Source organism: Phyllobates terribilis, unplaced genomic scaffold, assembly GCF_046119375.1.
Source record: "Phyllobates terribilis strain yellow unplaced genomic scaffold, ASM4611937v1 Scaffold_9__5_contigs__length_417890890, whole genome shotgun sequence".
Taxonomy (NCBI): domain Eukaryota; kingdom Metazoa; phylum Chordata; class Amphibia; order Anura; family Dendrobatidae; genus Phyllobates; species Phyllobates terribilis.
Window position 1 is genome coordinate 190,882,724 of NW_027362769.1, and position 72,089 is coordinate 190,954,812.

The 72,089-nt window shown below is 52.9% G+C and overlaps 1 protein-coding gene across 1 annotated transcript; it reads right to left on the reverse strand.

The window, feature by feature from the left end:
* Positions 1-1,288: 1,288 nt before the first annotated feature.
* On the reverse strand, positions 1,289-57,396 carry LOC141161964 (protein mono-ADP-ribosyltransferase PARP14-like). Its single transcript, XM_073647551.1, has 17 exons — positions 57,070-57,396; positions 51,434-51,555; positions 44,092-44,125; positions 42,868-43,077; positions 40,909-41,145; positions 37,620-39,883; positions 36,650-36,886; positions 32,167-32,388; positions 31,310-31,421; positions 30,939-31,088; positions 20,721-20,783; positions 19,163-19,342; positions 17,780-17,989; positions 15,626-16,234; positions 8,086-8,222; positions 4,553-4,727; positions 1,289-3,214 (listed from the first exon to the last, which is right to left on the reverse strand). Exons 1-17 carry the CDS (start codon positions 57,257-57,259, stop codon positions 2,925-2,927), a joined length of 5,442 nt encoding a protein of 1,813 aa, XP_073503652.1. The 5' UTR covers positions 57,260-57,396; the 3' UTR covers positions 1,289-2,924.
* Between the last annotated feature and the right edge of the window lie 14,693 nt (positions 57,397-72,089).

Here is a 72,089-nt window from a genome sequence, read left to right on the forward strand (position 1 = left end):
GCAGGATGTCACTTGTCCCCCCCCATCATATAATGCCCCATGCAGGATGTCAATTGCTCCCACCCCACCATATAATGCCCCATGCAGGATGTCACTTGTCCCCACCCCACCATATAATGCCCCATGCAGAATGTCACTTGTTCCCACCCCACCATATAATGCCCCATGCAGAATGTCACTTGTTCCCACCCCACCATATAATGCCCCATGCAGGATGTCACTTGTCCCCCCCAACCATATAATGCCCCATGCAGGATGTCACTTGTCCCCCCCCACCATATAATGCCCCATGCAGGATGTCAATTGCTCCCACCCCACCATATAATGCCCCATGCAGGATGTCACTTGTCCCCACCCCACCATATAATGCCCCATGCAGGATGTCACTTGTTCCCCCCCACCATATAATGCACCATGCAGGATGTCACTTGTCCCCCCCCACCATATAATGCCCCATGCAGGATGTCACTTGTCCCCCCCACCATATAATGCCCCATGCCTCCATACATATGAAAAAAAAAAAAAATCAAATACCTCACTTCTCACCGGCTGCTCCGGACTCCTCAGCGTTGCCGGCATTTTCCCGCTCTGCACGGTGACGTCTTAGGAGAGAGCGCGGTGGAAAGACGTCACTGCACCCTCTGACCTGAGATGTCACAGTTAGAGGATGTGGAAGAGACCAGAGCTGCGGAAGCACCGGGAGAGGTAAGTATTGTGTCGGGGCCCTTAGCAAGCCAGAAGGGAGGGGGGGGGGTTGTGGCAGACGAGTCCCATAGCGAGACGGGGTTACCAACGGTGAGTGGGCCCCCCCGCCTGCTCAGGGTCCCGGCACTTGCCCGGGCGCGTCGGGTGCGGATGCCGGGCCTGGCCTTATCTAACGATGATAGTGAACAAGCCATAACCATAACAGGCTAAATAAGATCTGAAGCCTTGGTCAAAGTTACTTGAGCACGCAAATCTCCAAAGGTGCACAAACTTTTGCATCGGGCCATTTTCCTTTTTGTAATTTTTAAAATGTAAAAAATTGCTATTTTTTTTTTTTTGCCTAAAATACAGAGGAAATGTGTCGTCTGTAACTTTAGGCCTTTTAGATCTTTTCATCTTCAACTTGCTTCACTGTTCACAATAACAGTAGTATTGTCCAGGGGTGCACAAACTTTTACATCCCACTGTATATTCATTATTGCCTTTGTACTCAGTCGTTTCCAGGCTGCTTTGTTACCGCCGTCCCCCCGACACGTTTTGAGTATTTTCTCAAACTGCATCTACAATAATAAATCCTCGTGTCTTTTCTTTCATTGATATTTTTTATTGTAAACTTCAGTTGAACAAAGAAGAAAACAATTGGTGAAATGTATTTCCCCCGACCGACGCTCCGACACAAAACCCGACGCAGATCGGAAGAAAAAACCCCAAGTCTGATGGAAGATGGGAAATCAGCGAAGTAGCTGCAGTCACCACGAGGTAATGCGACTGTAGTGGATGACCGAGGAGGGGTGACGGGGCTGACGGTCGTGGGGCGACGGGGCTGACGGTCGTGGGGCGACGGGGCTGACGGTCGTGGGGCGACGGGGCTGACGGTCGTGGGGCGACGGGGCTGACGGTCGTGGGGCGACGGGGCTGACGGTCGTGGGGCGACGGGGCTGACGGTCGTGGGGCGACGGGGCTGACGGTCGTGGGGCGACGGGGCTGACGGTCGTGGGGCGACGGGGCTGACGGTCGTGGGGCGACGGGGCTGACGGTCGTGGGGCAACGGGGCTGACGGTCGTGGGGCGACGGGGCTGACAGTCGTGGGGCGACGCGGCTGACAGTCGTGGGGCGACGCGGCTGACAGTCGTGGGGTGACGCGGCTGACAGTCGTGGGGTGACGGGGCTCACAGTCGTGGGGTGACGGGGCTGAAGGTCGTGGGGTGACGGGGCTGAAGGTCGTGGGGTGACGGGGCTGACGGTCGTGGGGTGACGGGGCTGACGGTCGTGGGGTGACGGGGCTGACGGTCGTGGGGTGACGGGGCTGACAGTCGTTGGGTGACGGGGCTGAATGACGCAGCTGACAGTTTTTGGGGTGACGAGCAAAAGATAAAATAGTTCAGCAAATTAAAGGTTTAGTCAGATTATAACGCTGTTACGAGGAGCTTAGAAGAGGTCCCCGATCCATCGCTGCCTTTGCCCCTTTTTTGTCTTGTTTTCTGCCTCTTTTTGTGCACGCACTTCATTATCCTGTTGGCGCCTTTTTTGAAGTCTGTCGGCGCGCTCTAAAGACCATTCCTCTACTCAGAGAGTCTTATTATGTCCGGCACAACCCGGCGCCGCCCGGTACCTGCAATGTCATCTGCTGTACTGAGAACAACACTGACCTAAAGGGCAAGGGAGGCAGCCAGAGCCGGCCCGGAGGTGGCCTTACCCAGCCCGGAGGTGGCCTTACCCAGCCCGGAGGTGGCCTTACCCGGCCCGGAGGTGGCCTTACCCGGCCCGGAGGTGGCCTTACCCAGCCCGGAGGTGGCCTTACCCGGCCCGGAGGTGGCCTTACCCGGCCCGGAGGTGGCCTTACCCGGCCCGGAGGTGGCCTTACCCGGCCCGGAGGTGGCCATACCCGGCCCGGAGGTGGCCATACCCGGCCCGGAGGTGGCCATAACCAGCGGAGAATGTTATAATGTCCATACATAACCAACAAAGGAGGATGGGGAAGATGTCAGAGAGGATGGAGGAAGGAGCGCGGCCTGTGATAGCGCTACAGAGAACAGGCGGAGGGCGCGCCTAGATGACAGCATTAGGGCGACAGATCTGAGGTATCGGATGGCGGCACCGTAGAACGAGTGTCTGTGTCTACAGGTAGATCTCATCAGTGGCAGCACGTGGCCCCGGTAATGGCGTCCAGCTTCTAAGACAAGGGAACAGATGAAACCGTCACCGGGAAAGAGCAGAAATCACTTGCGGAAGGTGATGAGATACTCGGGGTACGCCTGGATGTCATGGAAGATCACAAACATGGTGGGCCTGGCCGGGTTATCGGTGACGCTGTCATACAGGTCGGTGATGTTAGCTGCGTTCTTGGCCGGTGGAGCCACCATTCCCTTTTGGCCGGCACAGAACTCTCCGGTGAGGACCCGGGCCAGGTACATGTATTTCAGGCCACTTGCGTCTGGTTTGGAGTACTGGTCGTGTGCAGAATAACTGGAATCCACCGCAAAATATGTCCCATTTCCATAACAAGCCGCTGTGGACAAGAGAAACAGACGCCATTACTCATGTATCCATAAACCCCGTAAAACCCCCCGGGCCCCAGACTGCCACATACCCCATGTACCACCCACAGGCTGTCACATACCTCACGTAGCCCCCCAGGCTGTCACATACCCCATGTACCCCCTCCCAGGCTGTCACATACCTCACGTATCCCCCCAGACTGTCACATACCCCATGTATCCCACCAAACTGTCACATACCCCATGTACCCCCCCCCCCAGGCTGCCACATACCTCACGTAGCCCCCCAGGCTGTCACATACCTCACGTAGCCCCACAGGCTGTCACATACCTCACGTAGCCCCACAGGCTGTCACATACCTCACATATCTTCCCAGGCTGTCACATACCTCACTTATCACCCTAGGCTGTCACATACCTCACGTATCCCCCCAAACTGTCACATACCCCACGTATTAACCCGGGCTTCAGACTTTCATATACCCCACATATCCCCCCCGGGCTGTCATATACCCCACATATCCCCCCCGGGCTGTCATATACCCCACATATCCCCCCGGGCTGTCATATACCCCACATATCTCCCCCGGGCTGTCATATACCCCACATATCCCCCCGGGCTGTCATATACCCCACATATCCCCCCGGGCTGTCATATACCCCACATATCCCCCCCGGGCTGTCATATACCCCACATATCCCCCCCGGGCTGTCATATACCCCACATATCCCCCCCGGGCTGTCATATACCCCACATATCCCCCCGGGCTGTCATATACCCCACATATCCCCCCGGGCTGTCATATACCCCACATATCTCCCCGGGCTGTCATATACCCCACATGTCCTCCCGGGCTGTCATATACCCCACATGTCCCCCCGGGCTGTCATATACCCCACATATCCCCCCGGGCTGTCATATACCCCACATATCTCCCCGGGCTGTCATATACCCCACATATCTCCCCGGGCTGTCATATACCCCACATATCTCCCCGGGCTGTCATATACCCCACATGTCCTCCCGGGCTGTCATATACCCCACATGTCCCCCCGGGCTCTCATATACCCCACATATCTCCCCGGGCTGTCATATACCCCACATGTCCTCCAGGGCTGTCATATACCCCACATGTCCCCCCGGGCTCTCATATACCCCACATATCCCCCCGGGCTGTCATATACCCCACATATCCCCCCGGGCTGTCATATACCCCACATATCCCCCCGGGCTGTCATATACCCCACATATCCCCCCAGGCTGTAATATACCCCACATATCCCCCCGGGCTGTCATATACCCCACATGCCCCCATACCCCGGACGGTCACATACTCCATGTGTCTCACCATTCTTTCCTGCGTAGCTTCGGTTGAATCCATTTTGGTTTACAGTTTTTATCGTGCCGGAGTCGGTCCCATGGAAGAGCAGCTTCTCACTGGTCTTCGTCTTGTTCTTGGTGTCGATCGCCTGTTTCTTTATCTGATAATTCATCCACAGATCCTTGTTCTGAATTCTGTCTATCTGCAAAGAAAGAAACGTGAGGTTAGAGGTGCCGCGTCTACCAGAGCGGTAATATACCGGCACAATGTGGCCGCGTCTACCAGAGCGGTAATATACCGGCACAATGTGGCCGCATCTACCAGAGCGGTAATATACCGGCACAATGTGGCCGCGTCTACAGAGCGGTAATATACCGGCACAATGTGGCCGCGTCTACCAGAGCGGTAATATACCGGCACAATGTGGCCGCGTCTACCAGAGCGGTAATATACCGGCACAATGTGGCCGCGTCTACCAGAGCGGTAATATACCGGCACAATGTGGCCGCATCTACCAGAGCGGTAATATACCGGCACAATGTGGCCGCGTCTACAGAGCGGTAATATACCGGCACAATGTGGCCGCGTCTACCAGAGCGGTAATATACCGGCACAATGTGGCCGCGTCTACCAGAGCGGTAATATACCGGCACAATGTGGCCGCGTCTACCAGAGCGGTAATATACCGGCACAATGTGGCCGCGTCTACCAGAGCGGTAATATACCGGCACAATGTGGCCGCGTCTACCAGAGCGGTAATATACCGGCACAATGTGGCCGCGTCTACCAGAGCGGTAATATACCGGCACAATGTGGCCGCGTCTACCAGAGCGGTAATATACCGGCACAATGTGGCCGCGTCTACCAGAGCGGTAATATACCGGCACAATGTGGCCGCGTCTACAAGAGCGGTAATATACCGGCACAATGTGGCCGCGTCTACGAGAGCGGTAATATACCGGCACAATGTGGCCGCGTCAACCAGAGCGGTAATATACCGGCACAATGTGGCCGCGTCTACCAGAGCGGTAATATACCGGCACAATGTGGGCGCGTCTACAGAGCGGTAATATACCGGCACAATGTGGCCGCGTCTACCAGAGCGGTAATATACCGGCACAATGTGGCCGCGTCTACCAGAGCGGTAATATACCGGCACAATGTGGCCGCGTCTACCAGAGCGGTAATATGCCGGCACAATGTGGCAGCGTCTAACAGAACGCCATCGAGCCCTTGTGTCTAACACTGTCAGTGCGGGAACGACAGTCCCACAGATAACTCGCCTTCACCCGCTGCCACCGATCACGTGCGACCGGTCCGTACGACAGTAATGGTCAATATAGACTTCGGTCCATCAGAGCGGTATCACCAGAAATCTGGCACAAATTACTTTCAAAAGTTGCAAAATTTTGGCACAACTCTGCTTTTGGCTTTTTCACGCCACTTTCTCCCATCCTGTACAAAATGGATGGATCTGGGGCGGGACGGGCGCGTGGCGGGAGGTGTGATGCCACAACTCCTCCGATTCATGGTGACCTCCACGCCCAGGGACTGGAGTAAGATTTCTGGTGAGGTGCATGGAGGCGCACGCCCCTTGTCAGATCTGACTCCACCACGCGCCCCCTCATCAAATCTGTGAGGGAAATCGCCAGTGATGATGAACCGGGGCCTAAATATTGTGCGGCAGCACCGGAGCAGCGATCCTTCAGCAGATGATCGATCCATCAGCAGATGTTCCGCCATCGTCGCACTTTTGTCTTATGTGTTCAGACAATTTTACCCCGGACAGGAATCTTATATGTGAAATACACAAGATCAGAATTTAACCCTTCGTATGTCGCAGTCTGGCCACGTGGCCGTTACCCCATAGCCCCCCGTGTAGGAGAAGGTGAGTGTAGGGACCATTACATCGCAGTCTGGCCACGTGGCCGTTACCCCATAGCCCCCCGTGTAGGAGAAGGTGAGTGTAGGGACCATTACATCGCAGTCTGGCCACGTGGCCGTTACCCCATAGCCCCCCGTGTAGGAGAAGGTGAGTGTAGGGACCATTACATCGCAGTCTGGCCACGTGGCCGTTACCCCATAGCCCCCCGTGTAGGAGAAGGTGAGTGTAGGGACCATTACATCGCAGTCTGGCCACGTGGCCGTTACCCCATAGCCCCCCCGTGTAGGAGGTGAGTGTAGGGACCATTACATCGCAGTCTGGTCACGTGGCCGTTACCCCATAGCCCCCCGTGTAGGAGAAGGTGAGTGTAGGGACCATTACATCGCAGTCTGGTCACGTGGCCGTTACCCCATAGCCCCCCGTGCAGGAGAAGGTGAGTGTAGGGACCATTACATCGCAGTCTGGCCACGTGGCCGTTACCCCATAGCCCCCCGTGCAGGAGAAGGTGAGTGTAGGGACCATTACATCGCAGTCTGGCCACGTGGCCGTTACCCCATAGCCCCCCCGTGTAGGAGGTGAGTGTAGGGACCATTACATCGCAGTCTGGCCACGTGGCCGTTACCCCATAGCCCCCCGTGTAGGAGAAGGTGAGTGTAGGGACCATTACATCGCAGTCTGGTCACGTGGCCGTTACCCCATAGCCCCCCGTGCAGGAGAAGGTGAGTGTAGGGACCATTACATCGCAGTCTGGCCACGTGGCCGTTACCCCATAGCCCCCCGTGCAGGAGAAGGTGAGTGTAGGGACCATTACATCGCAGTCTGGCCACGTGGCCGTTACCCCATAGCCCCCCGTGTAGGAGAAGGTGAGTGTAGGGACCATTACATCGCAGTCTGGTCACGTGGCCGTTACCCCATAGCCCCCCGTGCAGGAGAAGGTGAGTGTAGGGACCATTACATCGCAGTCTGGTCACGTGGCCGTTACCCCATAGCCCCCCGTGCAGGAGAAGGTGAGTGTAGGGACCATTACATCGCAGTCTGGTCACGTGGCCGTTACCCCATAGCCCCCCGTGCAGGAGAAGGTGAGTGTAGGGACCATTACATCGCAGTCTGGCCACGTGGCCGTTACCCCATAGCCCCCCGTGTAGGAGAAGGTGAGTGTAGGGACCATTACATCGCAGTCTGGTCACGTGGCCGTTACCCCATAGCCCCCCGTGTAGGAGAAGGTGAGTGTAGGGACCATTACATCGCAGTCTGGTCACGTGGCCGTTACCCCATAGCCCCCCGTGTAGGAGAAGGTGAGTGTAGGGACCATTACATCGCAGTCTGGTCACGTGGCCGTTACCCCATAGCCCCCCGTGCAGGAGAAGGTGAGTGTAGGGACCATTACATCGCAGTCTGGCCACGTGGCCGTTACCCCATAGCCCCCCGTGTAGGAGAAGGTGAGTGTAGGGACCATTACATCGCAGTCTGGTCACGTGGCCGTTACCCCATAGCCCCCCGTGTAGGAGAAGGTGAGTGTAGGGACCATTACATCGCAGTCTGGTCACGTGGCCGTTACCCCATAGCCCCCCGTGTAGGAGAAGGTGAGTGTAGGGACCATTACATCGCAGTCTGGTCACGTGGCCGTTACCCCATAGCCCCCCGTGTAGGAGAAGGTGAGTGTAGGGACCATTACATTGAGGATTCTCATCTGACACGACTTCATGAATTGCGTCTCCACATCTTTGTATTCTTGACTTCCAGCCGGGACCACAACCACGGTCACATCATTGTTGGTCATTGGGGTCCAACCAGACGGCAGCTCGAATTGTCCTGGAAGAGGAACCAGTATTAGAAACGCGATGGCTTTGTATATTCGCTTTTTAATGTTTTCTCAGTCTGAGGCTTCAATACTAAACGACTCGTGAACAAGGGGGGAGTTAAAAAACAGGAGTTGTGGCTGCGGAGTGTGAATCTGCACTGGGAGCTTCCTGCAGCCGCATTCTCCCTGTGTGTACAGAGGCTAATGAGGAGGATTTCATTATTGTCAGGTGGTTAAATAAGACCAGAGGACTCGAGGAACTGAAACAAGACGTTCAAAGCCCATAAACCTTAATTCTTCCCGATCCTTTATTATTCTTTACTGTTTTTCATTTAGATAATGGACAACGGGATTGGAGGTTTCCTTCAGTGGAAGAGCTGTGGATATATAGTATATATGTGGCACCCCAGGGGGTCTGGTTGCCACAGTGGTAGTAATACCATGTCTGGGAGCAAAACAGGGGTTTCCTGGTCAGAGAAACACAACATGCAACACCTCCTGCTCCAAACCAGAAAGGGGAGGATCCTGCCCTATATAACTGGGTCTGGAGGCGGGGTTAGTCAGTCTGAGTCTAGTGAGGAGTCAAGTAGGACACAAAGGAGCAAGGAGCTGAGGACTGGAGCTGGCAGAGCTCGTCCTGGCCAAAGTACTTACAGAGAACCGGACACAGGAGTCCGAGGCTGTGGGGATTATATACCCAGCAGCAGAAACCGCACAGCAGGAGATTGTAGGTCTCCTGGCCCCAACAGAAGCCCGGAGGCTCAGCCACACGAGAGGATCAGTACCGCCACAGAGGAGAGAGGAATACACGGGATCCGAGTCGCCAGCCATACGGGTGAGCGCCGCACGTTACACTCAGGGACGTGGGCTACAACACGACTATAAGCGGGATAGCCAAAGAGTATAGTCAGAACAGCAGGCCTACAACTCCACCTGGCCAGGAGGATTCTAGGATTGCTCCCAGACTGACCAGGCCCTCATCACTAGCAAGTACTCCCGTTGGGGCCTATATAATTGCCACCAGTAAAGACTCTAGGACGGCACTGCAACGACTCCGTGTCATCATTACTGATCCCAGCACTATCACCACCATCATCCATACACGCTGCCCTGAAGCTACACTCTTCCTGTGGGGAGTCACATCACCTTGCTGCACACACCATCAGCTTGCTCCGCAGCGGCGGTTACCACTGACCGCATTCCACAGGTGGCGTAGTCGGACTATACACAAACTACCCTGGTTTGACCGCCCTGGGTCACGGACCGGGTCGCCGCCACGGTGACTACAACCCCCAGCATCTACAAGGCCTGACTCCGGGTATTCCCACGGCCCAGGGGGCGCGTCATATACAGAGAGAGTGACTACAGAGAGGAGCTGTGGATATATAGTATATACAGAGCATGTGACTACAGAGAGGAGCTGTGGATATATAGTATATACAGAGCGTGTGACTACAGAGGAGCTGTGGATATATAGTATATACAGAGCGTGTGACTACAGAGAGGAGCTGTGGATATATAGTATATACAGAGCGTGTGACTACAGAGAGCTGTGGATATATAGTATATACAGAGAGAGTGACTACAGAGAGGAGCTGTGGATATATAGTATATACAGAGCGTGTGACTACAGAGGAGCTGAGGATATATAGTATATACAGAGCGTTTGACTACAGAGAGGAGCTGTGGATATATAGTATATACAGAGCGTGTGACTACAGAGAGGAGCTGTGGATATATAGTATATACAGAGCGTGTGACTACAGAGGGGAGCTGTGGATATATAGTATATACAGAGCATGTGACTACAGAGAGGAGCTGTGGATATATAGTATATACAGAGCGTGTGACTACAGAGGAGCTGTGGATATATAGTATATACAGAGCGTGTGACTACAGAGAGGAGCTGAGGATATATAGTATATACAGAGAATGTGACTACAGAGGAGCTGTGGATATATAGTATATACAGAGCGTGTGACCACAGAGGAGCTGTGGATATATAGTATATACAGAGCGTGTGACTACAGAGAGGAGCTGTGTATATATAGTATATACAGAGCGTGACTACAGAGAGGAGCTGTGTATATATAGTATATACAGAGCGTGTGACTACAGAGAGGAGCTGTGGATATATAGTATATACAGAGCGTGTGACTTGACTACAGAGGGGAGCTGTGGATATATAGTATATACAGAGCGTGTGACTACAGTGACGAGCTGTGGATATATAGTATATACAGAGCGTGTGACCACAGAGAGGAGCTGTGGATATATAGTATATACAGAGCATGTGACTACAGAGGGGAGCTGTGGATATATAGTATATACAGAGCGTGTGATTACAGAGAGGAGCTGTGGATATATATTATATACAGAGTGACTACAGAGGGGAGCTGTAGATATATAGTATATACAGAGCGTGTGACTACAGAGGGGAGCTGTGGATATATAGTATATACAGAGCGTGTGACTACAGAGGGGAGCTGTGGATATATAGTATATACAGAGCGTGTGACTACAGTGAGGAGCTGTGGATATATAGTATATACAGAGCGTGTGACTACAGAGGGGAGCTGTGGATATATAGTATATACAGAGCGTGTGACTACAGAGAGGAGCTGTGGGTATATAGTATATATAGAGCGTGTGACTACAGAGAGGAGCTGTGGATATATAGTATATACAGAGCGTGTGACTACAGAGGGGAGCTGTGGATATATAGTATATACAGAGCGTGTGACTACAGTGAGGAGCTGTGTGGATATATAGTATATACAGAGTGTGTGACTACAGAGGGGAGCTGTGGATATATAGTATATACAGAGCGTGTGACTACAGTGAGGAGCTGTGTGGATATATAGTATATACAGAGCGTGTGACTACAGAGGAGAGCTGTGGATATATAGTATATACAGAGCGTGTGACTACAGAGAGGAGCTGTGGATATATAGTATATACAGAACGTGTGACTACAGAGGGGAGCTGTGGATATATAGTATATATAGAGCGTGTGATTACAGAGGGGAGCTGTGGATATATAGTATATACAGAGCGTGTGACTACAGAGAGGAGCTGTGGATATATATTATATACAGAGCGTGTGACTACAGAGGGGAGCTGTGGATATATAGTATATGCAGAGCGTGTGACTACAGTGAGGAGCTGTGGATATATAGTATATACAGAGCGTGTGACTACAGAGGGGAGCTGTGGATATATAGTATATACAGAGCGTGTGACTACAGAGGGGAGCTGTGGATATATAGTATATACAGAGCGTGTGACTACAGTGAGGAGCTGTGGATATATAGTATATACAGAGCGTGTGACTACAGAGGGGAGCTGTGGATATATAGTATATACAGAGCGTGTGACTACAGAGGGGAGCTGTGGATATATAGTATATACAGAGCGTGTGACTACAGTGAGGAGCTGTGTGGATATATAGTATATACAGAGCGTGTGACTACAGAGGAGAGCTGTGGATATATAGTATATACAGAGCGTGTGACTACAGAGAGGAGCTGTGGATATATAGTATATACAGAACGTGTGACTACAGAGGGGAGCTGTGGATATATAGTATATACAGAGCGTGTGACTACAGTGAGGAGCTGTGGATATATAGTATATACAGAGCGTGTGACTACAGAGGGGAGCTGTGGATATATATTATATACAGAGCGTGTGACTACAGAGGGGAGCTGTGGATATATAGTATATGCAGAGCGTGTGACTACAGTGAGGAGCTGTGGATATATAGTATATACAGAGCGTGTGACTACAGAGGGGAGCTGTGGATATATAGTATATACAGAGCGTGTGACTACAGAGAGGAGCTGTGGGTATATAGTATATATAGAGCGTGTGACTACAGAGAGGAGCTGTGGATATATAGTATATACAGAGCGTGTGACTACAGAGGGGAGCTGTGGATATATAGTATATACAGAGCGTGTGACTACAGTGAGGAGCTGTGTGGATATATAGTATATACAGAGTGTGTGACTACAGAGGGGAGCTGTGGATATATAGTATATACAGAGCGTGTGACTACAGTGAGGAGCTGTGTGGATATATAGTATATACAGAGCGTGTGACTACAGAGGAGAGCTGTGGATATATAGTATATACAGAGCGTGTGACTACAGAGAGGAGCTGTGGATATATAGTATATACAGAACGTGTGACTACAGAGGGGAGCTGTGGATATATAGTATATATAGAGCGTGTGATTACAGAGGGGAGCTGTGGATATATAGTATATACAGAGCGTGTGACTACAGAGAGGAGCTGTGGATATATATTATATACAGAGCGTGTGACTACAGAGGGGAGCTGTGGATATATAGTATATGCAGAGCGTGTGACTACAGTGAGGAGCTGTGGATATATAGTATATACAGAGCGTGTGACTACAGAGGGGAGCTGTGGATATATAGTATATACAGAGCGTGTGACTACAGAGGGGAGCTGTGGATATATAGTATATACAGAGCGTGTGACTACAGTGAGGAGCTGTGGATATATAGTATATACAGAGCGTGTGACTACAGAGGGGAGCTGTGGATATATAGTATATACAGAGCGTGTGACTACAGAGGGGAGCTGTGGATATATAGTATATACAGAGCGTGTGACTACAGTGAGGAGCTGTGTGGATATATAGTATATACAGAGCGTGTGACTACAGAGGAGAGCTGTGGATATATAGTATATACAGAGCGTGTGACTACAGAGAGGAGCTGTGGATATATAGTATATACAGAACGTGTGACTACAGAGGGGAGCTGTGGATATATAGTATATACAGAGCGTGTGACTACAGTGAGGAGCTGTGGATATATAGTATATACAGAGCGTGTGACTACAGAGGGGAGCTGTGGATATATATTATATACAGAGCGTGTGACTACAGAGGGGAGCTGTGGATATATAGTATATGCAGAGCGTGTGACTACAGTGAGGAGCTGTGGATATATAGTATATACAGAGCGTGTGACTACAGAGGGGAGCTGTGGATATATAGTATATACAGAGCGTGTGACTACAGAGGGGAGCTGTGGATATATAGTATATACAGAGCGTGTGACTACAGAGGGGAGCTGTGGATATATAGTATATACAGAGCGTGTGACTACAGAGGAGTGCTGTGGATATATAGTATATACAGAGCGTGTGACTACAGAGAGGAGCTGTGGATATATAGTATATACAGAACGTGTGACTACAGAGGGGAGCTGTGGATATATAGTATATACAGAGCGTGTGATTACAGAGGGGAGCTGTGGATATATAGTATATACAGAGCGTGTGACTACAGAGAGGAGCTGTGGATATATATTATATACAGAGCGTGTGACTACAGAGGGGAGCTGTGGATATATAGTATATGCAGAGCGTGTGACTACAGTGAGGAGCTGTGGATATATAGTATATACAGAGCGTGTGACTACAGAGGGGAGCTGTGGATATATAGTATATACAGAGCGTGTGACTACAGAGGGGAGCTGTGGATATATAGTATATACAGAGCGTGTGACTACAGTGAGGAGCTGTGGATATATAGTATATACAGAGCGTGTGACTACAGAGGGGAGCTGTGGATATATAGTATATACAGAGCGTGTGACTACAGAGGGGAGCTGTGGATATATAGTATATACAGAGCGTGTGACTACAGTGAGGAGCTGTGTGGATATATAGTATATACAAAGCGTGTGACTACAGAGAGGAGCTGTGGATATATAGTATATACAGAGCGTGTGACTACAGAGAGGAGCCGCACCAGGAGAGTTGTGGTGAGTGTCGGCTACTCTGAATGGTCCCCGGTTATCAGTGCAGCGGTGGCCCCGAGGTTCATGGCCGCTATTATTCAGATGATGGGAGCAGTACCGCGCAGGCAATGGAGGAGGATCACAAGTTGCAGGATGACTCGGATCTGAGTGTTTGACCCTCATCCGTCATGTTGATGCCCAGTGTGGGGAAATGTAACGTTGCGCCCCATGGGCAATAATAATATGCAGCACCGTATTTTTTCGGGGAAGTAAAACTAGGAGAGTCACCAGTGGAGGAGGATCTGGCAGCACCTATAGATCATAGTGTAAGTGGCAGCACAATGTCAATCAGCGGCTTCTCAGGCCGGCAGGATATTGTAATGTATCGAGAGAGGCGTAACACGATCACGTTACCAAGCGTCAGTGCCAAGGCATCGGGAATATATAGCTCAGCCCTGGGCATTATGCTTAGATACGTGCTCAATGGCTACCATGATTAGATACTCAGTGATTACCGTGCTTGGATACGCGCTCAGTGATTACCGTGTTTGGATACGCGCTCAGTGATTACCGTGCTTGAATAAGCGCTCAGTGATTACCGTGTTTGGATACGCGCTCAGTGATTACCGTGCTTGGATACGCGCTCAGTGATTACCGTGCTTGGATACGCGCTCAGTGATTACCGTGCTTGGATACGGCTCAGTGATTACCGTGCTTGGATACGCGCTCAGTGATTGCCGTGCTTGGATACGCGCTCAGTGATTGCCGTGCTTGGATACGCGCTCAGTGATTGCCGTGCTTGGATACGTGCTCAGTGATTACCGTGCTTGGATACGCGCTCAGTGATTGCCGTGCTTGGATACGCGCTCAGTGATTGCCGTGCTTGGATACGCGCTCAGTGATTACCGTGCTTGGATACGCGCTCAGTGATTGCCGTGCTTGGATACGCGCTCAGTGATTGCCGTGCTTGGATACGCGCTCAGTGATTGCCGTGCTTGGATACGCGCTCAGTGATTGCCGTGCTTGGATACGCGCTCAGTGATTGCCGTGCTTGGATACGCGCTCAGTGATTGCCGTGCTTGGATACGCGCTCAGTGATTGCCGTGCTTGGATACGTGCTCAGTGATTACCGTGCTTGGATACGCGCTCAGTGATTGTCGTGCTTGGATACGCGCTCAGTGATTGCCGTGCTTGGATACGTGCTCAGTGATTACCGTGCTTGGATACGCGCTCAGTGATTGTCATGCTTGGATACACGCTCAGTGATTGTCGTGCTTGGATACGCGCTCAGTGATTGCCGTGCTTGGATACGTGCTCAGTGATTGCCGTGCTTGGATACGTGCTCAGTGATTGCCGTGCTTGGATACGCGCTCAGTGATTACCATGCTTGGATACGCGCTCAGTGATTGCCGTGCTTGGATACGCGCTCAGTGATTGCCGTGCTTGGATACGTGCTCAGTGATTGCCGTGCTTGGATACGCGCTCAGTGATTGCCATGCTTGGATACGCGCTCAGTGATTGCCGTGCTTGGATACGCGCTCAGTGATTGCCGTGCTTGGATACGCGCTCAGTGATTACCGTGCTTGGATACGCGCTCAGTGATTGCCGTGCTTGGATACGCGCTCAGTGATTACCGTGCTTGGATACGCGCTCTATCCTCATCTCCGTGCCGTCGGGGTGCATCATGCTCTTCAGCTCCATCACTACGCTGTAGGTCACCCCCTTCATGTTGATCTTCACGCTTTGTGTCTTGGAGTTCAGGGCCTTCTCCAGCTTCAGATTTGCCATTCGGTCAAATCCACAAGTCTTGTTTCCGTCGTGGTACCTCCATTCCACCAGGTTGCTGCAGAGCTCGGCCTCCCGCTCCCTGGTCTTCTTCTTCCGCACCTTATTGATCATGTCCTGGATCTTGTTGGTCATTTCAAGGACGTCTCGGGTCAGGCCGCTGATCAAAACCTTGGATCCAGGAGATTGGAAAGACACAACGACTCCGAGCCTCCTTTGGTCCTGGCACAAGGTGTGGTGGTCCTGCTCATCAAACTCCAGGATCCATTCATCGCTGATCGGGTTCTCGTCCTGTTCCTTCAGGATGAGGTTCTGGAGCCAGGACCGGGTGTCACTCACGGCTTTCTTGGTCTCTGCGCACAGGTGGAATATTGCCGGCTCGATGTTCTCACATAACTCGAACACTCTTGGTTCCTTCTCCTCCTCGTCGGTTCTTGATGTGAAGAAACTGAGGAACGCTGCGTTACAGAAAAGTCATAACGTCACCGTCTGATATTAGGTCATGGAAAACTGCGGCATTTATCAGGGGCTCCGCACATCTCTGCCCGCTCTCCAGATAGGAGGGAAATCAGAACCCCACCAATAATACTGATCTGCCCGCTACTGTGCCATACTGACAGCAAGCCACACACCATGAGTGGTGAATATCTACAGTGGGTCCGGAGAGTATTCAGACCCCTTTACATTGTTCACTCTTGGTTTCATTGCAGCCATTTGGTAAATTCTAAAAAGTTCATTTTTTTCTCCTTAAAGTCCACTCTGCACCCCATCTTGACTGAAAAAAAAAAAACAAATGTAGAAATTTTTGCAAAATTATTAAAAAAGAAAAAATGAAATATCACATATAAGTATTCAGCCCCTTTGCTCAGACACTCATATTTAAGTCGCATGCTGTCCATTTCCTTGTGATCCTCCTTGAGATGGTTCTACTCCTTCATTGGAGTCCCCAAGATCACTGTGGCTGAGCTCCAGAGATGCAGTAGGGAGATGGGAGAAAGTTCCACAAAGTCAACTATCACTGCAGCCCTCCACCAGTCGGGCCTTTATGGCAGAGTGGCCCGTCGGAAGCCTCTCTTCAGTGCAAGATATATGAAAGCCTTCATGGAGTTTGCTCAAAAACACATGAATGACTCCCAGACTATGAGAAATAAGATTCTCTGGTCTGATGAAACGAAGATAGAACTTTTTGGTGATAATTCTAAGCGGTATGTATGGAGAAAACAAAGCACTGCTCATCACCTGCCCAATACAATCCCAACAGTGAAACATGGTGGTGGCAGCATCATGCTATGGGGGTGTTTTTCAGCTGCAGGAACAGGACGACTGGTTGCAATTGAAGGAAACATGAATGCGGCCAAGTACAGAGATATCCTGGATGAAAACCTCTTCCAGAGTGCTCTGGACCTCAGACTAGGCTGAAGGTTCACCTTCCAACAAGACAATGACCCTAAGCAAACAGCTAAAATAACAAAGGAGAGGCTTCAGAACAACTCAGTGACCATTCTTGACCGGCCCAGCCAGAGCCCTGACCTAAACCCAATGGAGCGTCTCTGGAGAGACCTGAAAATGGCCGTCCACCAACGTTCACCATCCAACCTGACGGAACTGGAGAGGATCTGCCAGGAAGAATGGCCGAGGATCCCCAAATCCAGGGGTGAAAAACTTGTTGCATCATTCCCAAGAAGACTCATGGCTGTACTAGCTCAAAAGGGGGCTTCTACTCAATACTGAGCAAAGGGTCTGAATACTTATGACCATGTGATATTTCAGTTTTTCTTTTTTAATAAATTTGCAAAAAATTCTACATTTCTGGGGGGTTTTTTCGGTCACGATGGGGTGCAGAGTGGACTTTAATGAGGAAAAAAATGAACTTTTTAGAATTTACCAAATGGCTGCAATGAAACAAAGAGTGAAAAATGTAAAGGGGTCTGAATACTTTCTGTACCCACTGTACATCTGACCCCGTCCCTTTACCCTGCTATGGTGCCAAGTGGAGGACTCACAGCTGGTGAACCTGGAGATCATGGACGTGGCCTTGGGCAGGTCGCCGCCCTCCTTCTTCTTCATGCTCGTGTAGAAGTCCTTCAGCATTTGCTGCTGGAATATCACCACCTTCACCGTCTGAAGACTCGGAGCCGATCTGGACTTGGCAAATTCTGTTACCACCTCTAAGATGATATCGGCCACCAAAGCCGCCGACACATTGCCCAAACCTGAGCCACAAAAAGCAAAATGACCACAATCAATGGGGGAGACGAGAAGGAAAATGGGGGAACAATCATTGATTAATCCTATGACATAATCCATACATGGCTGCAGTCTCAGGACTGGACATATATAGGTGTATACTGCGTCCTACAGTCGGGGACAAACGGCTTCAGACTGACACAATGTGTGGGGGCTTCTCATCCATGGAGGGGATCACTCACAATGTGCGGGGGCTTCTCATCCTTGGAGGGGATCACTCACAATGTGCGGGGGCTTCTCATCCATGGAGTAGATCACTCACAATGTGTGGGGGCTTCTCATCCATGGAGGGGGTCACTCACAATGTGCGGGGGCTTCTCATCCTTGGAGGGGATCACTCACAATGTGTGGGGGCTTGTCATCCATGGAGGGGGTCACTCACAATGTGCGGGGGCTTCTCATCTATGGAGGGGCTCACTCACAATGTGCGGGGCTTCTCATCCATGGAGGGGATCACTCACAATGTGTGGGGGTTTCTCATCCATGGAGGGGATCACTCACAATGTGTGGGGGTTTCTCATCCATGGAGGGGATCACTCACAATGTGTGGGGGTTTCTCATCCATGGAGGGGATCACTCACAATGTGTGGGGGTTCTCATCCTTGGAGGGGATCACTCACAATGTGTGGGGGCTTCTCATCCATGGAGGGGATCACTCACAATGTGTGGGGGCTTCTCATCCAGATCACTCCAGTCACCGGGGCGGTCACCGGTCATCACACAGAGATCAGTTTGACACACACGTGATTACAGCCGTGATCTCTGTGACCGGTGACAGTATCAGATCCCTGCACCGCCCCGGTGACTGCTTCCTTTCGTGAGACACTGGACTCTTTCCAGGAGACAATCAATATTTTGCCAAGTCTGAAAAATTTATGAAAATGGAGCATGTGTCAAAGTAAAGTGTGACAAGTGTCAGGCTATTACTTCTCGTCTCGGGTGACATTGGTGACATTACTGACGGCCATGTTCCCCTGCAGGACGTCCGTCATTAGGAAATCTGATGGGTGTGATGGTGGTAAATGCGGAGCTCGCACCGCAGGTTATTTGTGGTGCGCTTCTAGCAGATTTTGCTAAATTTCCCCAAGAGGAGGACAACCATGACAGTAATGAGAAGACGGATATGATGGAAGTCAGACCTGTCCCTATGGCCGGGAACGCCACCGATGAGACCCCCAGGTTCCCGCACTCCTTGAGAGACTCGGATACTAAGTCCTTGATTCCTTCTGCTGAATTCCTGCCGACCACATGAAGAATCTTCCTGCAGAGGAGGTTTCCGCCCTGGGTGGTGATGTGGCTGCTCTTCTTGTTCTGGGGGGCTGCGGATTCAATCATTTCTCATGTGAGATTTGATGTAAGAACCACGGATCATCCACGGCTCAGAGCAGCGACGGCCACGTGGAAGTCTCACATCAGAGTCAAGAGTCAAATCTATCCTGAAAAATCGTGTAATTTGTTATCAGCAATGACTGAAACCAAAATCATCAACCATGAGGGATGGATCCCAGATCCCGCGGATCTCACCTGCCACCTGGAAGCAGTCAGGGCACCGCTGCTATCACATGGAGGTTTGTGTGACCCTCCGAGGATACTGTATGCCTCCCCAGACCACCACTGACGACCGCCAGGCCGGGCACACCGCGGGGTCTTCAGACACTTGTGTCCAGTGTGAGGATCAGTGGTGGACCTGACAACTCTGAGGTTCATGGTGACGGCCAATCTAGCTGCACGGTGCTGGACTGTGAGCATTGGTCCCATCATAGGCCGCCGGGCCCTTGTGCCACCATCATGGTGTCTGATTCTGACAGTGTGGGCACCAGTAGCTGCTCAAGGTCATTTTATAGGGCTCAGGCCGTGCTCATCTTGTTCCTCCTGCCAGAAGGATCAGATACTGGTGGTGCTGATGTCTTTCCTTTGGCCCCATGTGGCTACTCACCTGTAACAGCCCCACCCGGCTCTCTGTGTGTTAACGCCCCACTTGGCTCCCCTCGTCTACGACCACACCCGGCTCTCCTCGTCTACGGCCACACCCGGCTCCCCTCGTCTACGCCCACACCCGGCTCCCCTCGTCTCTGCTGCAGGGACCAGAAGTGACGAGGACACAAGCAGAACTAAGGCTACGGCCCCACTATCAGTATTTGGTCAGTATTTTTCCTCAGTATTTGTAAGCCAAAGCCCGGAGTGGGTGATAAATACAGAAGTGGTGACGTGTTTCTATTATACATTTCCTCTGATTTGTTCCTCTCCTGGTTACAAATACTTAGGTAAAATACTGACCGAATACTGATAGTGTGACTGTAGCCTAAGAGACTCAGACAGGAGGGAGAAGAAGAGAGCGGTTGTCTGTGGCCCCCGCAGGTGCCGCTTCCTTTTTGGGGGCTCTTCTTCCTCTTCCCTCATCACTTTTATTTGTGGGGTTTTGACGACGGTTCTGGGGGAGTCACTTTTCTCGGCCTCTGAGTCTCATAAACCCAACGATCTGCACAGATTTCCAATAGGTCTTTGGACGTCCATGGGACCTGGGCCCCGTCTTACACGCCGGCATTGCTCAGCCGGGATGACACCGCGGATCTTACACCGCCATCAATATCCTAATCATTCTGTAAGGAGCAGCTCTCCGCTTCCTACAGACAGATCTCTGATTGCTGCTATTGATTCTGAAACCCAATAACTGGACTCTGAAGAATGGCGTCTTACCGAGCAGAGCGCATTCGTCCTGTACACTGGGCCCTGCCGCCTCCAGGATGGACTTCGAGACACCTATAAAAAAGATGATAATGCCTGTAAAGAGCAGGGGAATAAGATGGCGCTATACAGGTGTATGAACACAGCGCACTGCAGAAAGTCATGTGATCAGATACCGTCCATCCCCCGCTCACTATTGTGTGGCCCCATTCATCCCCCGCTCAGTGTGATACGTTCCCCGACCTTCCCCCTATCAGTGTGTTGCGTTCCTCGTCCCGCCCCCGCTCAGTGTGTTGCATTCCCCGTCTTGCCCCCGCTCAGTGTGTTGCATTCCCCGTCCCGCCCCCGCTCAGTGTGTTGCGTTCCCTGTCCCGCCCCCGCTCAGTGTGTTGCATTCCCCCTGTCCTGCCCCCGCTCAGTGTGTTGCGTTCCCCCTGTCCTGCCCCCGGTATTGCATTTCCCGTCCTTCCCCCTCTCAGTGTGTTGCATTGCTTGTCCCGCCCCCGCTCAGTGTGTTGCATTCCCCCTGTCCTGCCCCCACTCAGTGTATTGCATTTCCCGTCCTTCCCCCTCTCAGTGTGTTGCGTTCCCCGTCCTGCCCCCGCTCAGTATGTTGCATTTCCCGTCCTTCCCCCTATCAGTGTGTTGCATTGCTCGTCCCGCCCCCGCTCAGTGTGTTGCATTCCCCCTGTCCTGCCCCCACTCAGTGTGTTGCATTTCCTGTCCTTCCCCCTCTCAGTTTGTTGCGTTCCCTGTCCTGCCCTCGCTCATTGTGTTGCATTTCCCGTCCTTCCCCCTCTGTGTGCTGCGTTCCCCGTCCTACCCTCGCTCAGTGTGTTGCATTTCCCATCCTTCCCCCTATCAGTGTGTTGCGTTCCTCGTCCCGCCCCCGCTCAGTGTGTTGCATTCCCCCTGTCCCGCCCCCGCTCAGTGTGTTGCATTTCCCGTCCTTCCCCCTCTCAGTGTGTTGCGTTCCCCATCCCGCTGTCGCTCAGTGTGTTGCATTTCCCGTCCTTCCCCCAATCAGTGTGTTGCGTTCCTCGTCCGGCCCCCGCTCAGGGTGTTGCATTCCCCCCCTGTCCTACCCCCGCTCAGTGTGTTGCATTCCCCCTGTCCTGCCCCCGCTCAGTGTATTGCATTTCCCGTCATTCCCCCTATCAGTGTGTTGCGTTCCTCGTCCCGCCCCCGCTCAGTGTGTTGCATTCCCCCTGTTCTGCCCCGCTCAGTGTGTTGTATTCCCCCTGTCCTGCCCCCGCTCAGTGTGTTGCATTCCCCCTGTCCTGCCCCCGCTCAGTGTGTTGCATTCCCCGTCCTGCCCCCGCTCAGTGTATTGCATTTCCCGTCATTCCCCCTCTCAGTGTTGTGTTCCCCGTCCCGCCCCCGCTCAGTGTGTTGCGTTCCCCGTCCCGCCCCCGCTCAATGTGTTGCATTCCCCCTGTCCTGCCCCCGCTCAGTGTGTTGCATTCCCCCTGTCCCGCCCCCACTCAGTGTGTTGCATTCCCCCTATCCTTCCCCCTCTCAGTTTGTTGCGTTCCCTGTCCTGCCCTCGCTCATTGTGTTGCATTTCCCGTCCTTCCCCCTCTGTGTGCTGCGTTCCCCGTCCTACCCTCGCTCAGTGTGTTGCATTTCCCATCCTTCCCCCTATCAGTGTGTTGCGTTCCTCGTCCCGCCCCCGCTCAGTGTGTTGCATTCCCCGTCCTGCCCCCACTCAGTGTGTTGCATTTCCCGTCCTTCCCGCTCTCAATGTGTTGCGTTCCCCATCCTTCTCCCTCTCAATGTGTTGCATTCCCCCTGTCCCGCCCCCGCTCAGTGTGTTGCATTTCCCGTCCTTCCCCCTCTCAGTGTGTTGCGTTCCCCGTCCCGCTCTCGCTCAGTGTGTTGCATTTCCCGTCCTTCCCCCAATCAGTGTGTTGCGTTCCTCGTCCGGCCCCCGCTCAGGGTGTTGCATTCCCCCCCTGTCCTGCCCCCGCTCAGTGTGTTGCATTTCCCGTCCTTCCCCCTCTCAGTGTGTTGCGCTCCCTGTCCTGCCCCCGCTCAGTGTGTTGCATTTCCCGTCCTTCCCCCTCTCAGTGTGTTGCGCTCCTCGTCCCACCCCCGCTCAGTGAGTTGCATTCCCCCTGTCCTGCCCCCGCTCAGTGTATTGCATTTCCCGTCATTCCCCCTCTCAGTGTGTTGCGTTCCCCGTCCCGCCCCTGCTCAGTGTGTTGCATTCCCCCTGTCCTGCCCCCGCTCAGTGTATTGCATTTCCCGTCATTCCCCCTCTCAGTGTGTTGCGTTCCCCGTCCCGCCCCCGCTCAGTGTGTTGCATTCCCCCTGTCCTGCCCCCGCTCATGGTATTGCATTTCCCGTCATTCCCCCTCTCAGTGTGATGCGTTCCCCGTCCTGCCCCCGCTCAGTGTGTTCCGTTCCCCGTCCCGCCCCCGCTAAGTGTGTTGCATTCCCCCTGTCCTGCCCCCGTTCAGTGTATTGCATTTCCCGTCATTCCCCTCTCAGTGTGATGCGTTCCCCGTCCCGCCCCCGCTCAGTGTGTTGCATTCCCCCTGTCCTGCCCCCGTTCAGTGTGTTGCATTCCCCCTGTCCTGCCCCCGCTCAGTGTGTTGCATTCCCCCTGTCCTGCCCCCGCTCAGTGTATTGCATTTCCCATCATTCCCCCTATCAGTGTGTTGCGTTCCTCGTCCCGCCCCCGCTCAGTGTGTTGCATTCCCCCTGTTCTGCCCCGCTCAGTGTGTTGCATTCCCCCTGTCCCGCCCCCGCTCAGTGTGTTGTATTCCCCCTGTCCTGCCCCCGCTCAGTGTGTTGCATTCCCCCTGTCCTGCCCCCGCTCAGTGTGTTGCATTCCCCCTGTCCTGCCCCCGCTCAGTGTATTGCATTTCCCGTCATTCCCCCTCTCAGTGTGTTGTGTTCCCCGTCCCGCCCCCGCTCAGTGTGTTGCGTTCCCGGTCCCGCCCCCGCTCAATGTGTTGCTTTCCCCCTGTCCTGCCCCCGCTCAGTGTGTTGCATTCCCCCTGTCTTGCCCCCGCTCAGTGTGTTCCATTCCCCCTGTCCTGCCCCCGCTCAGTGTGGTTTATTCCCCCTGTCCTGCCCCCGCTCAGTGTGTTGCATTCCCCCTGTCTTGCCCCTGCTCAGTGTGTTGCATTCCCCCTATCCCGCCCCCGCTCAGTGTGTTTTATTCCCCGTCTTGCCCCCGCTCAGTGTGTTGCATTCCCCCTGTGCTGCCCCCGCTCAGTGTGTTGCACTCCCCCTGTCTTGCCCCTGCTCAGTGTGTTGCATTCCCCCTGTCCCGCCCCCGCTCAGTGTGTTGCACTCCCCCTGTCTTGCCCCCGCTCAGTGTTTTATTCCCCCTGTCCTGCCCCCGCTCAGTGTGTTTTATTCCCCGTCCCGCCCCCGCTCAGTGTGTTTTATTCCCCCTGTCCCGCCCCCGCTCAGTGTGTTTTATTCCCCCTGTCCTGCCCCCGCTCAGTGTGTTGCATTCCCCCTGTCCTGCCCCCGCTCAGTGTGTTTTATTCCTCCTGTCCTGCCCCCGCTCAGTGTGTTGCATTCCCCCTGTCTTGCCCCCGCTCAGTGTGTTGCATTCCCCCTGTCTTGCCCCCGCTCAGTGTGTTGCATTCCCCGTCTTGCCCCCGCTCAGTGTGTTGCATTCCCCCTGTCCTGCCCCCGCTCAGTGTGTTGCATTCCCCCTGTCCTGCCCCCGCTCAGTGTGTTTTATTCCCCCTGTCCCGCCCCCGCTCAGTGTGTTTTATTCCTCCTGTCCTGCCCCCGCTCAGTGTGTTTTATTCCCCCTGTCCTGCCCCCGCTCAGTGTGTTTTATTCCCCCTGTCCTGCCCCCGCTCAGTGTGTTGCATTCCCCGTCCCTCCCCCGCTCAGTGTGTTTTATTCCCCCTGTCCTGCCCCCGCTCAGTGTGCTGCATTGCCCCTGTCCTGCCCCCGCTCAGTGTGTTGCATTCCCCCTGTCTTGCCCCCGCTCAGTGTGTTGCATTCCCCCTGTCCTGCCCCCGCTCAGTGTGTTGCACTCCCCCTGTCCTGCCCCCGCTCAGTGTGTTGCACTCCCCCTGTCCTGCCCCCGCTCAGTGTGTTGCATTCCCCCTGTCCTGCCCCCGCTCAGTGTGTTGCATTCCCCCTGTCCTGCCCCCGCTCAGTGTGTTGCACTCCCCCTATCCCGCCCCCGCTCAGTGTGTTTTATTCCCCCTGTCTTGCCCCCGCTCAGTGTGTTGCATTCCCCCTGTGCTGCCCCCGCTCAGTGTTGCACTCCCCCTGTCTTGCCCCTGCTCAGTGTGTTGCATTCCCCCTGTCCCGCCCCCGCTCAGTGTGTTGCACTCCCCCTGTCTTGCCCCCGCTCAGTGTGTTTTATTCCCCCTGTCCTGCCCCCGTTCAGTGTGTTTTATTCCCCCTGTCCCGCCCCCGCTCAGTGTGTTTTATTCCCCCTGTCCCGCCCCCGCTCAGTGTGTTTTATTCCTCCTGTCCCGCCCCCGCTCAGTGTGTTGCATTCCCCCTGTCCTGCCCCCGCTCAGTGTGTTTTATTCCTCCTGTCCTGCCCCCGCTCAGTGTGTTGCATTCCCCCTGTCTTGCCCCCGCTCAGTGTGTTGCATTCCCCGTCTTGCCCCCGCTCAGTGTGTTGCATTCCCCCTGTCCTGCCCACGCTCAGTGTGTTGCATTCCCCCTGTCCTGCCCACGCTCAGTGTGTTGCATTCCCCCTGTCCTGCCCCCGCTCAGTGTTTTTTTCCCCCTGTCCCGCCCCCGCTCAGTGTGTTTTATTCCTCCTGTCCTGCCCCCGCTCAGTGTTTTATTCCCCCTGTCCTGCCCCCGCTCAGTGTGTTTTATTCCCCCTGTCCTGCCCCCGCTCAGTGTGTTGCATTCCCCCTGTCCCTCCCCCGCTCAGTGTGTTTTATTCCCCCTGTCCTGCCCCCGCTCAGTGTGCTGCATTGCCCCTGTCCTGCCCCTGCTCAGTGTGTTGCATTCCCCCTGTCCTGCCCCCGCTCAGTGTATTGCATTTCCCGTCATTCCCCCTCTCAGTGTGTTGCGTTCCCCGTCCCGCCCCCGCTCAGTGTGTTGCATTCCCCCTGTCCTGCCCCCGCTCAGTGTATTGCATTTCCCGTCATTCCCCCTCTCAGTGTGATGCGTTCCCCGTCCTGCCCCCGCTCAGTGTGTTCCGTTCCCCGTCCCGCCCCCGCTAAGTGTGTTGCATTCCCCCTGTCCTGCCCCCGTTCAGTGTATTGCATTTCACGTCATTCCCCTCTCAGTGTGATGCGTTCCCCGTCCCGCCCCCGCTCAGTGTGTTGCATTCCCCCTGTCCTGCCCCCGTTCAGTGTTGCATTCCCCCTGTCCTACCCCCGCTCAGTGTGTTGCATTCCCCCTGTCCTGCCCCCGCTCAGTGTATTGCATTTCCCGTCATTCCCCTCTCAGTGTGATGCGTTCCCCGTCCCGCCCCCGCTCAGTGTGTTGCATTCCCCCTGTCCTGCCCCCGTTCAGTGTGTTGCATTCCCCCTGTCCTACCCCCGCTCAGTGTGTTGCATTCCCCCTGTCCTGCCCCCGCTCAGTGTATTGCATTTCCCGTCATTCCCCCTATCAGTGTGTTGCGTTCCTCGTCCCGCCCCCGCTCAGTGTGTTGCATTCCCCCTGTTCTGCCCCGCTCAGTGTGTTGCATTCCCCCTGTCCCGCCCCCGCTCAGTGTGTTGTATTCCCCCTGTCCTGCCCCCGCTCAGTGTGTTGCATTCCCCCTGTCCTGCCCCCGCTCAGTGTGTTGCATTCCCCGTCCTGCCCCCGCTCAGTGTATTGCATTTCCCGTCATTCCCCCTCTCAGTGTGTTGTGTTCCCCGTCCCGCCCCCGCTCAGTGTGTTGCGTTCCCCGTCCCGCCCCCGCTCAATGTGTTGCATTCCCCCTGTCCTGCCCCCGCTCAGTGTGTTGCATTCCCCCTGTCCCGCCCCCACTCAGTGTGTTGCATTCCCCCTATCCTTCCCCCTCTCAGTTTGTTGCGTTCCCTGTCCTGCCCTCGCTCATTGTGTTGCATTTCCCGTCCTTCCCCCTCTGTGTGCTGCGTTCCCCGTCCTACCCTCGCTCAGTGTGTTGCATTTCCCATCCTTCCCCCTATCAGTGTGTTGCGTTCCTCGTCCCGCCCCCGCTCAGTGTGTTGCATTCCCCGTCCTGCCCCCACTCAGTGTGTTGCATTTCCCGTCCTTCCCGCTCTCAATGTGTTGCGTTCCCCATCCTTCCCCCTCTGTGTGTTGCGTTTCCCGTCCTTCTCCCTCTCAATGTGTTGCATTCCCCCTGTCCCGCCCCCGCTCAGTGTGTTGCATTTCCCGTCCTTCCCCCTCTCAGTGTGTTGCGTTCCCCGTCCCGCTCTCGCTCAGTGTGTTGCATTTCCCGTCCTTCCCCCAATCAGTGTGTTGCGTTCCTCGTCCGGCCCCCGCTCAGGGTGTTGCATTCCCCCCCTGTCCTGCCCCCGCTCAGTGTGTTGCATTTCCCGTCCTTCCCCCTCTCAGTGTGTTGCGCTCCCTGTCCTGCCCCCGCTCAGTGTGTTGCATTTCCCGTCCTTCCCCCTCTCAGTGTGTTGCGCTCCTCGTCCCACCCCCGCTCAGTGAGTTGCATTCCCCCTGTCCTGCCCCCGCTCAGTGTATTGCATTTCCCGTCATTCCCCCTCTCAGTGTGTTGCGTTCCCCGTCCCGCCCCTGCTCAGTGTGTTGCATTCCCCCTGTCCTGCCCCCGCTCAGTGTATTGCATTTCCCGTCATTCCCCCTCTCAGTGTGTTGCGTTCCCCGTCCCGCCCCCGCTCAGTGTGTTGCATTCCCCCTGTCCTGCCCCCGCTCATGGTATTGCATTTCCCGTCATTCCCCCTCTCAGTGTGATGCGTTCCCCGTCCTGCCCCCGCTCAGTGTGTTCCGTTCCCCGTCCCGCCCCCGCTAAGTGTGTTGCATTCCCCCTGTCCTGCCCCCGTTCAGTGTATTGCATTTCCCGTCATTCCCCTCTCAGTGTGATGCGTTCCCCGTCCCGCCCCCGCTCAGTGTGTTGCATTCCCCCTGTCCTGCCCCCGTTCAGTGTGTTGCATTCCCCCTGTCCTGCCCCCGCTCAGTGTGTTGCATTCCCCCTGTCCTGCCCCCGCTCAGTGTATTGCATTTCCCATCATTCCCCCTATCAGTGTGTTGCGTTCCTCGTCCCGCCCCCGCTCAGTGTGTTGCATTCCCCCTGTTCTGCCCCGCTCAGTGTGTTGCATTCCCCCTGTCCCGCCCCCGCTCAGTGTGTTGTATTCCCCCTGTCCTGCCCCCGCTCAGTGTGTTGCATTCCCCCTGTCCTGCCCCCGCTCAGTGTGTTGCATTCCCCCTGTCCTGCCCCCGCTCAGTGTATTGCATTTCCCGTCATTCCCCCTCTCAGTGTGTTGTGTTCCCCGTCCCGCCCCCGCTCAGTGTGTTGCGTTCCCGGTCCCGCCCCCGCTCAATGTGTTGCTTTCCCCCTGTCCTGCCCCCGCTCAGTGTGTTGCATTCCCCCTGTCTTGCCCCCGCTCAGTGTGTTCCATTCCCCCTGTCCTGCCCCCGCTCAGTGTGGTTTATTCCCCCTGTCCTGCCCCCGCTCAGTGTGTTGCATTCCCCCTGTCTTGCCCCTGCTCAGTGTGTTGCATTCCCCCTATCCCGCCCCCGCTCAGTGTGTTTTATTCCCCCTGTCTTGCCCCCGCTCAGTGTGTTGCATTCCCCCTGTGCTGCCCCCGCTCAGTGTGTTGCACTCCCCCTGTCTTGCCCCTGCTCAGTGTGTTGCATTCCCCCTGTCCCGCCCCCGCTCAGTGTGTTGCACTCCCCCTGTCTTGCCCCCGCTCAGTGTGTTTTATTCCCCCTGTCCTGCCCCCGCTCAGTGTGTTTTATTCCCCGTCCCGCCCCCACTCAGTGTGTTTTATTCCCCCTGTCCCGCCCAGTGTGTTTTATTCCTCCTGTCCTGCCCCCGCTCAGTGTGTTGCATTCCCCCTGTCCTGCCCCCGCTCAGTGTGTTTTATTCCTCCTGTCCTGCCCCCGCTCAGTGTGTTGCATTCCCCCTGTCTTGCCCCCGCTCAGTGTGTTGCATTCCCCGTCTTGCCCCCGCTCAGTGTGTTGCATTCCCCCTGTCCTGCCCCCGCTCAGTGTGTTGCATTCCCCCTGTCCTGCCCCGGCTCAGTGTGTTGCATTCCCCCTGTCCTGCCCCCGCTCAGTGTGTTTTATTCCCCCTGTCCCGCCCCCGCTCAGTGTTTTATTCCTCCTGTCCTGCCCCCGCTCAGTGTGTTTTATTCCCCCTGTCCTGCCCCCGCTCAGTGTGTTTTATTCCCCCTGTCCTGCCCCCGCTCAGTGTGTTGCATTCCCCCTGTCCCTCCCCCGCTCAGTGTGTTTTATTCCCCCTGTCCTGCCCCCGCTCAGTGTGCTGCATTGCCCCTGTCCTGCCCCCGCTCAGTGTGTTGCATTCCCCCTGTCTTGCCCCCGCTCAGTGTGTTGCATTCCCCCTGTCCTGCCCCCGCTCAGTGTGTTGCACTCCCCCTGTCCTGCCCCCGCTCAGTGTGTTGCACTCCCCCTGTCCTGCCCCCGCTCAGTGTGTTGCATTCCCCCTGTCCTGCCCCCGCTCAGTGTGTTGCATTCCCCCTGTCCTGCCCCCGCTCAGTGTGTTGCACTCCCCCTATCCCGCCCCCGCTCAGTGTGTTTTATTCCCCCTGTCTTGCCCCCGCTCAGTGTGTTGCATTCCCCCTGTGCTGCCCCCGCTCAGTGTTGCACTCCCCCTGTCTTGCCCCTGCTCAGTGTGTTGCATTCCCCCTGTCCCGCCCCCGCTCAGTGTGTTGCACTCCCCCTGTCTTGCCCCCGCTCAGTGTGTTTTATTCCCCCTGTCCTGCCCCCGTTCAGTGTGTTTTATTCCCCCTGTCCCGCCCCCGCTCAGTGTGTTTTATTCCCCCTGTCCCGCCCCCGCTCAGTGTTTTATTCCTCCTGTCCTGCCCCCGCTCAGTGTGTTGCATTCCCCCTGTCCTGCCCCCGCTCAGTGTGTTTTATTCCTCCTGTCCTGCCCCCGCTCAGTGTGTTGCATTCCCCCTGTCTTGCCCCCGCTCAGTGTGTTGCATTCCCCCTGTCTTGCCCCCGCTCAGTGTGTTGCATTCCCCCTGTCCTGCCCACGCTCAGTGTGTTGCATTCCCCCTGTCCTGCCCCCGCTCAGTGTTTTTTTCCCCCTGTCCCGCCCCCGCTCAGTGTGTTTTATTCCCCCTGTCCTGCCCCCGCTCAGTGTGTTGCATTCCCCCTGTCCCTCCCCCGCTCAGTGTGTTTTATTCCCCCTGTCCTGCCCCCGCTCAGTGTGCTGCATTGCCCCTGTCCTGCCCCCGCTCAGTGTGTTGCATTCCCCCTGTCTTGCCCCCGCTCAGTGTGTTGCACTCCCCCTGTCCTGCCCCCGCTCAGTGTGTTGCACTCCCCCTGTCTTGCCCCCGCTCAGTGTTGCACTCCCCCTGTCCTGCCCCCGCTCAGTGTGTTGCATTCCCCCTGTCCTGCCCCCGCTCAGTGTGTTGCATTCCCCCTGTCCTGCCCCCGCTCAGTGTGTTGCATTCCCCCTGTCCTGCCCCCGCTCAGTGTGTTGCATTCCCCCTGTCCTGCCCCCGCTCAGTGTGTTGCATTCCCCCTGTCCTGCCCCCGCTCAGTGTGTTGCACTCCCCCTGTCTTGCCCCCGCTCAGTGTGTTGCACTCCCCCTGTCCTGCCCCCGCTCAGTGTGTTGCATTCCCCGTCCTGCCCCCGCTCAGTGTGTTGCATTCCCCCTGTCCTGCCCCCGCTCAGTGTGTTGCATTCCCCCTGTCCTGCCCCCGCTCAGTGTGTTGCACTCCCCCTGTCCTGCCCCCGCTCAGTGTGTTGCACTCCCCCTGTCCTGCCCCCGCTCAGTGTGTTGCACTCCCCCTGTCCTGCCCCCGCTCAGTGTGTTGCATTCCCCCTGTCCTGCCCCCGCTCAGTGTGCTGCATTCCCCCTGTCCTGCCCCCGCTCAGTGTGTTGCATTCCCCCTGTCCTGCCCCCGCTCAGTGTGTTGCATTCCCCCTGTCCTGCCCCCGCTCAGTGTGTTGCATTCCCCCTGTCCTGCCCCCGCTCAGTGTGCTGCACTCCCCCTGTCCTGCCCCCGCTCAGTGTGTTGCACTCCCCCTGTCCTGCCCCCGCTCAGTGTGTTGCATTCCCCCTGTCTTGCCCCTGCTGGCTTTGGTTGCTCATTCTGGTTTGGGCTGCGGTTACCCCGTGTTCCCCTGCACTTGAGCCGGTTGTTAAATACCTGATCTGAGGTTGAAGGTTTGATCTGTGGAGTTGACAATGATGTCGGTGTCTTCCTTGGTGATATCTCCCGTCTTCACCTGATAACTGATGGATCCGACCTTCATCTCATGAACTCCTAGAGTCGGCGTCTTCACTGCTCCATAGAAAACTGCAGAGAACGGAGGGCACAACATAAGACGAAGGAGGAGGTGGCAGAGTTATACGTGACCTGCAAGACGCCCACTGGGAAATGTCAGACCCTCCACGTTCCATCATCCACAGAGCGACACTGATAATATCTGCAGAGACCCACCTTGATGAGCCCACTGAGCCCCTGGTACGCAGACCCCTGGATGCTGCCTGGGTCATGGAGGCTCCGCAGTCTCTTACCTGAGTCGGAGCTCGCTGGGGGCTTCTGCTTGGCTTCTGCGCCTGGTCTGGGCACTGGGTTGCTCTTTGAAGTAGATCTGATCTTTCTTGCACTCAGTTCTTTGTAAAATTCCTGCACGTAATAATGTAATGAGATCTGCTCGTATAACGGGAGTGTGACACATAAGAGTAGAGATGGATCACTACGGTCCGCGGGTGACGTCAGTCTGACCGGTCCCATAACGTGCGAGGTCTACCACTATCAGCAGAGACCATGTACATCATCAAAAATGGCATACAACAACAGAGTGCACTGCAGAGCTCATGCTATGCCTGTGTGGTCCGCCCTCCCTGAAGACTTGGATGCTTTCCCCATTCTCCACACTCTGATCTGCCATGGAAATCCTCCAAGTTGCTGCTATCCATCACATTGAGAGAAAGGATTGAGAGCAGATGACATTGGCCCTGACAGGATCAGTGTGCTGACAACTGGCTATATACAGGAGTTGCAGCGGCTCGACAGCAGCAAAATTGCACATACTGTATAATGATGACTATTTGAAAGTTGCTTAAAGGGGCTGTCTATCCATTTAAAAATAAAACGTTCCCCAGGGGCTTTGATCTATAAAAAGACATAACTAAATGATACTCGTCTACTGGCACTCAACCAAAATGTAAAATTTGGCACAGGAGTGTGAGAGGTCAGTGCCCCGCCAGCAGCAGGACCACCGTAGCAGGAGATTTATTTCCAATAGCACTGGATCCAGGTGAGTGACGGTAAAAGATCATCACTTCGGGGGAACTTTTGACCAACCCCTTTAATTTTACATTTTGGATCAAATGAGCAATAAAACTTGTCGTGGTCCTTAGACTTTTACCTGAATGGTTTCCTTGTCGTTTGGATGCAGCATGAATGTCACTTGCTGGAGGGACTGATTTTTGGACGCGGAGCTGAAGTTGAGAACTTCGTCAAACATGAAAGTCACCACGCTGCTTTTAGGAAATCCCAGAACTCCAGTTCCAATGGCTGGAAAGGTGATGGACCTCAGCTGTCGCTTCTCCGCCGTATCCAGACAGGTCTGAACTGTCTTCCGGAAAATCTTAAGGTGGAGACGGTGAGTAACAAGGTTATTATCATACTGAGAGCCGGAGCGTGGAGGATTGTTGAGTAAGTTCAGAAGAGCACGTGAAGACTTCCCACCATGAAGATTTACTACATGATATCTGGGTCTGATGAGCCGCCATGAGACCCGTATATAGTGATAACATCGAATAAAGACCTAATATCAGACCGCTGGCTCCAATGGATAAAATCTCCTGGCGGGGGCTCAGTGACGTCTACGGTGGAGCGCGGCGGGGGCTCAGTGACATCTACGGTGGAGTGCGGCGGGGGCTCAGTCACGTCTACGGTGGAGTGCGGCGGGGGCTCAGTGACGTCTACGGTGGAGTGCGGCGGGGGCTCAGTGACGTCTACGGTGGAGTGCGGCGGGGGCTCAGTGACGTCTACGGTGGAGTGCGGCGGGGGCTCAGTGACATCTACGGTGGAGTGCGGCGGGGGCTCAGTCACGTCTACGGTGGAGTGCGGCGGGGGCTCAGTGACGTCTACGGTGGAGCGCGGCGGGGGCTCAGTGACGTCTACGGTGGAGTGCGGCGGGGGCTCAGTGACGTCTACGGTGGAGTGCGGCGGGGGCTCAGTGACGTCTACGGTGGAGTGCGGCGGGGGCTCCGTGACGTCTACGGTGGAGTGCGGCGGGGGCTCCGTGACGTCTACGGTGGAGTGCGGCGGGGGCTCAGTGACGTCTACGGTGGAGTGCGGCGGGGGCTCAGTGACGTCTACGGTGGAGTGCGGCGGGGGCTCGGTGATGTCTACAGCGGAGCGCGGCGGGGCTCGGTGACGTCTACAGTGGAGGGCAGCGGGGGCTCGGTGACGTCTACAGTGGAGCGCGGCGGGGGCTCGGTGACGCCTACAGTGGAGCGCGGCGGGGGCTCGGTGACACCTACAGTGGAGCGCGGCGGGGGCTCGGTGACACCTACAGTGGAGCGCGGCGGGGGCTCGGTGACGCCTACAGTGGAGCGCGGCAGGGGCTCGGAGACGTCTACACTGGAGAGTGGCCGGGGCTCGTTGACGTCTACAGTGGAACGCGGCGGGGGCTCGGTGACGTCTACAGTGGAGCGCGGCGGGGGCTCGGTGACACCTACAGTGGAGCGCGGCGGGGGCTCGGTGACACCTACAGTGGAGCGCGGCGGGGGCTCGGTGACACCTACAGTGGAGCGCGGCGGGGGCTCGGTGACGCCTACAGTGGAGCGCGGCAGGGGCTCGGAGACGTCTACACTGGAGAGTGGCCGGGGCTCGTTGACGTCTACAGTGGAGCGCGGCGGGGGCTCGGTGACGTCTACAGTGGAGCGCGGCGGGGGCTCGGTGACGCCTACAGTGGAGCGCGGCGGGGGCTCGGTGACGCCTACAGTGGAGCGCGGCAGGGGCTCGGAGACGTCTACACTGGAGAGTGGCCGGGGCTCGGAAACGTCTACACTGGAGCGCGGCGGGGGCTCGGTGACGCCAACAGTGGGGCGCGGAGGGGGCTCGATGACGCCAACAGTGGGGCGCGGAGGGGGCTCGATGACGCCAACAGTGGGGCGCGGAGGGAGCTCAGTGACGTCTACAGTGGAGCATGGCGGGGGCTCGGTGACGTCTACAGTGGAGCATGGCGGGGGCTCAGTGATGTCTACAGTGGAGCATGGCGGGGGCTCGGTGACATCTACAGTGGAGCGCGGCGGGGGCTCGGTGACGTCTACAGTGGAGCATGGCAGGGGCTCGGTGACGTCTACGGTGGAGCATGGCGGGGAGCTCAGTGACGTCTACAGTGGAGCATGGCAGAAGCTCGGTGACGTCTACAGTGGAGCATGGCGGGGAGCTCAGTGACGTCTACAGTGGAGCGCGGCAGGGGCTCGGAGACGTCTACAGTGGAGAACGGCGGGGGCTCGGTGACATCTACAGGGGAGCGCGGCGGGGTCTCGGTGACGTCTACAGGGGAGCGCGGCGGGGGCTCAGTGACGTCCACAGTGGAGCACGGCGAGGCTCGGTGATGTCTACAGTGGAGCATGACGGGGGTCTCAGTGATGTCTACAGTGGAGCATGGTGGGGGCTCGGTGATGTCTACAGTGGAGCACGACAGTGGTCTCGGTGATGTCTACAGTGGAGCACGGCGGGGACTTGGTGATGTCTACAGTGGAGCATGGTGGGGGCTCAGTGACACCTACAGTGGAGCATGGTGGGGATTTGGTGATGTCTACAGTGGAGCACCGCAGGGCTCAGTGACGTCCACAGTGGAGCACGGCGAGGCTCGGTGATGTCTACAGTGGAGCATGGCGGGGGTCTCAGTGATGTCTACAGTGGAGCATGGTGGGGGCTCAGTGATGTCTACAGTGGAGCACGACAGTGGTCTCGGTGATGTCTACAGTGGAGCACGGCGGGGACTTGGTGATGTCTACAGTGGAGCATGGTGGGGGCTCAGTGACACCTACAGTGGAGCATGGCGGGGATTTGGTGATGTCTACAGTGGAGCACGGCAGGGCTCAGTGACGTCCACAGTGGAGCACGGCGAGGCTCGGTGATGTCTACAGTGGAGCATGACGGAGGTCTCGGTGATGTCTACTGTGGAGCACGGTGGGGGCTTGGTGATGTCTACAGTGGAGCACGGCGGGGCTCGGTGACGTCTACAGTGGAGCATGGCGGGGATTTGGTGAAGTCTACAGTGTAGCACGGCAGGGCTCAGTGATGTCCACAGTGGAGCATGGCAGGGGCTCGGTGATGTCTACAGTGAAGCATGGTGGGGGCTCGGTGATGTCTACAGTGGAGAACGACGGGGGTCTCGGTGATGTCTACAGTGGAGCACGGCGGGGGCTTGGTGATGTCTACAGTGGAGCATGGCAGGGGCTCGGTGATGTCTACAGTGGAGCATGGTGGGGGCTCAGTGACACCTACAGTGGAGCATGGCGGGGATTTGGTGATGTCTACAGTGGAGCACGGTGGGGGCTCAGTGACACCTACAGTGGAGCATGGTGGGGGCTCAGTGACGTCTACAGTGGAGCACGGCAGGGCTCAGTGACGTCCACAGTGGAGCATGGCGAGGCTCGGTGATGTCTACAGAGGAGCATGGTGGGGGCTCGGTGATGTCTACAGTGAAGCACGACGGGGGTCTCGGTGATGTCTACAGTGGAGCATGGTGGGGGCTCAGTGACACCTACAGTGGAGCATGGTGGGGGCTCAGTGACGTCTACAGTGGAGCACGGCAGGGCTCAGTGATGTCCACAGTGGAGCATGGCGAGGCTCGGTGATGTCTACAGAGGAGCATGGTGGGGGCTCGGTGATGTCTACAGTGGAGCATGGTGGGGGCTCAGTGACGTTCACAGTGGAGCATGGCGGGGATTTGGTGATGTCTACAGTGGAGCATGGTGGGGGCTCAGTGACACCTACAGTGGAGCATGGTGGGGGCTCAGTGACGTCCACAGTGGAGCATGGCGAGGCTCGGTGATGTCTACAGAGGAGCATGGTGGGGGCTCGGTGATGTCTACAGTGGAGCATGGTGGGGGCTCAGTGACGTCCACAGTGGAGCATGTCGGGGATTTGGTGATGTCTACAGTGGAGCATGGTGGGGGCTCAGTGACGTCCACAGTGGAGCATGGCGGGGGCTTGGTGATGTCTACAGTGGAGCATGGTGGGGGCTCAGTGACACCTACAGTGGAGCATGGTGGGGGCTCAGTGACGTCCACAGTGGAGCATGGCAGGGGCTCGGTGATGTCTACAGTGGAGCAACATGCAACATGTAGGGGGCAATATGTCCTGCCTTCTGTGAGGAAATTAATCTCTGGCATCCTAAAACCTTCCAGCAGGACAATGATTCCAGCTCCTCACAGTCCACCAGGGATTGGTTTCAGGAAAAGTCCTGGAAGATTCTGGTGCCGCTGTCCCATCAGTCAACTACTATGAAACTCACGGAAAATCTTTGGTGGGGTGTGAGGAACGCGGCTGTAGTGAGAATCTTAGAGTCCTGGAGGCCATTGCCCATGAGGACCGGAGTAAGATTCCTCAGGAACGTGACCAGCAGCCGGTGTCTGGTGATGCATCACGTCTGCAGCAGGTTATAACAGCCGGAGGGGCTCTGCTAGGCACCGAGCTGGTCATGAAGGGGTGAATAGTCCTGAGGCTGCAGCAGTCGGGGGTGTTGTGCGCAGAATCTGCCTAAGGATGGGAAATTCCACGAATGATCCGAATTTACAATGGGGAGTGGTCATACTGAATACGGGGAGGGGGGAGAATTGTGACTGCCCATCCGTACATATTATTATTTCCAGACCTCTTACCTTTTCGGCTGGACCTTTCCCTCCATCCCATTTTGGAATGACGACATGGATGACGATGTTACAGGACAGACTGCAGCCCGGAGTCACAAAGGTGGCGCCGTCGTCCACCTTGGATCCAGCGGCTTCTGTGGTTAGAAGCACTTGGAGCTGTTTTCCTGCCTTTTCGGACAGCGCTCTGGACGCTCCGCCGCCGTCCAGGTGAAGGTCTTTCCCCACACTGTTCACAATCACATCTGTCTGATCACACGGAGAAACACAGACCACAAGCGTCATTACAGGGGGCTCCCTCAATCAGACACAAGGGGTTAAAATCACTCATCCACGCAGTACAGATATGGACTGGTAATTATCCTCTCCTCCTCTGGGGGAGCTGCAGGAGAATTGAGCACTGATTGCCAGGTGCCCCTCTGATTGCTGCAGGTCGCTGGGGGTCTCAGCAGCAGAACAACCTGTGATCCCCTTGGTAAAGACTGTAAAAACTCAACCCATATCTCTGGAAGCAAAGAGGCAGGAATCAAACAAGCCACGGTCTGGCCCCTCGGACCTAGAGGAAGGGGATCTGCTCTTCACTATCCTTTTTTGTTAGAAGAGTCCTCCACAGTTAAACTGATCACAGGTTGTTCTGCTGCTGAGACCCCCAGCGACCTGCAGCAATCAGAGGGGCACCTGGCAATCAGTGCTCAATTCTCCTGCAGCTCCCCCGGAGGAGGAGAGGAGCATTACCAGTCCATATCTGTATTATTACTAATGGAGCAGCCGCAGCGGTTCTTAAGTAAACGGCATCTAAGACATATATATATATGTGTATACACGGATGTGGATGGCGGTCTGCACGTGTCACTTTCCCGGGGGTCCACCCCCAAACACCATACTGCATCTAGAATTAATATTAAGAAGACAGAAAAGTGGCGGACATGAAGATTACTCTCCACCGAGGCCCCAGGACATGGAGGGAATGAGCAGAACTTACTGTGACGTCTTGGAGAAGTCCTTCTTCCACTTTGATGATGATGTTCTGGTTGCCCATCGTCTTGCCTTCCGTGGCCCCTTGCTCTCTCCTCTGTAGCCCCGTCTCCTCGGCTCTCTTCACAGAATACCTTGGCGAGCTCTGATCTCCGAACCGTCTATTCAGAGACTTGGTGAAGGCTGCGATGGTTTCGTCTTTCGTGTCCACCAGATCGATGTTGGTAATGGAGCTGGAGCTGCCTTCACCTTCCACAAACTCTTTGATGGCCTCTACAATACTTTGTGCAGATACGTCAATAGGAAAACCGAAGATGCCGGAGCTGACCGCGGGAATGGCGATGGACTTATGACCGTGCTTGGCAGCCAGCAATAGACTCTTTTTTATCGCCTCCCGTAGACAATCCCTACATCTTTGTGGAGAGCTGGAATTCCATCTTGGCCCCACGGTGTGTATGACCTGCTTAGACGGTAGGTTTCCTGCTTCGGTGATCACCGAATCTCCAGGGAACAGGCTACCCTTCTGACGGACAATATGGTCAGAGGCCTCTTGCAGTCTAGGTCCTGCTGCGGTCAGTAACGCCATTGCCAGACCTCCAATGTGTTTCAGATCTTCATTGGCCGCATTAACAACGACATCTACAATGTGCCGGCATAAGTCTCCTCTGTACACCGAGAGGGTCACCCCCTGGGGCAGTCGTACCTGGTACAGAGCCGCATCCGGAGCACTTTCATCAGGTAGGTCATCCTCTTCCTTGTCTTTCTGTAAATAGATGACACATTTGAACTTATTCTTTGCCATTGTTACGTACAGTTCCTCATTGGACAAACAAAACTTCTTGGCCCCCGGTTTATCAATGTGCAAGGTGTCGTGATGCACAGAGGACAGGAGATTCTGCACAACAGAAGACGCTTCCTCAACATAACTCTTGGTTCCCGACAAGTTTATGTTTCTATGTTTTATTGCAACCCTCACAGAACTCTGCTTGAGACTATCCAGCACGTACTTCTTCTCCTCCATGATGAACTTCATGACTGCCATTGACTTTGCCTGGAAATTCAACTGCATTGGAGTATTGTGCTCCACAAATTCATGAATTGCTTTGTAGCCCTTGTGTACGTTGGTGGACATCCCTGCGAGCACCACATCGCTCTCAGCTCCGGAGGGGAACTCCAGGATCATGACCGTGCACGTCTCAGAATTGAAGGACTCCTGAAGATGTGATTGAAGACTTCTCCACTCCGGACTTCCAAGGATTTTCTTGGCCGTAACTGGAATTCGCTGACAGATCAGTTCTCGGTTGATTTGCTCCTCTGCGTCCATCATGTCTTTTTTGGAGTGTCCGGTCAGTTGGATGGAGTTTTCTTCCATCTCAATCAGTGCATTTATTTTGTGACGTGCAAAGAGGAGACACGAGACCTCGTCGTTGTCCGCGAACATTAAGAACTGGTGGACGTGCGGGTCCAGCTGGATGGATTTGGATTTCAGCTGCTGTTTGGCGCTCATTATCTCACACTTGGCTTGGAGAACTTCATCTCGCAGTCCGGTGAGCCTGACGTTGTGTGTGGACGGGTCGTACTCCATCTTCAGCTCTGGGACATCGGCCAGTATCTTGTCCTCCAGGCCACTGCTACGTATGATATGGTAGAGAGCGGCAGACATGGGCTCCGTCATGGTCATCACTTTACTCCTTCTCTCCACGTTTCTGTTGGTTTCCTCCACCAGTTTTCGGAACGTCTGCTCGATCTTATTCACGTCCTTCATTGTACCTGCCAGGAAGACCTTCTCGACCTCAGAGTTGGGTTTGATCAATACCCCGTCATAGGCAGCAGTGGAGATCTGATCCTTGATGTCCTCCCATGCCGATGGGTTCATTTTACAGTCTATGACTTTATATCTTGAGATGAAAAGTGAGAATTTGGCGGAGACCTCCTCAGTCCATGTGCGGCCCACCTTTGCCATAGTTCTCAGATGTGATGATAGAGAGTTGGGGAAGCACAATATGATTTCGGGGTTTGAGCAGGTTGGATCTGGCCATTTGATCTCACACATTTTTTCAGACAGGATCTTCTCCATGTTTTGCTTCAATCCTGCCTGCTTCAGTATAAATGCTAATAAGTATGGACTGATTTGGATCGGGACCGGCTCTGGTCGTATGACATGTGGTCTCTGCCTTCCATATAGTGCTATATCGAAGGTGGGGTAGTATCGGTACACAGAGATCGCCTTTTTGCCAAAGATATGTTCCTTTCCCAACACAACCTTCACAACTGTAACACAAGAAGACATAACACATGCATTAGACAGATAGGCCCGGGACGGGGGCTGCCATAGATCTTCACCAACGCTGCTCCTAACCAATAGGCTTTATTATAGAGCGCTGTATACACTGAGCTCACCCGAGGGAATATCCTCTGACCTGTTGACTAAGCAATGGGAGTCTACACATCGTCTACATGCCATCCGCCAGGAGCTACATGCTATCCGCCAGGAGCTACATGCCATCCGCCAGGAGCTACATGCCATCCGCCAGGAGCTACTGCTATAAGCCAGGAGCTACATGCCATCCGCCAGGAGCTACATGCTATCCGCCAGGAGCTACATGCCATCCGCCAGGAGCTATATGCTATCCGCCAGGAGCTACATGCCATCCGCCAGGAGCTACATGCTATCCGCCAGGAGCTACATGCCATCCGCCAGGAGCTACATGCCATCCGCCAGGAGCTACATGCTATCCGCCAGGAGCTACATGCCATCTGCCAGGAGCTATATGCCATCCGCCAGGAGCTACATGCCATCCGCCAGGAGCTACATGCCATCCGCCAGGAGCTACATGCCATCCGCCAGGAGCGGCAGCATGTGGGGTGCACGTCCGGAGAGGTCGGCACAGGAGAATATGAGTGCGAAGCTAAAACTGATCTGGTGAAGCCAAAGTGAAATCCAAAGCAAAAATAATGGGGCGTCGTAGTGGGGCGAGGTGTGGGAGAAGGGGACACACTGTACAGGAGTGCAGGTATGGTTGGGTGACACCTGTGGATGGGATGGTTGGGCGGCAGAGCTGCGTCCATGGGTCATGTAGAGGCAGCGGGTAGAGCGGATCTCCTGTGGTTTTCGGACATCAGTGATATGAATGATGATATCTCCGTGATATACTGCCATCTGTAGAGCGTGACTTTATACTATGGAATGGGGGTATAAGGACATGCAGCTCCGACCCTGTGGTCTTTACGACCCCGGTGAGGATGAAGATGACTACCCCTCTCCTACATGACAGATCAGCAGATCCATCGCTTACCTCTCGCATCGCAGAAGGTGATGACCGCGGCCTCTTCCTCCGGGATCATCACTGCTTCATGGACTGGACCTCCACCAACCTTTGAGCTCTCAAAGTAGATGATGAGGTGGTCCTCTTCTGTTTTCGGGGGTATCCCTTCAGCCCGGATGCTTTTGGTCTCCTCTAGAGGCTTAACTGTCAGTTTCTGCTGATTTACTCTGTGGTTTTTGCAGAATTTTTGGATGAAACTGAAGATGTCTGGAGAAAAGACGAAAAAAGTGAAACAACTGTAAGCGAAAAGTGGTTAATATGCTGAAAACTCTTAAAGAGAAACCATCGTCTAAAAAGTGAACTGAACAATCACCAAAATCTGCATAAATCACGAGTCTGAACGAATGTAAGAAACTCTGTAATGAATCTCATCAGAGAGATCGGCCTGCATCCCCTCGAATCAGACGCATCCTCCCCTCCCCCGCCACCTCCTGCGCTCACCCGTCCGCTGTGAGAAAGCTCAGGTCAGGACTGAGACAGCGGGTGTGATGTGACCCGGTCCGCCGTTATCCTCTTTGGAGGGGGAGGAGCAGAGAAGGAACAGACAGAATCATCCTGCAGAGCTCAGTAACAAGAGTTGTACTCACATCAGAGCTAGACTCAGATCAGCACCGCTCAGCTCTGATGTACAATGCCCTGAGCTGTACCCACATCAGAGCTAGACTCAGATCAGCACTGCTCAGCTCTGCTGTACAATGCCCTCTGCTCTGTGCTGCGCGTGTATGGGGGGATCTCTGCAGCTCCTCTCCTCCAGGCACAGAGAGAGAGGAGAGGAGAAAACTGGTGACAATGCAGGACACAAGTCACATCACTGCCGGGGCAGAGCTATTCCTCAAGTGCACACAGGACAGATTATTCTGAAAAGTAACTTGAAAGCGCAGCGACCATTTCATTTATATTTCACAAATCAAAGAAGAAGCGAAAAAAAAGCAACTTTGTAACAGATCTTACCAGAGACATCGGCTTCTATCTCCTCCAGGGATGATCTATTGCTCTATAAATGCTGTACTCACTGGTAAAGTCTTCAGGGAAGACAGATTCTCCCGTTACAGAGATAGATGACAGTTTGTGCTCATAAAGTTCTATGGAGAGGAGGAGGAGCTAAAGGGAGATACAGAGGAGGAGAAGCTAGAGGCAGATACACACAAAAGGAGGAGCTAGAGGCAGGTACAGATAGAAGGGGAGGAGCTAGAGGCAGATGAAGAGGGAAAGGAGCTAGGGGCAGATACAGAAGAGGAGGAGCTAAGGGCAGATACAGAGGGGGGAGCTAGAGACAGATATAGAGGGGGAAGAGCTAGAGAGAGATACAGAGAAGAGGAGGAGCTAGAGGAAGATACAGAGAAGAGGAGGAGCTAGAGGAAGATACAGAGAAGAGGAGGAGCTAGAGGTAGATACACAGAGGATGAGCTAGAGGCAGGTACAGAGGGGGAGGAGCTAGAGGCAGATACAGAGGGGGAGGAACTAGAGGCATATACAGAGGGGAGGAGCTAGAAGCAGGTACAGAGAGGGAGGAGCTAGAGGAAGGTACAGACAGATGAGGAGGAGCTAGAGGCAGATACAGAGAAGAGGAGGAGGAGCTAGAGGCAGGTACAGAGGGGGAGGAGCTAGAGGCAGGTAGAGAGGGAGGAGCTAGAGGAAGGTACAGAGAGGGAGGAGCTAGAGGAAGGTACAGACAGATGAGGAGAAGATGACTAATCTTCAGGGGTCTCAGGTCTCCTTCCTGCAATCACGAGGACTAGTCAGGAGGAGAAGCTTTAGGGTATTCTATATAAGGGTGGGATGAGGGGGGCGATTGTCACCGATGATGAACGCCACATGGCCCCAGGACATTGACCCCCATGAGCTGGATGGGGCCCAGAGCTCCCGCTGATCTGGGCCCGCTCCGTGTTATACATGAAGACATCTTACAAGACATAATTTGGATGTTACCGATGTCGCAGGTGAAGGTGATGACGGCCGAGTGGTTCTCAGGGATTCTCTCCAGATAAAAGTCGGAGTCGTCACTCCTGTCACTGATATTCTCTACGAGCATGGACAGCATCTCCGAGGGGCAGGAGTCCGGGACGTTCTCGATCAGAACCATGTTGGAGAGGAGCTGCTCTCTTGGATTGCTCGGATCATTTCGTGAGACCTTGGCAGCTGTTATAAAAGACATAACACTCATATACTCAAGTGTGACCAAGCTGTACCCTGTGAGCCCCTCACATCAGCCCGAGGCCTGAAGATGAGCTCCAAACTATCCGCCAATAGCCATTACACTGTGTGTTACTGGAGGGAAGAAGTAAAGTAGTGAGAGAAAACAACCCAAGCAGGAGATAACGAACCCCGAACCCCACCTCTACATCAGCCTAGGACCGCCATCTACATCATCCCAGGACCCCACATCTACATCATCCCATGACCCCACATCTACATCATCCCAGGACCCCACATCTACCTCAGCACGAGACCCTACAGCTACATCATCCCAGGACCCCAAATCTACATCAGCCCAGGACCCCACATCTACATCAGCCCAGGACCCCACATCTACATCAGCCCAGGACCCCACATCTACATCAGCCCAGGACCCCACATCTACATCAGCCCAGGACCCCACATCTACATCAGCCCAGGACCCCACATCTACATCAGCCCAGGACCCCACATCTACATCAGCCCAGGACCCCACATCTACATTAGCCCTAGACCCTACAACTACATCACCCCAGGATCTTTTATCTACATCAGCCCAAGATCCTACAACTACATCAGCTCAGGACCCCACATCTACATCAGCCCAGGACCCCACGTCTACATGACCCCGGGACCCCATATCTACATCAGCCTGGAAATCCACATCCACATAAGCCCGGGACCCCCCATCTACATCAGCCCGAGACCCTACAACTACATCACCGCAATACCCCACATCTACATCACCCCAGAACCTCCATCTACATCAGCCTGGCACCCCACATCTACATCACCCCCAGAACCCCACATCTATATCACTCCAGGACCGTACATCTACATCAGCCCAGGACCCCACATCTACATCAGCCCGGGACCCCACATCTACATCACTCCCAGGTCCCCATATTTACATCAGCCCGAGACCCTACATCTACATCAGCCTCGGACCTCCCATCTTCAATCATCAGTAGTGATTACCTGGACTTTGTGTCGATTCGTCTTCTCCCGATTTCTGTAAGAAAAGGTCAGAGTGACGATCAGAGCTGGTGGTTGATTTCTCTTCTTTCATTTTTCAGTTTTTTTCAGTTACAGAAAAGGGTTAATTATTGTGCATCCAATCAGTTGACAATAAGAATTTTCTGTGTCCTGTCCTGTAGTGGTCGCAGAGGGCCGCGATGGGGATGGACTTTAAGGTGTCTGGCCCGCAGGTGCTTCTGGATGCACCCAGTACAGTGAAATCAAACTGATGCCTAAATGCCAGCGACATGTGAGGGCTGAACGCCGGCGACACGTGAGGGCTGAACGCCGGCGACACGTGAGGGCTGAACGCCGGCGACACGTGAGGGCTGAACGCCGGCGACACGTGAGGGCTGAACGCCGGCGACATGTGAGGGCTGAACGCCAGCAACATGTGAGGGCTGAACGTCGGCAACATGTGAGGGCTGAACGTCGGCAACAAGCGAGGGCTGAACGCCAGCGACACGCGAGGGCTGAATGCCAGCGACACGCGAGGGCTGAATGCCAGAGACGCGCGAGGGCTGAATGCCAGAGACACGCGAGGGCTGAATGCCAGAGACACGCGAGGGCTGAATGCCAGAGACACGTGAGGGCTGAATGCCAGAGACACGCGAGGGCTGAATGCCAGAGACACGCGAGGGCTGAATGCCAGAGACACGCGAGGGCTGAATGCCAGAGACACGCGAGGGCTGAATGCCAGAGACACGCTAGGGCTGAATGCCAGAGACAAGCGAGGGCTGAATGCCAGAGACACGCGAGGGCTGAATGACAGAGACAAGTGAAGGCTGAACGTCGGCAACATGTGAGGGCTGAACGCCGGCAATACATGAGGGCTGAACGCCGGCAACACATGAGGGCTGAACGGTTGTGAGAAGCAAGGGTTGAATGTCTACGAAACATGAGGGCTGAACACCGGGATGAACGCCATAGAGATGCGAGGGGTGAACGCCGGCAACACATGAGGGCTGAATGCGTGTGACAGGTGAGGGTTGAACACCTACAAAACACGAGGGCTGAACGCTAGTGACATGTGAGAGCTGAACGCCTGCGACACGTGAGAGCTTAACCCCTGCGACATGCGAGGGCTGAATGCCAGCGACATGTGAGGGCTGAACATCAGTGGTATCTGAAAGCAGAACGCCTGCTACACGAGAGGGCAGTGTGCCACCAACACGTGAGGGCAGTGTGCCAGTAACACGTGAGGGCAGTGTGCCAGTAACACATGAGGGCTGAGTGCCAGCGATACGCGAGGGCTAAATGCCAGTGATATGTGAGGGCTAAATGCCAGCGACATATGAGGGCAGAATGTCAGACACACGTGAGGGCTGAACGCCAGCGATATTCGAGAACTGAATGCCAGCGACATGTGAGGGCTGAACGCCAGACGCGCACGAGGGCTGAATGTCAGAGACACGCGAGGGCTGAACGCCGGTGACACGTGTGGGCTGAACGCATGCGGCAAGTGAGGGCTAAACGCCTAAGAAACATGAGGGCGGAGCACCGGCGACATATGAGGGTTGCACATTGCCAATATGTGAGGCATGAACGCCGGCAACACACGAGGGCTGAACACCGGAGACACCACTTCACACTACTACGAGGAGTGCTGCGCCCCAAGTGATGGCTCACCCGAATGCTCACTGTCGCCATGGCTACACCATTGAGCCGGCACTGGGGAGACTATTGCAGTTTGCGTCTGAGATTGATGATAAGATAAAATCTATCCTAGTTGTGAAAATCATCAGAATAATGATGGCACTTTGAGAAAGATGGTCTACGGGAAGGAGACTGTCCCCTGAGGCTGGAGAGGGCTCATCTGGCTGCTCAGGGTGGCCCTGGTAGTTTTTACACTTCTGCATGAAGGCATGTAATAATGTTACGTTAAAACCAAGCACTGTTTTTCTTATGAAATTCTCAATAAGTTTGATGTGTCACATGACACCCATTGAAAAAAATAAAGTTGGATCCAAAATACTAATGTGCCACAAACAGGAAGAATATATACACAGACACTCCGGTGCGGTCACCCCCAAGCTTCCCGATAACCTACAAAAAAACTAGCTGCCACACCAATCGTTTATGCTGGCCAAATTGGACACATATCTTCACCCCTGGAGGTCCCAGGAAGGAGATATTATTGTCAAGTTTCCTATCATGAGCTTACCTTTATATAGATAGGAAACATGGCATGGATAACATCATCCATTTGATGATATTTAATTTGAAGGTGTTATGATCACTGCCCAGTGACGTAAGACAATGCGACACTGACCGCAGCACGGCGAGCATTTCACGCGGTGTCAGGGGGTCCTTGTGAGGTCTGAAGTAGAAGCCTTTTAGAATAACGAATAAGAATTGAGCTGATAATATGTAAGTGCTACTAACTAATGGTTTGGTATACAAATGCGAAATGCTAAATGTATTCCCAATAACAATTACTGGAAAATGCAGAGGACGGTTCTCATAGAAAGGTGAATCCTATTGAGAAATTACCAATATCCAGACGTCCGCTATAGGTTTGCTTCATATAGTTATTATCACTCTGCTGAGAGCTGATGACAGACGAGAGATGATCGTGGAGGGCAAGAAGCTTGATGTAACTGAATATAAGGGCGTTCGGTAATGTCGATAGGGAGTCGGCTGTGACTACTTAAGGCGCTATCGCCTTATTCCTCAACGACGCATTTTCACGGCGCTGAGGATTAAGTACCCCTCACTGCTGCCGCAAAAATGCGTTATGGCAGTCATTAAAGCTGAAATTTAACAACATTTTATAATTATTCTTTTATATACTTCTTCTTGTTCAGTGTTTTATGTTCACTAAATACATTTAAAATATTCTAATTTAAAAAAAATAAAAAACAAAAAATTTTTGTACGTTATATCGTATTATTATGCTTAGTGGGACTAACGTACGGTATCTTTCCGTTTTTTCCTTTCTCCCAAGAACTCTATAATTAGTATTTACTACTAAATGTCCTGAGTAATTTGGGAGGATTTGTTGAACTTTCAGGGAAGTAGGCGGAGTTATGTGCCTATAAAGAGCTTCCTGTTTCATCTTGAGCCTATACTCTGACAAAGGGGGACTGAGTATTCCCCGAAACGCGTTGTCTTCTTTTTGGCCTTACAGACTCCCTGTATTTAGTGACGTTGGTCAGGGACACTACCGGCCGGAGCGCCCCCCGGCTCTGCTACGCCTCCGACCTCCCATGTGCTCACCCGCAGCCCACGCAAGAACCAGCACAGGATCTGCGGATGTCACTAAGCACTCCTGCGGCTTGTAACCACCCGCTGCCCACTAGTGGACGCCAAACCCTGATGTGGAACAAGTAACTTCATGGCCGACCACGTGTCTACATGACCAGCACATGGACGCTACCTCTACCCACTGCCGACTACAGGAGGCAAGCATCAGGAGCAAGTAAGTAACTTCATGGCCGACCACGTGTCTACATGACCAGCACATGGACGCTACCTCTACCCACTGCCGACTACAGGAGGCAAGCCTCGGGAGCAAGTAAGTAACTTCATGGCCGACCACGTGTCTACATGACCAGCACATGGACGCTACCTCTACCCACTGCCGACTACAGGAGGCAAGCATCAGGAGCAAGTAAGTAACTTCATGGCCGACCACGTGTCTACATGACCAGCACATGGACGCTACCTCTACCCACTGCCGACTACAGGAGGCAAGCCTCGGGAGCAAGTAAGTAACTTCATGGCCAACCACATGTCTACATGACCAGCACATGGACGCTACCTCTACCCACTGCCGACTACAGGAGGCAAGCCTCGAGAGCAAGTAAGTAACTTTATGGACGACCACGTGTCTACATGACCAGCACATGGACGCTACCTCTACCCACTGCCGACTACAGGAGGCAAGCCTCGGGAGCAAGTAAGTAACTTCATGGCCGACCACGTGTCTACATGACCAGCACATGGACGCTACCTCTACCCACTGCCGACTACAGGAGGCAAGTCTCGGGAGCAAGTAAGTAACTTCATGGCCAACCACGTGTCTACATGACCAGCACATGGACGCTACCTCTACCCACTGCCGACTACAGGAGGCAAGCCTCGGGAGCAAGTAAGTAACTTCATGGCCGACCACGTGTCTACATGACCAGCACATGGACGCTATCTCTACCCACTGCCGACTACAGGATGCAAGTGTGGCGCCCCTGCGGGTTCAGTCGCCACAGAGGTACTGCATCTCACCCAGAGGTGTGGTATCTCACTCTCAGTTAAGGATGGAGTACTGCCCGGGACCCTAACACCGGCATCCAACACACCACACTTCAGAGGGCAGGGTGAGATTGCTCCTACGGGAGAGCACAGTCCCTGGACCCTGGCTGGAGGGGGGGAACCTAGTGAGGGGGAACCATGTAGTGGGTGTGGGTGGAGGACGTAGATTAGGGGAGCACTTGTGAGGGAGTGATAAAAAAAGGGGAACCATCTTGGGAGATGAGGTCAGTTCAGTTCAGTCAGAGGAGGAGAAGTGAGGAGCTCTGCTCCAGAGCGGGCCTAGTGAGAGGCCCAGGACTGAGAGAGGAAAGGGAGCAGGAGAAAGGCTCCAGGAACAGTAGGGATCCCAGGGGTACGGGCAGTGCTGGAGACCACCAGTGCGCCCGAATCTGCCAGGCGGTGGAGGGATCAAGCTGCAGCGGGGACCGGCCCCTAAACTAGTGGAGAACTACAAGGCTCAGCTAGGAACCGGAGGCTGCTGTACTTGCAAGGTGCAGTGGCCACAACCGCAATTATATCGCCGAAAAGGTGGCCACAGAGGGTCCAGGGGACTGCAGGTCGCCCGACAAGACCTGAGGCTACCGGATTGGGACACTGATTGTGAGGTGCAGGGCAGGAGGGCGAGAGTCAGCGCAGGAAGACGACTGAGGAAGGCACACAGAAAGGGGTCCTGTCAGGCACTCTTGAATTACCTGAGGGATTGCTGAACCCCGGCCTGGTGAACGCAGCACGACGTGGGAGGCTGTAAGCTGGACAGTGCAACCTGAGGAACTTAACAACTGTGAGTAAACTCGGAAGACTGCACCCCACTGTCTCTGTGAAGTTATTATCTGCGCCATCAACCCCTGCACTACAACGCCCAGCATCACCTATATCATCTACACTGCCCTGGAGCTAAGCTCTACCTGTGGAGAGCTGAACCAACTCTGCTGCAGTAACATCCGCTCCAGAGGATCTGCTCCGCAGCGGTGGCACCCTTTAGCCGCATAACACAGGTGGAGTCACGAACTATATATATATAAAACTATAAATCCCCTGTAAATATTCCCCTTTTTACTGACCGCCCTGGGTCACGGACCGGGTCACCGCCACTGTGACATCTCCCCTAGCAAAGACCGGCCCGGCATCGGGTACCCCACGGCCCAGGGGGCGCGTCACAAGTAAGTAGTCACAGCTGACTCCCTGTCAGCAATATCCGGACATTACTGAACGCCCTTATATTCAGTTCCATCACGCTTCTTGCCCTCCGTGATCATCTCTCGTCTGTCATCAGCTCTCAGCAGAGTGATAATAACTATATGAAGCAAACCTATAGCGGACGTCTGGATATTGGTAATTTCTCAATAGGATTCACCTTTGTATGAGAACCGTCCTTGATCGTATTTGTTTTCATTCGCAGATTTGCACACGACCTCCATATCTGTCCGCAGCTTCTTCTCTAGTAACCCTTCTGTCCTCATCTTACGGACACTTGTGAAAGAAACTTCTTTAAGTTTGATAGAAGTTCAGATTCATGGGATAAACCCCTCGTTCCGCGAAGCTTTAATCTCGGGGATTTGCCATCCCGATTTAATATCAGTAAATAGCAGTAGAGAGCGGAGCCGCAACACCGTACAACCTCCATACAGTGCTGAAATAATACCGCTATACAGTACTGAAGTAATATAACCAAAGAGCTCTCCAGTCAGAGAACCACACACTGGTCAAATAATACCACCATACAGTGCTGACATAATACTACTACCACACTTTGGTGTTCTCATAACACTACCATATAGTGCTCAAATAATATCATCAAAGAGTCCTGAAACAATAACACCGCACACTGAATTCATAATACCATCATACAGCGAAGAAATAGTATCACCATATAGATCTCAAAATATACCATCATACATTGCTCAAATAATACCACCATACAGTACTAAAATAATATTACCTTGAAGTATTCAAATAATACGACCAAGATGTGCTCTAAATTATATGATGATATAGTGTTCAACTAAAACTACCATACAGTGCTCAAATATAATCATCATTCAGTGCCGAAATAATACTTCCATACAGTACCATGCAGTGCTCAAATAATACCACTATACAGTACCATGCAGAGCTCTAATAAAACTGTCATGCAGTGATAAAATACTACAATACAGTGCCCAAACAATACCACCACAAAGTGGTCAAATAATACCACCGTATTTTACCACATGGTGTCTAAATAATACAATACGGTGCTCAAACAATACCACCAATCAGTACCATACAAAGCAAAATGCATGCCTGCTTACACTAATCAAATGATACCAATATACAATGCTCAAATAATACCATTATGCCATGATCATATTACACTACCATACAACCCATAAATAATATCACCATAGTGTCAAAATAATACTCCATACAGTGCTCAAATAATACAATTCAGTGGTCAAATAATACCACCATATTGTACCATACAGTGTCCAAGTAATACCACCATACATTACTACACAGTGCAAGTATACAATACCACCTTACACTGATGAAATACAGCCATAAAGTACCATAACATGTAGAAATAATACCACCTTACAATGCTCAAATGATACTACCATAGAGTGCTGAAATAAAACCCCCATACAGTTCTCCTATCAAAGCACTATACAGTACAGCAATACTATCATAAAGTGCTCAAACAAGCCCAACATACAGCGAACAGATGCCACCGCCACCTGTGAGCCCACCCTACGGGGGAGTGTGGGTGGGGTCACATTGTTCTGTGGCTGGATCAGTGATGGCGGTAATTGGGGGGTGGTTCTTTATTACATGCCTCGTGCCCCCTAACCTCCCTACTTGCATTTGCCGCCAGTATCTCTACTATCTTTTTCTAGGCCCGTCCAGAGACTCGGCTTGTGCCGCAGCCATTATGGGGCGGTGACCGACACGTTGTCCCATCTGCTCTCCGTTTTATTGCTTGTTTTTTATCAGTTTCGCACTGAACATGGAAGAACATGGTACAGCGTCCCCTGTCCAGGTGATAGATACCGCCACTCCCTGCTGCACTTACCGCTGACTCTTTCTGCGCCGTGCTGCCGCTCACTGCCACCACCGCCACCACATCCAGCTTCAGCTTCTTACCACCCGGTAGATTCAGCTCATGAGTTTCCTTCTGTAATACCTGGTCCCGCACTGAAAAACATAGTAACATTATAGTGCAGCACGAGTAATAAATAATACTACCGTAATAATACACAATGACAGCAAACTGTTGGAGATAATGGAAACATCATAGCAAAATGGTACTGTAGTAATATACCAATATGATACTGCCTCATCTGTGACCCCGGGCACTTACCCTCCTCCTCTCTGACCCCGGGCACATACCCTCCTCCTCTCTGACCCCAGGCACTTACCCTCCTCCTCTCTGACCCCAGGCACTTACCCTCCTCCTCCTCTCTGACCCCGCACACTTACCCTCCTCCTCTCTGACCCCGCACACTTACCCTCCTCCTCTCTGACCCCGGGCACTTACCCTCCTCCTCTCTGACCCCGGGCACTTACCCTCCTCCTCTCTGACCCCGGGCACTTACCTTCCTCCTCTCTGACCCCGGGCACTTACCCTCCTCCTCTCTGACCCCGAGCACATACCCTCCTCCTCTCTGACCCCAGGCACTTACCCTCCTCCTCTCTGACCCCAGGCACTTACCTTCCTCCTCTCTGACCCCGGGCACTTACCCTCCTCCTCTCTGACCCTGAGCACATACCCTCCTCCTCTCTGACCCCAGGCACTTACCCTCCTCCTCCTCTCTAACCCCGCACACTTACCCTCCTCCACTCTGACCCCGTACACTTACCCTCCTCCTCTCTGACCCCGCACACTTACCGTCCTCCTCTCTGACCCCGCACACTTACCCTCCTCCTCTCTGACCCCGTACACTTACCCTCCTCCTCTCTGACCCCGTACACTTACCCTCCTCCTCTCTGACCCCGTACACTTACCCTCCTCCTCTCTGACCCCGGGCACTTACCCTCCTCCTCTCTGATCCCGCGCACTTACCCTCCTCCTCTCTGACCCCGTACACTTACCCTCCTCCTCTCTGACCCCGCGCACATACCCTCCTCCTCTCTAACCCCGCACACTTACCCTCCTCCTCTCTGACCCCGTACACTTACCCTCCTCCTCTCTGACCCCGCGCACATACCCTCCTCCTCTCTAACCCCGTACACTTACCCTCCTCCTCTCTGACCCCGCACACTTACCCTCCTCCTCTCTGACCCCGGGCACTTACCCTCCTCCTCTTTGACCCCGCGCACTTACCCTCCTCCTCTCTGACCCAGCGCACTTACCCTCCTCCTCTCTGACCCCGCGCACTTACCATCCTCCTCACTGACCCCGCACACTTACCCTCCTCCTCTCTGACCCCGCACACTTACCCTCCTCCTCTCTGACCCCGAGCACTTATCCTCTTCCTCTCTGACCCCGGACACTTACCCTCCTCCTCTCTGACCCCGCGCACTTACCCTCCTCCTCTCTGACCCCGCGCACTTACCCTCCTCCTCTCTGACCCCGGGCACATACCCTCCTCCTCTCTGACCCCGCACACTTACCCTCCTCCTCTCTGACCCCGGGTACATACCCTCCTCCTCACTGACACCGAGCACTTACCCTCCTCTTCCTCTCTGACCCCGGGCACATACCCTCCTCCTCTTTGACCCCGAGCACTTACCCTCCTCCTCTCTGACCCCGGGCACTTACCCTCCTCCTCTCTGACCCCGGACACTTACCCTCCTCCTCTCTGACCCCGGGCACTTATCCTCCTCCTCTCTGACCCCGAGCACTTACCCTCCTCCTCTCTGACCCCGAGCACATACCCTCCTCCTCTCTGACCCCGCGCACTTACCCTCCTCCTCTTTGACCCCGCGCACTTACCCTCCTCCTCTCTGACCCCGAGCACTTACCCTCCTCCTCTCTGACCCCGCGCACTTACCCTCCTCCTCTCTGACCCGGGTACATACCCTCCTCCTCACTGACCCCAAGCACATACCCTCCTCCTCTCTGACCCCGGGCACATACCCTCCTCCTCTCTGACCCCGGGCACTTACCCTCCTCCTCTCTGACCCCGAGCACTTACCCTCTTCCTCTCTGACCCCGGACACTTACCCTCCTCCTCTCTGACCCCGCGCACTTGCCCTCCTCCTCTCTGACCCCGCGCACTTACCCTCCTCCTCTCTGACCCCGCACACTTACCCTCCTCCTCTCTGACCCCGGGTACATACCCTCCTCCTCTCTGACCCCGCACACTTATCCTCCTCCTCTCTGACCCCGAGCACTTACCCTCTTCCTCTCTGACCCCGAGCACTTACCCTCCTCCTCTCTGACCCCGCGCACTTACCCTCCTCCTCTCTGACCCGGGTACATACCCTCCTCCTCACTGACCCCAAGCACATACCCTCCTCCTCTCTGACCCCGGGCACATACCCTCCTCCTCTCTGACCCCGGGCACTTACCCTCCTCCTCTCTGACCCCGAGCACTTACCCTCTTCCTCTCTGACCCCGGACACTTACCCTCCTCCTCTCTGACCCCGCGCACTTGCCCTCCTCCTCTCTGACCCCGCGCACTTACCCTCCTCCTCTCTGACCCCGCACACTTACCCTCCTCCTCTCTGACCCCGGGTACATACCCTCCTCCTCTCTGACCCCGCACACTTATCCTCCTCCTCTCTGACCCCGAGCACTTACCCTCTTCCTCTCTGACCCCGGACACTTACCCTCCTCCTCTCTGACCCCGCGCACTTGCCCTCCTCCTCTCTGACCCCAGGTACATACCCTCCTCCTCTCTGACCCCGCACACTTATCCTCCTCCTCTCTGACCCCGAGCACTTACCCTCTTCCTCTCTGACCCCGGACACTTACCCTCCTCCTCTCTGACCCCGGGTACATACCCTCCTCCTCTCTGACCCCGGGCTCATACCCTCCTCCTCACTGACCCCGAGCACTTACCCTCCTCTTCCTCTCTGACCCCGGGCACATACCCTCCTCCTCTCTGACCCCGGGCACATACCCTCCTCCTCTCTGACCCCAGACACTTACCCTCCTCCTCTCTGACCCCGAGCACTTACCCTCCTCCTCTCTGACCCCGGGCACTTATCCTCCTCCTCTCTGACCCCGAGCACATACCCTCCTCCTCTCTGACCCCGGGCACATACCCTCCTCCTCTCTGACCCCGAGCACTTACCCTCCTCCTCTCTGACCCCGGGCACTTACCCTCCTCCTCTCTGACCCCGGGCACTTACCCTCCTCCTCTCTGACCCCGGGCACTTACCCTCCTCCTCTCTGACCCCGGGCACTTACCCTCCTCCTCTCTGACCCAGCGCACTTACCCTCCTCCTCTCTGACCCAGCGCACTTACCCTCCTCCTCTCTGACCCAGCGCACTTACCCTCCTCCTCTCTGACCCAGCGCACTTACCCTCCTCCTCTCTGACCCCGAGCACTTACCCTCCTCCTCTCTGACCCCGGGCACTTACCCTCCTCCTCTCTGACCCCGAGCACTTACCCTCCTCCTCTCTGACCCCGGGCACTTACCCTCCTCCTCTCTGACCCCGGGCACTTACCCTCCTCCTCTCTGACCCCGAGCACTTACCCTCCTCCTCTCTGACCCCGGGCACTTACCCTCCTCCTCTCTGACCCCGAGCACTTACCCTCCTCCTCTCTGACCCCGCGCACTTACCCTCCTCCTCTTTGACCCCGCGCACTTACCCTCCTCCTCTCTGACCCCGAGCACTTACCCTCCTCCTCTCTGACCCCGCGCACTTACCCTCCTCCTCTCTGACCCCGGGCACTTATCCTCCTCCTCTCTGACCCGGGTACATACCCTCCTCCTCACTGACCCCAAGCACATACCCTCCTCCTCTCTGACCCCGGGCACATACCCTCCTCCTCTCTGACCCCGGGCACTTACCCTCCTCCTCTCTGACCCCGAGCACTTACCCTCTTCCTCTCTGACCCCGGACACTTACCCTCCTCCTCTCTGACCCCGCGCACTTGCCCTCCTCCTCTCTGACCCCACGCACTTACCCTCCTCCTCTCTGACCCCGCACACTTACCCTCCTCCTCTCTGACCCCGGGTACATACCCTCCTCCTCTCTGACCCCGCACACTTATCCTCCTCCTCTCTGACCCCGAGCACTTACCCTCTTCCTCTCTGACCCCGGACACTTACCCTCCTCCTCTCTGACCCCGCGCACTTGCCCTCCTCCTCTCTGACCCCAGGTACATACCCTCCTCCTCTCTGACCCCGCACACTTATCCTCCTCCTCTCTGACCCCGAGCACTTACCCTCTTCCTCTCTGACCCCGGACACTTACCCTCCTCCTCTCTGACCCCGCGCACTTGCCCTCCTCCTCTCTGACCCCGCGCACTTACCCTCCTCCTCTCTGACCCCGCACACTTACCCGCCTCCTCTCTGACCCCGGGTACATACCCTCCTCCTCTCTGACCCCGGGCTCATACCCTCCTCCTCACTGACCCCGAGCACTTACCCTCCTCTTCCTCTCTGACCCCGGGCACATACCCTCCTCCTCTCTGACCCCGGGCACATACCCTCCTCCTCTCTGACCCCAGACACTTACCCTCCTCCTCTCTGACCCCGAGCACTTACCCTCCTCCTCTCTGACCCCGGGCACTTATCCTCCTCCTCTCTGACCCCGGGCACATACCCTCCTCCTCTCTGACCCCGAGCACTTACCCTCCTCCTCTCTGACCCCGGGCACTTACCCTCCTCCTCTCTGACCCCGAGCACTTACCCTCCTCCTCTCTGACCCCGGGCACTTACCCTCCTCCTCTCTGACCCCGAGCACTTACCCTCCTCCTCTCTGACCCCGGGCACTTACCCTCCTCCTCTCTGACCCCGGGCACTTACCCTCCTCCTCTCTGACCCCGGGCACTTACCCTCCTCCTCTCTGACCCCGGGCACTTACCCTCCTCCTCTCTGACCCCGAGCACTTACCCTCCTCCTCTCTGACCCCGGGCACTTACCCTCCTCCTCTCTGACCCCGGGCACTTACCCTCCTCCTCTCTGACCCCGAGCACTTACCCTCCTCCTCTCTGACCCCGGGCACTTACCCTCCTCCTCTCTGACCCCGAGCACTTACCCTCCTCCTCTCTGACCCCGGGCACTTACCCTCCTCCTCTCTGACCCCGGGCACTTACCCTCCTCCTCTCTGACCCCGGGCACTTACCCTCCTCCTCTCTGACCCCGAGCACTTACCCTCCTCCTCTCTGACCCCGGGCACTTACCCTCCTCCTCTCTGACCCCGAGCACTTACCCTCCTCCTCTCTGACCCCGGGCACTTACCCTCCTCCTCTCTGACCCCGGGCACTTACCCTCCTCCTCTCTGACCCCGGGCACTTACCCTCCTCCTCTCTGACCCCGAGCACTTACCCCCCTCCTCTCTGACCCCGGGCACTTACCCTCCTCCTCTCTGACCCCGAGCACTTACCCTCCTCCTCTCTGACCCCGGGCACATACCCTCCTCCTCTCTGACCCCGGGCACATACCCTCCTCCTCTCTGACCCCGGGCACTTACCCTCCTCCTCTCTGACCTCGGGCACATACCCTCCTCCTCTCTGACCCCGGGCACATACCCTCCTCCTCTCTGACCCCGGGCACTTACCCTCCTCCTCTCTGACCCCGGGCACTTACCCTCCTCCTCTCTGAAGTGTATCAGAATATACCCCCGGCCGCCGTCCTCCTCTCGAATCTCACATTCTCCTCCATTAGACTTCTTCTTACTCTGGAAATGCAGCAGAAGTTTGTTCTTCACTTGCTTTAGGCGGCTGGGGCCCTCGTCCCACTTAAGGGCCACAGGGAACTGGTAGGAGGGGTCCTCCATGGGGCTTGGAGTGATGGCAGGATCAGGAATAATGAAGCTCCAGGTTCAGTATCTGCGGCAGGATCAGGAAACTCCCGGCTGCTCTTTCACTTTCATTTCTGGTAAAACATCGTGGTCTCCACCCTCTGAAGCTCAGGCCTCCAGGCCGGGCTCCCCGCCCCCCACTGCCACACGCAGGGCCGGCTCCAGGCCAGAGAGCCTCAGTGGCCCCATTAACACGTACAACGATTCATGATGCACGAGAAATATATATATATATATATATATATATATATATATATATATATAGTACAAGGCCAAAGATGTCACTTCTTACATTACACGAGCGATATCTATAGTAAATTCCACAATAACTCAGAAAGCGGCGACTCCTCACAGTGCACAGGGCAGACCAGACAATATAGTCCTCCATATAGTATTATAGCCCCACATAGTCCTCCATACAGTATAATGGGCCCCACATAGTCCTCCATACAGTATAATGACCCCACATAGTCCTCCATACAGTATAATGACCCCACATAGTCCTCCATACAGTATAATGACCCCACATAGTCCTCCATACAGTATAATGGCCCCACATAGTCCTTCATACAGTATAATGGGCCCCACATAGTCCTCCATACAGTATAATGACCCCACATAGTCCTCCATACAGTATAATGGCCACAACATAGTCCTCTATACAGTATAATGACCCCACATAGTCCTCCATACAGTATAATGACCCCACATAGTCCTCCATACAGTATAATGGCCCTACATAGTCATCCATACAGTATAATGGCCCCACATAGTCCTCCACACAGTATAATGACCCCACATAGTCCTCCATACAGTATAATGGGCCCCACATAGTCCTCCATACAGTATAATGACCCCACATAGTCCTCCATACAGTATAATGACCCCACATAGTCCTCCATACAGTATAATTACCCCACATAGTCCTCCATACAGTATAATGGCCCCACATAGTCCTTCATACAGTATAATGGCCCCACATAGTCCGCCATACAGTATAATGGGCCCCACATAGTCCTCCATACAGTATAATGACCCCACATAGTCCTCCATACAGTATAATGGCCACAACATAGTCCTCTATACAGTATAATGACCCCACATAGTCCTCCATACAGTATAATGACCCCACATAGTCCTCCATACAGTATAATGGCCCTACATAGTCCTCCACAAAGTATAATGACCCCACATAGTCATCCATACAGTATAATGGCCCCACATAGTCCTCCACACAGTATAATGACCCCACATAGTCCTCCATACAGTATAATGACCCCACATAGTCCTCCATACAGTATAATGACCCCACATAGTCCGCCATACAGTATAATGGGCCCCACATAGTCCTCCATACAGTATAATGACCCCACATAGTCCGCCATACAGTATAATGGGCCCCACATAGTCCTCCATACAGTATAATGGCCCCACATAGTCCTCCATACAGTATAATGGCCCCACATAGTCCTCCATACAGTATAATGGCCCCACATAGTCCTCCATACAGTATAATGACCCCACATAGTCCTGCATACAGTATAATGGCCCCAACATAGTCCTCCATACAGTATAATGACCCCACATAGTCCTCCATACAGTATAATGGCCCTACATAGTCCTCCACACAGTATAATGACCCCACATAGTCCTCCATACAGTATAATGACCCCACATAGTCTGCCATACAGTATAATGGGCCCCACATAGTCCTGCATACAGTATAATGGGCCCCACATAGTCCTCCATACAGTATTATGGGCCCCACATAGTCCTCCATACAGTATAATGGCCCCACATAGTCCTCCATACAGTATAATGGGCCCCACATAGTCCTCCATACAGTATAATGACCCCACATAGTCCGCCATACAGTATAATGGGCCCCACATAGTCCTCCATACAGTATAATGGCCCCACATAGTCCTCCATACAGTATAATGGCCCCACATAGTCCTCCATACAGTATAATGGCCACACATAGTCCTCCATACAGTATAATGACCCCACATAGTTCTCCATACAGTATAATGGCCCCAACATAGTCCTCCATACAGTATAATGGGTCCACATAGTCCTCTATGCAGAATAATGACACCACATAGTTCTCCACACAGTATAATGACCCCACATAGTCCTCCATACAGTATAATGGCCCCACATAGTCCTCCATACAGTATAATGGCCCCACATAGTCCTCCACACAGTATAATGACCCAACATAGTCCTCCGTACAGTATAATAACCCCACATAGTCCTACATACAGTATAATGGCCCCACATAGTCCTCCACACAGTATAATGACCCCACATAGTCCTCCATACAGTATAATGACCCCACATAGTCCTCCATACAGTATAATGACCCCACATAGTCCTCCATACAGTATAATGGCCCCACATAGACCTCCATACAGTATAATGGCCTCACATAGTCCTCCATACAGTATAATGGCCCCACATAGACCTCCATACAGAATAATGGCCCCACATAGTCCTCCATACAGTATAATGGGCCCCACATAGTCCTCCATACAGTATAATGGCCCCACATAGTCCTCCATACAGTATAATGGCCCCACATAGACCTCCATACAGAATAATGGCCCCACATAGTCCTCCATACAGTATAATGGGCCTCACATAGTCCTCCATAATGGCCCCACATAGACCTCCATACAGAATAATGGCCCCACATAGTTCTCCATACATTATAATGGGCCCCACATAGTCCTCAATACAGTATAATGGCCCCACACAGTCCTCCATATAGTATAATGGCCCCACATAGTCCTCCATACAGTATAATGGCCCCACATAGTCCTCCATACAGTATAATGGGCCTCACATAGTCCTCCATACAGTATAATAGTCTCACATAGTCCTCCATACAGTATAATGGCCCCACATAGTCCTCCATACAGTATAATGGTCCCACATAGTCCTCCATACAGTATAATGGGCCCCACATAGTCCTCCATACAGTATTATGGGCCCCACATAGTCCTCCATACAGTGTAATGGCCCCACATAGTCCTCCATACAGTATTATGGGCCCCATATATTGCTCCATACAGAATAATGACCCCACATAGTCCTCCATACAGTATAATGGGTCCCACATAGTCCTCCATACAGTATAATGGGCCCCACATAGTCCTCCATACAGTATAATGGGCCTCACATAGTCCTCCATATAGTATAATAGTCTCACATAGTCCTCCATACAGTATAATGGCCCCACATAGTCCTCCATACAGTATAATGGTCCCACATAGTCCTCCATACAGTATAATTGGCCCCACATAGTCCTCCATACAGTATTATGGGCCCCACATAGTCCTCCATACAGTGTAATGGCCCCACATAGTCCTCCATACAGTATTATGGGCCCCATATATTGCTCCATACAGAATAATGACCCCACATAGTCCTCCATACAGTATAATGGGCCCCACATAGTCCTCCATACAGTATAATGACCCCACATAGTCCGCCATACAGTATAATGGGCCCCACATAGTCCTCCATACAGTATAATGGCCCCACATAGTCCTCCATACAGTATAATGGCCCCACATAGTCCTCCATACAGTATAATGGCCACACATAGTCCTTCATACAGTATAATGACCCCACATAGTTCTCCATACAGTATAATGGCCCCAACATAGTCCTCCATACAGTATAATGGGTCCACATAGTCCTCTATGCAGAATAATGACCCCACATAGTTCTCCACACAGTATAATGACCCCACATAGTCCTCCATACAGTATAATGGCCCCACATAGTCCTCCATACAGTATAATGGCCCCACATAGTCCTCCACACAGTATAATGACCCAACATAGTCCTCCATACAGTATAATAACCCCACATAGTCCTACATACAGTATAATGGCCCCACATAGTCCTCCACACAGTATAATGACCCCACATAGTCCTCCATACAGTATAATGACCCCACATAGTCCTCCATACAGTATAATGACCCCACATAGTCCTCCATACAGTATAATGGCCCCACATAGACCTCCATACAGTATAATGGCCTCACATAGTCCTCCATACAGTATAATGGCCCCACATAGACCTCCATACAGAATAATGGCCCCACATAGTCCTCCATACAGTATAATGGGCCCCACATAGTCCTCCATACAGTATAATGGCCCCACATAGTCCTCCATACAGTATAATGGCCCCACATAGACCTCCATACAGAATAATGGCCCCACATAGTCCTCCATACAGTATAATGGGCCTCACATAGTCCTCCATACAGTATAATGGCCCCACATAGACCTCCATACAGAATAATGGCCCCACATAGTTCTCCATACATTATAATGGGCCCCACATAGTCCTCAATACAGTATAATGGCCCCACACAGTCCTCCATATAGTATAATGGCCCCACATAGTCCTCCATACAGTATAATGGCCCCACATAGTCCTCCATACAGTATAATGGGCCTCACATAGTCCTCCATACAGTATAATAGTCTCACATAGTCCTCCATACAGTATAATGGCCCCACATAGTCCTCCATACAGTATAATGGTCCCACATAGTCCTCCATACAGTATAATGGGCCCCACATAGTCCTCCATACAGTATTATGGGCCCCACATAGTCCTCCATACAGTGTAATGGCCCCACATAGTCCTCCATACAGTATTATGGGCCCCATATATTGCTCCATACAGAATAATGACCCCACATAGTCCTCCATACAGTATAATGGGTCCCACATAGTCCTCCATACAGTATAATGGGCCCCACATAGTCCTCCATACAGTATAATGGGCCTCACATAGTCCTCCATATAGTATAATAGTCTCACATAGTCCTCCATACAGTATAATGGCCCCACATAGTCCTCCATACAGTATAATGGTCCCACATAGTCCTCCATACAGTATAATTGGCCCCACATAGTCCTCCATACAGTATTATGGGCCCCACATAGTCCTCCATACAGTGTAATGGCCCCACATAGTCCTCCATACAGTATTATGGGCCCCATATATTGCTCCATACAGAATAATGACCCCACATAGTCCTCCATACAGTATAATGGGTCCCACATAGTCCTCCATACAGTATAATGGGCCCCACATAGTCCTCCATACATTATAATGGGACCCACATAGTCCTCCATACAGTATAATGGACCCACATAGTCCTCTATACAGTATAATGGCCCCACATAGTCCTCCATACAGTATAATGGGCCCCACATAGTCCTCCATACAGAATAATGGCCCCACACAGCCCTCCATACAGTATAATGGGCACCACTAAGTCCTTCCTTACAGAATACTGGCCCCCATATAATGCTCCATACAGAATACTGGCCCCCATATAATGCTCCATACAGAATACTGGCCCCCATGTAATGCCCTATGCAGGCTGTGCCCCCATACAATGCCTCATGCAGGCTGGTCCCCCATATAATGCCTCATGCAGGCTGGGCCCCCATGTAATGTCCCATGCAAGTGCCCCATATAATTCCCCATGCAGATGCCCCATATAATGCCACATGCAGATGCCCCATATAATACCCCATGCAGGTGCCCCATATAATGCCCTATGCAGATGCCCCATATACTGCCCCATGCAGATGCCCCATATGATGCTCCATGCAGGTGCCCAATATAATGCTCCATATAATGCTCCATGCAGTTGCCCCATATAATGCCCCATGCAGATGCCCCATATACTGCCCCATATAATGCTCCATGCAGGTGCCCCATATAATGCCCCATGCAGTTGCCCCATATAATGCCCCATGCAGATGCCCCATATAATGTTCCATGCAGGTGCCCCATATAATGCCCCATGCAGATGCCCCATATAATGCCCCATGCAGGTGCCCCTTATAATGCCCCATGCAGGTGCCCCTTATAATGCCCCATGCAGATGCCCCATATAATGCCCCATGCAGATGCCCCATATAATGCCCCATGCAGGTGCCCCTTATAATGCCCCATGCAGATGCCCCATATAATGCTCCATGCAGGTGCCCCATATAATGCCCCATGCAGATGCCTCATATAATGCCCCATGCTGATGCCCCATATAATGCTCCATGCAGATGCCCCATATAATGCCGCATGCAGATGCCCCATATAATGCCCCATGCAGATGCCCCATATAATGCCCCATGAAGTTGCCCCATATAATGCTCCATGCAGGTGCCCCATATAATGCCCCATGCAGATGCCCCATATAATGCCCCATGCAGATGCCCCATATAATGCCCCATGAAGTTGCCCCATATAATGCTCCATGCAGGTGCCCCATATAATGCCCCATGAAGTTGCCCCATATAATGCTCCATGCTGATGCCCCATATAATGCCCCATGCAGTTGCCCCATATAATGCCCCATGCAGTTGCCTCATGCAGGTGCCCCATATAATGCCCCATGCAGATGCCCCATATAATGCCCCATGCATATGCCCCATATAATGCTCCATGCAGGTGCCCCATATAATGCCCCATGCAGATGCCCCATATAATGCCCCATGCAGATGCCCCATATAATGCCTCATGCAGAGGCCCCATATAATGCCCCATGCAGATGCCCTATATAATGCCCCATGCAGATGCCCCATATAATGCCCCATGCAGATGCCCCATATAATGCTCCATGCAGGTGCCCCATATAATGCCCCATGCAGATACCCAATATAATGCTCCATGCAGGTGCCCCATATAATGCCCCATGCAGATGCCCCATATAATGCCCCATGCAGTTGCCTCATATAATGCTCCATGCAGTTGCCCCATATAATGCTCCATGCAGATGCCCTGTATAATGCCCCATGCAGATGCCCCATATAATGCCCCATGCAGTTGCCCCATATAATGCTCCATGCAGATGCCCCATATAATGCCCCATGCAGATGCCCCATATAATGCTCCATGCAGATACCCCATATAATGCCCCATATAATGCTCCATGCAGATGCCCCATATGATGCCCCATGCAGGTGCCCCATATAATGCTCCATGCAGATGCCCCATATAATGTCCCATGCAGGTGCCCCATATAATGCTCCATTCAGATGCCCCATATAATGCTCCATGCAGATGCCCCATATAATGCTCCATGCAGATGCCCCATATAATGCCCCATGCAGGTGCCCCATATAATGCTCCATGCAGATGCCCCATATAATGCTCCATGCAGATGCCCAATATAATGCCCCATGAAGTTGCCCCATATAATGCCCCATGCTGGTGCCCCATATAATGCTCCATGCAATGCCCCATATAATGCCCCATGCTGGTGCCCCATATAATGCTCCATGCAGATGCCCCATATAATGCCCCATGCAATGCCCCATGCAGATGCCCCATATAATGCCCCATGCAGGTGCCCCTTATAATGCCCCATGCAGGTGCCCCATATAATGCTCCATGCAGATGCCCCATATAATGCTCCATGCAGATGCCCCATATAATGCTCCATGCAGATGCCCCATATAATGCCCCATGCAGATGCCCCATATAATGCCCCATGCAGATGCCCCATATAATGCCCCATATAATGCCCCATGCAGATGCCCCATATAGTTACATAGTTAGTAAAGCCGAATAAAGACTTGCGTCCATCAAGTTCGACCTGTTAGTACTGTAATTGATAAAGTTGATCCAGAGGAGGCAAAAACCCCAAATGATTTAGCCAATCTTCACCTGAGGAAAAATTCCCTCCCGACTCTGAAACCAGCAGTCAGAATAAATCCCTGTATCAACCTACTATTTTATTTTTAAGTATATGCAGAAATCTGCCTGGTATCTAGAAATGCATCCAGTCCCCGCTTGAACTGGTGTAGTGAATCCGACATTACCGTCTCCTCACTCAGTGAATTCCATATTCTCACTGCTCTTACCGTAAAGAACCCCTTCCTATGCTGGTGCTGAAACCTTTTCTCTTCCAGTCTTAGTGAATGCCCTCTTGTTACCGTAATATCCCTCCTTTTGAACAAATCCCGGGCAAGATCTCTATACTGTCCCCTAACATATTTGTACACATTTATTATGTCCCCCCTCAACCTTCTCTTTTCCAGGCTGAATAGTCCTAGTTTTGCCAACCTCTCTGGGTATTGCAGTCCCTCCATTCCCCTTATTAATTTTGTTGCCCTCCTTTGTACCTTTTCAAGCTCATTTATATCCTTTCTATATATTGGGGCCCATAACTGAGCACAGTATTCCAAGTGTGGTCTGACCAGTGCTTTGTACAGTGGAAGAACAATGTTCTCATCCTTTGCAGCTATACCTCTTCTGATACATCCCATTACCCTGTTTGCCCTTACAGCAGCCGCCTGACTTTGGGCACTCCAATTTAGTTTGCTATCAATCAAGATGCCCAAGTCCTTCTCCATCTCTGAATTTCCCAATGGTTTCCCATTCAGTGAGTACTGGTGACTTCCATTTTTCCTTCCCATATGTATGACCTTACATTTCTCCTCGTTAAACCTCATTTGCCATTTAATGCTCCACCTACCCAGCTTATCCAAATCCCTCTGTAGGTCTGCACTGTCCTCTTTTGTATTAATTGTTTTACATAACTTTGTGTCATCTGCAAATATTGATATTTTACTATTTATCCCGTTGACTATGTCGTTAATAAAGATATTAAATAACATTGGGCCTAGTACAGACCCCTGTGGTACCCCACTAGTGACGCTTACCCAATCTGAGTATATTCCATTTATAACCACCCTCTGCCTTCTATCCTTTAGCCAGTTAGCTACCCACTTGCAGACATTTCCCCCAGCCCCATCATTCTCATTTTGTATACCAACCTATTATGTAGCACGCTATCGAACGCTTTTGAGAAGTCGAGATACACGACATCCACTGGTTCCCCCTGATCTACTCGAGAGCTAACCTCCTCGTAGAAGTCAATCAGGTTTGTTTGGCAGGAGCGATTCCTCATGAATCCGTGTTGGTTCGCGGTTAATAGATTATTAGCATCAAGATGCTCCATGATTGCCTCATTAATAGAGATGAGCGGTGTTCAACTAGAACTGTTCGCCAATCTCAAATTCGAGCTGTTTTGGGCGGTGTTCGAGTTGTTCGACGAACCCGAACGATTTGCAAAAAATTCGGCTGTTCGAGGTTATGTTCGATAACTGTTCGTACACCAAAAGCGTGTCCTGCATGGATTGTCTGCCACTCACTGTAATGCCACAGCCATGGTGGTTGTGGCATTACAGTGATTGCCCAAATCGATGGGAACAGTGCCAACAGTGAAACATGAAAAGCCGGCAATTCAGCAGCGGCATACACCGGTACCCGACAATTTAGAACCGAAAGAATAGAGCTTCACACATAGATTAGATAGATATAAACATGTCAGCTACATATATACGAAGTACAGTGAAAGTGCTGCTTACTGTACTTGTCATTTAGCGTAAAGGATTTATCAAAAAAAATAATAGTGTTTTCATGCACTGTCTCTTTAAGAAAGCCGGCCGGCAATTCAGCAGCGGTACCCGACAATTTATAACAGACAGAATAGAGCTTCACACATAGATTAGATAGATAGAAACATGTCAGTCACATATATATGAAGTACAGTGACAGTGTTGATTACTGTACTTGTCATTTAGTATTAAAATAAAGGATTTATTATTAAAAAAATTGGCGTGGGGTTCCCCTTAATTTTAGGCTCTAGCGGAGGTTAAGCAGACGGCTGGGGCAGATGTTTGAAGCCTGGGAAGGGGGTAATACCCACGGAGCTTCCCAGGCTACTAATATCAGCCCCCAGCTGAATACCTAGCCTTTACTAGCTATTAAAATGGGGGACCCCCCCAAAAAAATGACGTGGGGCCCCCCTAATTTAATAGCTAGCAAAGGCTAGGCAGACAGCTGGGGGCTGATATTAATAGCCCAGGAAGGGAGCCATGAATATTGGCCCCCTCCCAGGCTAGAAACACCAGCCGTCAGCCGCCCCAGAAATGGCGCATTCATAGGATGCGCCAATTCTGGCACTTAGCCTCGCTCTTCCACGCTGCCCTGTAGCGGTGGCAGGGGGTAATAGGGCTGGGGTTGATGTCAGCTTATAATGCCAGCTGACATCAAGCCCAGGTTAGTAATGGAGAGGCGTCTATAAGACACCCCCATTACTAACCCCATAGTCAAAGTTAAAAAAACCACAAACACCCAGAATAAAGTCCTTTAATTGAAATAAAGACACAATCCTTTATTGTTCTAAATTACACCATACTTACCGTCACGCCCATTCCAGCTGAAGCCAACGATCTCCTGCAATAAAAGAAAAATAATAAAGCAACCTCATCCTTACCTTTCCATGGTTCCCACGACAGCTTCAGCTCTGCTACATCGAGATGACAGGCTGGACCGCAGCAGAACGCTGCCATCCAGCCTCTCATCCCGCAGACACTGAGAAGCGCAGGCTTGCTTGCGCTGCTCAGCGTCTCTCTGTGACGTCATCCAGATGAGCCGAGTTCATGTCCAATGAACTCGGCTCACCTCATGCACGTCACTGACAGCGTGGGAAAATTCTCAAGCTGAAGCGCTGAGTGCAGGAGAATTTTCCCACGCTGTCAGTGACGTGCATGAGGTGAGCCGAGTTCATTGGACATTAACTCGGCTCATCTGGATGCCCTCACAGAGAGACAGTGAGGAGTGGAAGCATGCCTGCGCTTCTCAGTGTCTGCGGGATGACAGACTGGATGGCAGCGTTCTGCTGCGGTCCAGCCTGTCATCTCGATGTAGCAGAGCTGAAGCTGTCGTGGGAACCGTGGAAAGGTAAGGATGATGTTGCTTTATTATTTTTCTTTTATTGCAGGAGATCGTTGGCTTCAGCTGGAATGGGCGTGATGGTAAGTATGGTTTAATTTAGAACAATAAAGAATTGTGTGTTTATTTCAATTAAAGGACTTTATTCTGGGTGTTTGTGTTTTTTTTAATTACTTTACTAGAAATTCATGGTGGTCATGTCTAATATTGGCGTGACCCCATGAATTTCGGGCTTAGGGCCAGCTGATAATGCCAAGCTGGCCCTAACCCCTTTATTACCCAGTGAGCCACCGCATCAGGGCCCTGGATGAGTTGGGTACAGCGCCAGAAGATGGCGCTTCTATGAACGCGCCATTTTCCGGGGTGGCTGCGGACTGCAATTTGTAGCGGGGGGGGGCCCAGAAAGCTTGGTTCTCCCTGCGCTGCAGATTCCAGCCCCCAGCTGCCTAGTTGTACCTGGCTGGACACAAAAATAGGGCGAAGCCCCACGTACTTTTTTTTTAATTATTTCATGAAATTCATGAAATAATTAAGAAAAAAAGGCCTTCCCTATATTGTTGTGTCCGGCCAGGTACAAATAGGCAGCTGGTGGTTGGGGGCAGCCCGTTCCTGCCTGCTGTACCTGACTGGACACAAAAATATGGCGAAGCCCCACGTCAATTTTTTTTAAATTATTTCATGAATTTCCTGAAATAATTTAAAAAAATTTAAGTGGGGCTTCGCACTATATTTGTGTCCAGCCAGGTACAGCAGGCAGGAACGGGCTGCCCCCAACCACCAGCTGCCTATTTGTACCTGGCCGGACACAACAATATAGGGAAGGCCTTTTTTTCTTAATTATTTCATGAATTTCATGAAATAATTAAAAAAAAAGTACGTGGGGCTTCGCCCTATTTTTGTGTCCAGCCAGGTACAACTAGGCAGCTGGGGGCTGGAATCTGCAGCGCAGGGAGAACCAAGCTTTCTGGGCCCCCCCCCGCTACAAATTGCAGTCCGCAGCCACCCCGGAAAATGGCGCGTTCATAGAAGCGCCATCTTCTGGCGCTGTACCCAACTCATCCAGGGCCCTGGTGCGGTGGCTCACTGGGTAATAAAGGGGTTAGGGCCAGCTTGGTATTATCAGCTGGCCCCAAGCCCAAAATTCATGGGGTCACGCCAGTATTAGACATGACCGCCATGAATTTCTAGTAAAGTATTTAAAAAAAACACAACACCCAGAATAAAGTCCTTTAATTGAAATAAACACACAATTCTTTATTGTTCTAAATTAAACCATACTTACCATCACGCCCATTCCAGCTGAAGCCAACGATCTCCTGCAATAAAAGAAAAATAATAAACCAACATCATCCTTACCTTTCCATGGTTCCCACGACAGCTTCAGCTCTGCTACATCGAGATGACTGGCTGGACCGCAGCAGAACGCTGCCATCCAGTCTGTCATCCCGCAGACACTGAGAAGCGCAGGCATGCTTGCGCTCCTCACTGTCTCGCTGTGACGGCATCCAGATGAGCCGAGGTCATGTCCAATGAACTCAGCTCACCTCCTGCACGTCACTGACAGCGTGGGAAAATTCTCCTGCAATCAGCGCTTCAGCGTGAGAATTTTCCCACGCTGTCAGTGACGTGAATGAGGTGAGCCGAGTTCATTGGACATGAACTCGGCTCATCTGGATGTCGTCACAGAGAGACGCTGAGCAGCGCAAGCAAGCCTGCGCTTCTCAGTGTCTGCGGGATGACAGGCTGGATGGCAGCGTTCTGCTGCGGTCCAGCCTGTCATCTCGATGTAGCAGAGCTGAAGCTGTCGTGGGAACCATGGAAAGGTAAGGATGAGGTTGCTTTATTATTTTTCTTTTATTGCAGGAGATCGTTGGCTTCAGCTGGAATGGGCGTGACGGTAAGTATGGTTTAATTTAGAACAATAAAGGACTGTGTCTTTATTTCAATTAAAGGACTTTATTCTGGGTGTTTGTGTTTTTTTTAACTTTGACTATGGGGTTAGTAATGGGGGTGTCTTATAGACGCCTCTCCATTACTAACCTGGGCTTGATGTCAGCTGGCATTATAAGCTGACATCAACCCCAACCCTATTACCCCCTGCCACCGCACCAGGGCAGCGTGGAAGAGCGAGGCTAAGTGCCAGAATTGGCGCATCCTATGAATGCGCCATTTCTGGGGCGGCTGACGGCTGGTGTTTCTAGCCTGGGAGGGGGCCAATATTCATGGCTCCCTTCCTGGGCTATTAATATCAGCCCCCAGCTGTCTGCCTAGCCTTTGCTAGCTATTAAATTAGGGGGGACCCCACGTCATTTTTTTTGGGGGGTCCCCCATTTTAATAGCTAGTAAAGGCTATGTATTCAGCTGGGGGCTGATATTAGTAGCCTGGGAAGCTCCGTGGGTATTACCCCCTTCCCAGGCTTCAAACATCTGCCCCAGCCGTCTGCTTAACCTCCGCTAGAGCCTAAAATTAAGGGGAACCCCACGCCAATTTTTTTAATAATAAATCCTTTATTTTAATACTAAATGACAAGTACAGTAACCAACACTATCACTGTACTTCATATATATGTGACTGACATGTTTCTATCTATCTAATCTATGTGTGATTCTCTATTCTTTCTGTTCTAAATTGTCGGGTACCGCTGCTGAATTGCCGGCCGGCTTTTTTAAAGAGACAGTGCATGAAAACACTATTATTTTTTTAAATAAATCCTTTACACTAAATGACAAGTACAGTAAGCAACACTATCACTGTACTTATTATATATGTGACTGACATGTTTCTATCTATCTAATCTATGTGTGAAGCTCTATTCTTTCTGTTCTAAATTGTCGGGTACAGATGCTGAATTGCCGGCCGGCTTTTTTAAAGAGACGGTGCATGAAAACACTAATATTTTTTTTAATAAATCCTTTACACTAAATGACAAGTGCAGTAACCAACACTGTCACTGTACTTCATATATATGTGACTGACATGTTTCTATCTATCTAATCTATGTGTGATGCTCTATTCCTTCTTGTCTAAATTGTCGGGTACCGGTGTATGCCGCTGCTGAATTTGCCGGCCGGCTTTTTTAAAGAGAGTGTCTTCTGAGCAGTTTGTCAGCTTTTGGACACCTTTGCAGGTGTTTTCTATGTGTTTCTATGTGTTTTTGTTTGCCTGCCATTGGTTTTAACGGTGTTCGACGGTGTTCTAAGGTGTTCGACGAACAGTTCGACGAACAGTTCCTCGAACATCCCGGTGTTCGACGAACCGAACCGAACCCGAACACTACGGGGGTGGCTCAACACTACTCATTAATAAAGCCTTCAAAAATTTTGCCCACAACGGACGTCAGACTCACCGGCCGATAGTTTCCGGCGTCACTTTTCGCTCCCTTTTTGAATATTGGCACTACATTCGCCTGTCGCCAATCAAGTGGCACAGACCCAGTCTCAACAGAGTCCTTAAATATAAGATATAACGGTCTGTCTATCACATGACTTAGTTCCCTTAGTACCCGTGGGTGTATGCCATCAGGTCCTGGTGATTTGGTTATTTTAATGTTACTGAGGCGTTTCTGTACCCCAGCTTGGGTTAGATTTGTCATACTTAGTGGAGGATTAAGTTTGTCACTTCTCATTTCTCCTGTTAGTTCTTTTTCCTTTGTGAAAGTTGACGAAAAAAATTTATTTAATAGATTAGCTTTATCCTCATCTTTCTCTATGGTTTTGCCTTCATCACTTTTTATCGGTCCAATATTATCCGATTTAATCCTTTTACTATTTATATACGTAAAGAACAGTTTGGGATTTGATCTACTTTCCCTAGCAATACGTCTCTCTGTTTCCTCCTTTGCTATTTTTATTTGTTTTTTGCAGGTTCTCGTTTTTTCCTTGTAACACATTAGTGCCTCCTTGCTGTTTTCCTGTTTTAATCTCTTGAATGCCTCTTTTTTGCTATTTAACGCCCCTTTTACGTTCTTGTTCAACCATATTGGTTTCCTCTTATTTCGGGCCCTTTTATTCCCATACGGTA

Bases quoted from the DNA above. Each gene is read 5' to 3' on its own strand.
- LOC141161964 (XM_073647551.1), bottom strand. From the start codon at position 57,259: ATGGAGGACCCCTCCTACCAGTTCCCTGTGGCCCTTAAGTGGGACGAG. The intron at 31,089-31,309 runs GTAAGAGACTGC...CGTTCTCTGCAG, and splicing joins CCCAGCGAGCTCCGACTCAG to TTTTCTATGGAGCAGTGAAG. The intron at 17,990-19,162 runs GTCTGACTTCCA...TTTGTGGCTCAG, and splicing joins GTTCCCGGCCATAGGGACAG to GTTTGGGCAATGTGTCGGCG.